Source organism: Capsicum annuum, chromosome 3, assembly GCF_002878395.1.
Source record: "Capsicum annuum cultivar UCD-10X-F1 chromosome 3, UCD10Xv1.1, whole genome shotgun sequence".
Taxonomy (NCBI): Eukaryota; Viridiplantae; Streptophyta; class Magnoliopsida; order Solanales; family Solanaceae; genus Capsicum; species Capsicum annuum.
In genome coordinates, this window is record NC_061113.1 from 233,214,124 (window position 1) to 233,286,212 (window position 72,089).

General features: G+C 33.0%; 2 protein-coding genes and 2 pseudogenes across 2 annotated transcripts; all 4 read right to left on the reverse strand.

The window, feature by feature from the left end:
* Positions 1-21,097: 21,097 nt before the first annotated feature.
* LOC107866077 (cytochrome P450 89A2-like) lies at positions 21,098-22,778 on the reverse strand. The gene has a single exon (XM_016712257.2). The coding sequence runs from the start codon at positions 22,750-22,752 to the stop codon at positions 21,223-21,225; it is 1,530 nt and encodes a 509-aa protein (XP_016567743.1). The 5' UTR covers positions 22,753-22,778; the 3' UTR covers positions 21,098-21,222.
* Positions 22,779-23,701: 923 nt separating this feature from the next.
* LOC107864996 lies at positions 23,702-24,817 on the reverse strand (annotated as a pseudogene).
* Positions 24,818-25,297: 480 nt separating this feature from the next.
* Positions 25,298-33,374, reverse strand: LOC107864997 (annotated as a pseudogene).
* Positions 33,375-34,191: 817 nt separating this feature from the next.
* On the reverse strand, positions 34,192-36,083 carry LOC107862942 (cytochrome P450 89A2). The gene has a single exon (XM_016708659.2). It carries the CDS (start codon positions 35,882-35,884, stop codon positions 34,358-34,360), a length of 1,527 nt encoding a protein of 508 aa, XP_016564145.1. The 5' UTR covers positions 35,885-36,083; the 3' UTR covers positions 34,192-34,357.
* Between the last annotated feature and the right edge of the window lie 36,006 nt (positions 36,084-72,089).

Below are 72,089 nucleotides of genomic sequence, written 5' to 3' on the forward strand. Positions count from 1 at the left end.
TACAGGTCGTAGATGAATGACGGTTGGCTTTGAAGAATTTTTTGTGTAAAGGTTAGATTTAATTGTATTGTTTTGATATCTTTATTATCTTATTGTTTTATTTTAATTTACAGATGGTAGATTAATGTCGATCGACTTTGAGGAATTTTTTTAGGTAAAGGTTAAGTTTAATTATATTGTCTTAGTATCTCTATTAGTTTATTATTTTGTGGTAGTTTACCGTTCGTAGATGAATGTCGATCGACTTTGAAGATTTTTTGTGTGTAAACTTTAAGTTTAATTGTATTGTTTTGATATCTTTTTTATCGTATTATTTTGTTGTAATTTACAGGTGGTAGATTAATGTTGGTCAGTTTTGAGAAATTTTTTTAGGTAAAGGTTAGGTTTAATTATATTATTTTAGTATCTTTGCTTTTAGATTTTTTTTTTTAATGTAAAGGTTAGGTTTAGTTTTATTATTTTGATATCACTATTATTGCATTATTTTGTTATAAGTTACCGGTGGTAGATGAGTGTCAGACGACTTTGAGAAAATTTTTGTGTGTAAAGATTAGATTTAATTGTATTGTTTTGATGTCTTTATAATTATATTGTTTTATTGCAGTTTACAGGTGACAGGTGAATGTCGATTGGCTTTTAGAAATATTTTTGGTAAATGTTAGGTTTAATAAATAAATTCTCCATCTTTACATTCTCAAAAGATATTGAATTTAATTATCGCATTAATGTTTATTATTTAAAGAAATATCCTATTTAGTATAACTTTTGAACTCATTAAAATGAGATACACGCGCGAGGCGCGTACACCTAAACTAGTTATAAAAACAAGTATGTACGAGATAAAATTATTATAAAAAAAAGTATAATAAAAGATAAAATAAGATTACTTAATAATAAGTAAAGGCAACAAGAGAACAAATATCATATTTAAAGTAATAATACATTTTAATATATAACAACAATTCCAACAATAGCTAAGCTGATATTGCTACAAGGCGTTAACCATCATTTCCCTCTAACTTTCCGTGGGGTTTGGGCCACAGGTGACAAAAGAGTTTTAAAATGAGGTGTAGGTGACGCAAGTCTTAATAATTGAGTAGAGATGACAATTACTTAATTATGGTTTAAGAGTTTGGAAAATTTCAAAATAATCCACAAGTTTTTAAATTTACACTTTGATTCAAATGTTAGTTAATATATAACGGGGAACGAAGGAAAAAAAAGTGTTTTTTTCTCTCCCCTATCCGTGGTTATTTCCTCTCTCTTCGCGATATTTGTTGTTCATTGTTGTTGCTGCTTTATTCATCATCTTTTGATTCATTATCATCATCTTATACTTCATTATCAACTTCATATTCTTTTTGTTGACCATTGTTGTTGTTGTTGTTACCCCAACTGCTGCTCTTTGACCAAATTCTTATGTCAAATTTTGTTTCGTAAATCACTTTCAACTTTGGAATTTACTTGAGAGGAGACTTTAGTAAGTCAGATTATGCTTTTTAGTTGATTTGGGTAACTGCTAGTGTTGTTTTTACAACAATAGTTTGCACGCGAACATGAATGCAATACAAGAGCAATCTGTTTAAACAGATCCATTATCTGCGGCACCAGATAAATGTTCTGTTGTAACAGTAGACTCATGTTGGATTCATGTTTAAGGGTTCTAGGTGTCCGTAATATGATTATGAATCGAATAGATGGGTATTCTGTTGCACCAAATTAGTAATCTATTTCAACAAATAAATAATCTGTTTCATCAGATTACTAATATGTTTCGAACAACAAAATATAGCTCCTGTCACACACAAAATCTAATAGATAACTCATATGTTCTTGCTATTGATACTGGAATCAAATTATTTCTTAATTGTAGACATGTTATTCGCTAAGAAATAGAAATAGACACCACGAAAATTAAATAAGAAATAAAAAGTCAAGTGCATCAAACATAATTTTTTATAAAACAAACAAAAAAAATACATAGATAAGAGAAAAAAAAGATTAATTATTATTATCATCATTATTAACATCATTATTATTTGTATGGCCAGCCGGCCAATCTTCAAAGGGCAGCAGCAGCGCCCTCCGCAGCCTGCAGATTTCCCGCAGCATCCTTACTCTGACGGCGGCTAACTCCCAATGCAGGACATGAATCTCCTTCTGCAGTTCCCTCATGGCGTCTCGTAAAATAGCGACATCCCACACAGGATCAGCCATATCTAAAAAACGCATGAGTTGACAAAACACAAAGGTAAAGAAAAGAAAGAATTTGAATGTAATGTAATACAACGTATATTTACACAAAAATCAACAAAAAAACTTACTAGAGACAAGAAAAAGCTATCAAGTCCTTGAAGAGAAAGTAGTTGAAGGTGTAACAAGAGCGAAGAATAAATAGTGTGTAGTAGAACGAACGATTGAGTAAGGACAGACCTATTTATAGAGGATTGAACTTGAATGATTTAGGAAAAAAATCACAACTGTTCACCTCCATTTATTAATGACATTCTTGATTACTGTAAAAAGTTATGACTTAATTAAATTAAACAATATTGTGATAAGTCATTTCTTTTCAGATTTATTAATAAAATAATTAGTTCTTTCTAGGAACCATTTTTTTTACACCGAGTTGGACAACAGGTGATAAATCTGTTGCATCAGATAAATCATATGTTACAACACATATATCATCCGTTGCAACAAATAGATAACCTGTTGCATCAGATAATATATCTGTTGCAACATATAATATATATTATTTTTTGTAAAAATATATTATCTTCATGACATCCAAATTTTCTGACTTTTTAATTATATAAATTAATAAAGCAGATTTAAAGGCACAACTGTTTAACTCCATTTATTAATGACATTCTTGATTACTGTAAGAATTTTGACTTAATTAAATTAAACAATATTGTGATAAGTCATTTCTTTTCAGATTTATTATTAAAATAATTAGTTTTTTTTCAAGAACTATTTTTTTTACACCGAGTTGGACAACAGATTATATATCTGTTGCATTAGACAAATCATCTGTTACAACAGATATATCATCCGTTGCAACAAATAGATAACCTGTTGCATCAGATAATATATCTGTTGCAACATATAATATATATTTTTAAAAAATATATTATCTTCATGACATTCAAATTTTCTGACTTTTTAATTATATAAATTAATAAAGCAGATTTAAAGGCACAACTGTTCACCTCCATTTATTAATGACATTCTTGATTACTGTAAAAAGTTATGACTTAATTAAATTAAACAATATTGTGATAAGTCATTTCTTTTCAGATTTATTAATAAAATAATTAGTTCTTTCTAGGAACCATTTTTTTTACACCGAGTTGGACAACAGGTGATAAATCTGTTGCATCAGATAAATCATATGTTACAACACATATATCATCCGTTGCAACAAATAGATAACCTGTTGCATCAGATAATATATCTGTTGCAACATATAATATATATATATATATATATTTTTTTTTTTAAAAAATATATTATCTTAATGACATCCAAATTTTCTGACTTTTTAATTATATAAATTAATAAAGCAGATTTAAAGGCACAACTGTTCACCTCCATTTATTAATGACATTATTGATTATTGTAAAAAGTTATGACTTAATTAAATTAAATAATATTGTGATAAGTCATTTCTTTTTAGATTTATTATTAAAATAATTAGTTCTTTCCAGGAACTGTTTTTTTTTACATCGAGTTGGACAACAGATTATATATTTGTTGCATCAGATAAATCATCTGTTACAGCAGATATATCATTCGTTCCAACAAATAGATAACCTGTTGCATCAGATAATATATCTGTTGCAACATATAATATATATATATATATATATTTTTAAAAAAATATATTATCTTAATGACATCCAAATTTTCTGACTTTTTAATTATATATATTAATAAAACAGATTTAAAGGCACAACTGGTCACCTCCATTTATTAATGACATTCTTGATTACTGTAAGAAGTTATGACTCAATTAAACTAATCAATATTATGATAGGTAATGACTTTTCAGCTTTATTATTATTAATAATTAGTTCTTTCCAGGAATCATTTTTTTTACACTGAGATGGACAGCAGATAATATATTTATTGCATCAGATAAATCATCTGTTACGTCAGATATATCATCCGTTGCAACAAAATAGATAACCTGTTGCATCAGATAATATATCTGTTGCAACATATAATATATATATATATTTTTTAAAAAAATATATTATCTTCATGACATCCAAATTTTCTGACATTTTAATTATATAAATTAATAAAGCAGATTTAAAGGCACAACTGTTTACCTCCATTTATTAATGACATTCTTGATTACTGTAAAAAGTTATGACTTCATTAAATTAATCAATATTATGATAAGTCATGACTTTTTAGCTTTAGTTTTAAAATAATTAGTTCTTTCCAGGAACCGATTTTTTTTAACATTGAGTTGGACAACAGATAATATATCTGTTGCATCAGATAAATCATGTGTTTGAACAGATATATCATAATTTGCAAATAATAGATAACTTGTTGCATAAGATATATATATATATATATATATATATATATTTAAAAACATATTATCTTCATGACATCCAAATTTTTCTGATTTTTAAATTTTATAAATTAATAAAGCAAATTTAAAGGCACAACTGTTCACCTCCATTTATTAATGGCATTCTTGATTACTGTAAACAGTTATGACTTAATTAAATTAATCAATATTATGATAGGTCATGACTTTTCAGCTTTATTATTATTAATAATTAGTTCTTTCCAGAAATCGTTTTTTTTACACCGAGTTGGACAAAAGATAATATATCTGTTGCATCAGATAAATCATCTGTTACAACAGATATATCATGATTTGCAACAAATAGATAACCTATTGCATCAGATAATATATCTGTTGCAACATATAATATATATATTTTTTTTTAAAAAAATATTATCTTCATGACATCCAAATTTTCTGACTTTTTAATTATATAAATTAATAAAGAAGATTTAAAGGCACAACTGTTCACCTCCATTTATTAATGACATTCTTGATTACTGTAAAAAGTTATGACTTAATTAAATTAAGCAATATTATGATAGGTCATGACTTTTCAGCCTGACGCTTAGCTTTCTAATTATTAAAATAATTAATTCTTTCAAGCAACCGTTTATTTTTTACACGGAGTTGCACAACAGATTATATATCTGTTGCATCAGATAAATCATCTATTGTAATAGATATATCATCGTTGCAACAAATAGTTAATATGTTGCATCATATAATATATTTGTTGCAATATATAAATATATATATCTTTTAAAAAAAAATTATCTTCATGAAATCCAAATTTTTTGACTTTTTAATTATTTAAATTAATAAAGAAGATTTAAAAACAAGAATATTTCTGGTGAGTTTTTTACGGTTTAAATTGTGTTTATCATTTATTTCTTTATTTTTTTCTGTGAGAAGAAATGACTTAATCAAATCAATCTGGTGGTGACTTAATCTTTTCGTTTCTTTAATAACCATTTTTATTAATTGAGTTGTGGCAACAGATTGTGTATATGTTGTATCAGATAATCTATCTGTTTCAACAGATATACCATCTGTTGCTATAAATCGACCATCTGTTTAAGAAGCTTTTTTGATTTCTTCTAACTGATTCATAAGTCGCAACAGATGAGGAATTTGATGCATCAGAAGCGTTTTTTGTTTTTGTTTGTTTGTTGAATCTGTTTAGACAAAAGTCACAGTCACAACTATTCATTAACTTTTTTCTTAAAAATCATATCATATATATATCTTAATTAAATTAATCCAATGTTGTGACTTTTTTTAAATTAAATAATCTTTCTTTTATGATTATATTATCATTTAGTTCCTTATTATTAATTAACGAACCATTTTTAGGAGAATTTCTCATTATGACTGCATCCGTAACTCCAACCACCAACATGTTTTGAATAGGAAATAAATAGAATAATAATTAAATATTGAATAAGAATTAAAAATTCAAAATTGACCAAACCAAACCAAACATATACATGAATTTTTTTGAATCCCTTATAGGTAGATCGGATATACAAAAGGGAAATACATACGCTAAAAGAAAGAAAAAACATAACCTAATTATTATTATTATTATTATTATTATTATTATTATTATTATTATTATTATTACTATTATTATTGTCAACCTAACAATTTTCATCCGGCAGCAGCATGGCCCTCCTCAGCCTTGCTCGGAAGTCGGCCGAATCCCTCTGGAGTTTATCAAGCTGCCTTTGAAGTTTCTGCAAGGACTCAATATTAGCCTTCTTGTACTAATCTGAATCTGACATATTAGTATTGTAAGTATAGTAGAATGAACGATAGTGAGTAAGAGTGAGTGAGTGAGGAGGCCGGAGGGACCTATTTATAAAATGATTGAGAATTGGAAGGGACTGGACTTAGTCAAACAAAAAGCCACGACTGTTCATATCCCTTAAAAGGAAAAATTATACAAATCACACATTTAAGACACCATATTACACAATATCCCTTAATGTTTTAAAAAATTACATAAAATCCCAGATTCATATTTACTAGTGATACATATGCTATATATATCACTACTGTATACATATGTATATACTAGTGATACATATACATATGTATCACTAGTCCATATATGTATCACTGCTTAACATATGTATCACAATTCGAAATTCTGGGATAAAATGTAATTAGCAAACTATTCAGGATTTAATGTAATATTGTTGAAACTATCCAGGATTTATGTGTTGTGTGTGTTACTTAACTAATACTGGTGACTTTATTAATAAGTAAATTAGACAAAAAAAATGGATCTAAATACAACATTTTATCTTTTTGTTGTATTTCCGAAAGATAAAGATTGGTAATCTGTTGCAAAAGATATTCCACTTGTCAGATAACTTACAACATATGGACAATCTGTTGCAACAGATGGATATATTAGTTTACTTTTCCTTTAGCTGTGGCGTCTGTTGCAACTTGCTAGTCATCTGTTTATTCAATTTCATCGAGAGCAATCGATTTTTCTAAACACTTCTTGGCCAAATTTAATTTTTGCTCTTGGATTGCTTCTGTTTGTTTCTTTGTATCCTTCAACCAAACTAAATTTTTGCTATTGGATTGAGGGCAAAAATTGAATTTGGAGGGCAGCTTGAAGGATGCAAAGAAAAAAAGAGAAGCAATCCAAGAGCAAAAATTGAGTTTGGCCAAGAAGTGTTTAGAAAAATCTATTGCTCTCGATGAAATTGAATAAACAGATGACTAGCAAGTTACAACAGACGCCACAGATGATGGAAAAGCAAACTGATATATACATCTGTTGCAACAGATTTTCCATATGTTGTAAGTTATCTGACAGGTGTAATATATTTTGCAACAGATTACCAATCTGTCTCTTTCGAAAATACAACAAAAAGATAAAATATTGTATTTAGATCCATTTTTTTAAATTTACATATTAATAAAGTCACCAGTTTTATTTAAGTAACACACACAACATATAAATCCCGGATAGTTTGCGTCAGATGTGGAGTCTGTTGCGTCAGATATGGAGTCTGATGCAACAGATATGGAGTCTGTTAGAATACATAGCAGCCTTGCTGGTGGTTTGATTTGTTTCATCAGTTTCTCCGTCTGTTACAACATCAACAACAGCATAAACTACAAACAACAAATAAAAAACATCAACAACAAAGAAAACAACAACATTTGTTCCAACAACAACATCAACTACAAAGAAGCATACATCCTATGTTCCAACACCATCAACAACAAGGGACGGACCCACATGGAGTCCTCCGGGTGTGCGAGCACAGACTGAACTCGTATTGAACTTTATATATGTATGTGGAAATAAAGAAAAAAATGTATATAATCTAATCAGTGAGCACCCATAGTAAGAGTTGTTTGGTTAGCCTAGTTATTGTTTATGGGTGCTTAAGTCTATTTATTTCTTTTAGTCTTGAGTTCAATTCCCACTCAGCACATATTTTTAAAATTTTGGTAACCAACTCTTCTCTTCTTATTCACTTTAAACTTTTTATTTTTTTCTCCCTTACTCCTTGTGTTGATTGTTTGGACTCCACTATTTTTAACCTAAGAAGCACCCACCGTCTAAACCACACCACACCACAAGTTCCAACAATGCCAAACCCACCACCAACACCACACCACAAGTTCCAACAATGCCAGCCCCACCAACAACATCAATAGCAACATCAACAACAAAGAAACAAACAAAATACATAAAAAAAAAATTATACTGCCAACAAGGCTTTAAAACTTCTCTCAACAAATGACTTCTTTTCGCATCTTATAATAAAAATTCTCGGTATATTATTCAACAGTTAAAAGTTTCTTCAAATTTTTTAAATAAATATGATATAGGAAAATGGTAATTAAATAAATAAAAAGATGTAAATAAAGTTGCAAGAAGAAGACGAGAATGAAAGAGCAATAGTGAATCATATCATACAATGTCAAAAGGAGGTCAAAACAACAATTTCAGTCGAGGAATCTAAGATATGGATATTGATCAGTTTAGATTCGAACGAAAATTTTTGAGAAAGAAGAGAGAAAAAAAAGTTTGTGATAACCCTAAAGAGAATAGAAAGAAAAAAGATGAGAGATTTAAGACTGAAGGAGAGGAAGGGAGAGATGAGATAATTCTAATTTCTAGATGTACTACCCTTAATATTAAATGACTAAACAAAATGTATTTATTCAAATTTATATTTACAAAGCATAATTAATAAGGCTAATTTGGTAGTAAAATAAACCCCTAATTAATATTTTCTTGATGGAAGTGCCAAGTCAATATGACAAGGAAGAAGTATTAGGGGTTTCAATATTCATTAATTAATATTCACTAATAATTTGAGGGGAACGAGGAAGAAAACGGGTGACATTGAAAAGACAGGACAAGACTACTCAGTGAGATTTTTGAGTTATCCAAGAAATATTTTTTACTGCCTTTAGTAGTACTACTACTTTATCTACTCGGACAGTAGCTTGCTTTAAAATTAAAAAGAAAACAAAAAGATTTTCAAACAGATATGTCGTCTGTTGCAACAGATTTAGATATCTGTTTGAGAAATCCCAACAGCTCAGTCATCTGTGACAACATATGAAAATGTCGTTTGATAACTAAATCAGAAACGTCATCTGTTACAATAGATATCAATATCTATTTGAAAATTTTCAACACCTCAGTTATCCGCCTTAATAGATGCAAATGTCTATTTGATAATTAAATAAGAAATATTATCTGTTGCAACAGATATTATTATTTGTTTGAAATTCTCCAACAGCTCAGTTGTTTGTTGCAACGGATTTCATTGCAATTGATTTAGGATGAACTAGGGATGAAAGAATGAGCTCTTCATTAACTTAATGTTAAGATTAATAATAGTACCTACATCGATCTAGGTGAAACGAGGGATGAATGAATGAGCTCACAAGGTCAATTACAAATCCAATTGATTCGTTGTATTTGCATGGTGTTAGTATTGCGTTCATCCCGACTCGAGTCGTCGATCGATCACTCTCAGTTGAAATGTGTTTTCATTAACTTAATGTTAAGATTAATAATAGTACCTACATTGATCTAGGTGGAATTAGGGATGGATGAATGAGCACAAAGGTTCAACTACAACTTCAATTGAGTTTTTTGGCAATTGTATGATGAGACGGTACTGCATTCCTCCCGACAAGAGTCATCGATCGATCACTCTGAGATGAACAAATTCTTATTACCTCGTATGTTCAACTAATACCTTAATTGAATAATCTGAAACTAGGGGTGAGTTCTCATAGGGTCAACTACAACTTCAATTGAGTCTTTTGGCAAATCGATCGATCACTCTAAGCCGAACCAATTCTTACTACCTCATATGTACAACTAATACCTTAATTGATTAATCTAGGACTAGGGGTGAGTTCTCATAATGTCAACTACAATAGATGACAACATCTATTTGATAATTTATAACAGATGGGTAATCTATTACAACATATGACTGAATCCATTTGATAATTTACAACAGATGGGTAATCTGTTGCAATAGATGACTTAATCTGTTTGATAGTTTACAATAGATTCGTGATTTGTCGCAACAACTGGCTTAATCTGTATGATAGTTTACAACAGATGTGTAATATATTGCAACAAATTACATAATCTGTTTGATTTGATCCAATAGAAAAAACATCTATTGCAACAGGTTAAACATATGTTTATATATAATTCAATTGAGTTCATATGCTAGACTAATACCTTAATTGAATGTGAGTTCTCATAGGATCAACTATAACTTCAATTGAGTCTTTTGTCAATTGCATGATGAAATGGTACTGCGTTCCCCCCGACCAGAGTCGGCGATCGATCACTCTGAGACGAACCGATTCTTACTACCTTATATGTTAGACTAATACCTTAATTGATTAATCTAGGGCTAGGGTACTAATACCTTGATTGAATAATCTGGGACTAGGGGTGAGTTCTTATAGGGTAAACTATCGATTAACCTAGGACTAGGGGTGAGTTCTAATAGGGTCAACCACAACAGATGGCAGCGCCTATCTGATAATTTACAATATATGGGTAATCTGTTGCGATATATGACAATTCATTTGATAATTTACAATTAATGGGTAATCTGTTGCAACAGATGACTTAATCTGTTTGATAATTTACATCAGATTCGTAATCTGTTGTTACCTAATTTGATTGATAATTTACAACAGATAAGAAATCTGACGCAACATGTTGAACATTTGTTTTTTACAATTTCAATTGAGTTCATATGTTAGACTCCTAAATTGATTAATCTAGGATCAGGGGTGAGTTTTCACAGGGTCACCTCCTAGAGTACTCGGTCAACTACAACTTCAATTGTTTTTATATGATTTTAAAAATTACGCATATATTTTATGATTTTAAAAATAATTAAGATCATTTCGGACCAAATTAACATTTCAAAACTACTTGTCATTCTTTTTCAAAATACAAATCAACCCATACAAAACATTTAATCATTTCAAATCTTGAGGTTTGGCTCTTTCTCTTTCATTCTCACTCAACAATACAGTACAGATAACAACTACTCAATAAATTTGCTCAACCTTCCACAACAGATCATTTTTCTTCTCATTTTTGACCACATAGGTGTTATTTTCGACATCATTCTTGCTTGTATCAGTCTTTTTCTTTGTCTTCGTAGGCAACAAAGTTAGAGAAGAGCTCTATATTTGTTTTTTTTTCTAAAAAAATAAGGGATTTTAAGTTAATGATGAAAAATAAAACTTTTAGTTGTATTATCTGCGAGAATGGGTTTACAATTTTGAGTTTTGATGGTAAAATCGTAGGAAGAACTCAAGAAATCCCTAATTTTCATCACAGTGTTTCGTTGATTGTCGTGGTATAGTTGGATGGTGTTGGTGGTGGTGGTATTTATGGTCTTCGTGATGGCACCGGTGGTGGCATTGGTTGGTGGTGTTTGTGGTGGTGTCGGTATTCGTGGTGTTTTTTTGTTTGTTGGCATTAGTTGGTGGTGTTTGTGGTGGTGGCTATTGGTGTATCGGTATTCGTGGTGTTTGTAATATATTTTTAAAATCTATGTATACATCAACTGTAATGTAATTTTTGTTTTTCTTTATCTGTAGGTAAAACATGTCTCCCAAAAGAAAAGAAAGTAAAAGTGGATCAACGTCTGACCACTACAAAAAAAGGCTACAGTACAGAGGGATTCAGAGGAGCTTCCTGAACAATCTCAATCAGGGAAAAGTAAAGCTGAGGAGAGACGCAAAAACAACGTTGAGGGAGGTGGAAAAGGGTCCGTAGATGGTGATGAAGAAAATAAAAGTGAGAAAGAGGAGGAATTAGAGAGTCAGAAAGAGAAAGAGGATGATCATCAACGTGATGATAATGGATGACCGACGGGGCGTGAGTTAATATCGAAATCCCAGCATGATCCTATCAAAACTTTTAGCATTGACAAGTTTGAAGTTGAGATGCCGATAAATGACCCAGAAGGAAAACTACTAACTGGTCAAATTGTACTTAAATGTCAGATGGGGAAAATTTTTGAACATTTTATGAAAATTATGAAGAACGAAAACATAGGCGGACTTTTTAAGAAGAGCTGCTTTGGACGCTTTATTGAGCTGCCTGAGGACCTCTCTACCTATATCCGTTTCCCTATGACGATAGTATATGGTCTTCTCAAGCGTAGGATCAAGTACACAGGGGATGATAAAGATCCGAAGGAGGGGGCAAAAAGAAGATGGATGAAATCTGGATCAACTACTGTGGCATGCTTGTTTGTTTTGGCTTGCAAGAGTTTTCCATAGTGACGGGCCTGAGATGCCATCGTCCAGAAGGACCACCACCCCGCAAAAGATCCAAAAAAAGAAAATGCAAGGGAAAAATAGATGGGTTGTTTGACATTGCTCGACGTGGCTACAAAGCATCAGATTTGTTGACAGATCTCGAGGATAAAACCATATCAGAGAAGTACAGGGAGAAATTGTGCCTAGTTTGGTTTGCCCATTCGGTTATATTGGCAAGAGATGTCAACAAGGTCCTAGAAGATGATTTGTTGGCTCGTACTGAGGATTTTTATAAATTCAACAATTATCCCTGGGGATATGACAGCTTCTACTTGACTGTCCAATATTTATTGACAAAGTTATCCTCAGGGATGACCACATTATATGGCTTTCCTTGGGCTTTCATGGTAAAATTAATCACTAATTTTACTCATCCATTAATCTATATTAAATATAGTTATTATGATTTTTTTTGCTTGCTTCCTATTTACACTTTTTAGGCTTGGGCATTTGAAGCCATTCCTCCCCTCCGAAAGCAGTTAATGGATTACCCAGATAAGGTTTCTTATCCAAGGATGTTTAGGTGGTTGGCTGTAAAGAGCAACACCAATATTAAGGAGGTTGATCTCTTTAACCCTTCGGATGATACAGTACGTCTTCTTCAAGTAAAATAATTCTACTCAAAGATAAGAAAGACATTGAACAGATGTTATATCTGGTGCATGAGATGTTATATCTGGTGTACTAGATGGGGCATCTGTTGCGACGGGGTATGTCTTGTATCAGATTACCCATCTGTGGCTTTAGTTCTCTGAACGCGACTCCTAAAAGATTAACCATCTACTGTAAATTATGCAACGGATATTTAATTTGATAACATATCATTTATCTGTTGCGACGTACAGATCATCTGTTGCATAATAGATTACCCGTCTTATGCAGCTGTTGCAATAGATGATTGATATTTTACATCAGATTATCCATGTGTTTCTCTGTTTCTCTGAACCAGACTCAAATAGATTTTAACTATATACTGCAAACTATGCAAAAGATGGGTCTTTTTTTAAATGTAGCCCAACTGTGAAAATTATTATATTATATGATTTAAATGCATCTATATTTTTTTTTATAGGTTGTGCATCCATGGATCGTGTCTACTGAGGAGGAGTCAGTGATGACTTCTTATATTACTCTAGGTCATGTTGATACTATTACAGACCCAATGGTGGAGTTAATAAATAAGGAATTGGCTAGAGCAACAACCATAAGAAGAGCAGTTAGGCAAGGTCAGCCTAATGTTGAGGCTCTTCACAGCCTAATGTTGAGGCTCTTCATGACCAACCTTTTACTAAGGCAGATCCGGGTGCTTCTTCTGGTAGAGTTGTTGTTGGTGGTGGTAGACATGCTAATGCTGCTACCACTCATAATGATGAGCATGTTGATGCTCAAGAAAAGAAAAATATGTTTGAAAACACCCCCTTTTTGCCCTTACATGGGTCCCTCTCATCCCTCTTCACCCTCGTGTTCTCGTTGCAAATGTGATGAGTACAAAGACAGATAGGATAAACTCTTTGAAAAATTAGAGGCTATCTCTAAATCTATTGAGAAATTCAAATCCAAGAGGTGTGTCATACCCTCTAAGAAGGTGAGGGAGCCACACACTCCTACAATGTTTGTTAGGAGAAAGAAAAGAGCAATTAGAGACTGCTCTCCACATAGAAATAAAAAGAAATTGCAATTCCTCCCTCTCCAAAACTTGTTGAAGTTTAGGGGCCAATCAAGAAGGTGGACATATATGCGAAACTTGGCGCTGAAAAGAAGAGGGATCTGCGACAGGCCAGGAATGCCAAGCCAGGCGCACCAGATTACCCCAAGCCTTCCTTTTCCCCTCAAAACTTCCAGACTATGACTGATATGCGTATGTCGTACGACGACAAGGCAAGTTTACTTTTTCTAACCTAGCCCTTCTAATCTACCCCATGAAGAAGAAGCTACACAATAGATTTCACATCTGTTACAACAGCTGGGTATACTGGTGCAACTGGTTATGGTTCTGTTGTAACTTATTATCCATCTGTTGCATAAGTTGCATTGGATTATTGATTCAGAGAACTCTATGCAACAGATGGACCATCCGTTGTATCTTTAAAATAACTAACCTATTTAAAAATTGTCTTCTTATCTCACAGCACGTTGACATAATTCTCTGCCTCACGAGAAAAAGGCAATTAACGTACCGGGAAGCTTATGATACTACCAATAGGATAATGGACCTCGACTTCTGCAAGAAGCTCAAGGATAGGTACGATCAAATCAATGGAGAGGCATCATCCCTTGGCGTGGGACTTGATTTACTAGTTCCTACGTTGGTCTTGGATGAAAAAGAAACGTTAAGATATGTTAGAGAGGACAGGCCAAATCCACACAGCAAGAGTTGGACCGAGGCAAAAAGGATTCTTGCAGTCATTAGCGTGAACGACATGCATTATCGGGCTGTTGAGATACTACTCGAGGAGGGAAAAATCAATGTTTATGAATCCAATGTACCTCTCATCGATAATTTTGATCTTTTTCTCCTCGTGGAGCCACTGATGGTGCTGCCATCTTGTTGAGGGAGAGTAAACTGATGAATCATTTGCCAAAGGAAGTGTTGATGAAGAAATCATGGGATTTTGAAAGTCGAAACAGGGGAATGATACTTCCAAAAGATGATGCCGCTAAAGCGAGCAGCTCGCACGCTCTTGCACACATCGAATGTTTGCTGACCGGCACAGAAATAGCCAAGCCAACGACTTTTATGTGCGACAACACTGTGGTAAACCTACAAGAGGTCTGGGCTTATGGGGTACTAACTGGACGCTTGAATCCTGTGTATATAGAAGAGTTTGTGAAATAGAAATTTTTAATTTCAAGTCACCCTTCACTTTATTGCATGTACATGTAGTGGCAATAATTTTTTTCTGATAAAAGTTGAGTTTTTTATAATGCAATAGATTAGATTGTCAATCTGTTGTAAAATATCTTTAATCCGTTCTGGCAGATAGTTTATCTGTTGTAATAGGTTGGTCATCTGTTACATTACGCCGATGTTATTTCTATGAATAATTTAATAATCTAAGTCTAATCTATTGCAATAGTGGGAATACCTGTTTGATAATTTCCACAGATGACTTAAATTTTACAACATATGCCTAAATATTTTTGATATTTTTCAACAGTTACGCTTGAATATCCATGTGCTCATCGACAACAAACCAGTAGCAAATACACACACCACCATGAAAATTTCAGCAATTAGGCTTCAATATCCATGTGCCCAACAACACCAAACCAGTAGCAATAACGGCAACAGCGAAGTATCTTCTTGCTCGATTTTGTTTCTCTTCAGAAGCCTTAACTTTGTTCAACAAACCCCAGATTATACGATTTGCTTTTGAAGGGTGTCGTTCTTCATACCAATCAAAGTAATCGCATCCACCCAATTTCTATAAAAAAGAGAACACAATTACAATATAATTACAAGTCAATAATTAATCAATTAATTAAATAAAAATAATATTACCTTTGAAATCTTATAGTAATAAACCTATGACCTGGATTTTGTTGAGTCCAAGAAGTCTTTAACAGAGCTTCATGACCGCACTTACAATATCGAAAATCTTTACCACAAAAAATAGTGGAAGATGCGCTCGACATTGTCAAGGTCAATTGGAAAAAATGAAAGTAATAATTTGAAGAATTTGGACAGATAAAAGAAGATGACAATGAAGAAGAAGAAGATTTGGGAATTTAGGGTTAAATTTTAGGAGGAAGATGAATATATAAGACAATGGGAAAAAAAATGACCGTTGGGGGCCAAGTGATGGCAAGTCAACGAAATGTACCAGGACTGACACTAACACATTTGATGCCTATTTTATTTTATGTGTTTAAAATGAACATGTCTACTTGATGCTTATTTTATTTTAGGTGTTTGAACTGAACAACGTCGATGGGTTGCGTCTTTTTTATTTCAATTCTCTTTAATCTTTTTACACATAGTGATAATTTTTTATGTCCAACAAAAGTTGAATTTTTATAATGCAACAGATTCTCCATCCGTTGTAACAGTTATCCTACCTGTTCTGACATATAGTTTATCTGTTGCAATAGGTTGGTCATCTGTTGCATTATCTCGATGTTTTTATCTAAAGTCCATCTGTTGCAACAGTGGAAAGACCTGTTTGATAAATTCCAACAGATAACCTACCTGTTGCAATATATGTGTAAATCTATTCAATTATTCCAATAGATGTGTCATCTATTGCAACAAATAAAGTCCATCTGTTACAACATATGTCTAAATTTGTTCTTTTTTCTCCCAATAGATGTGTCATCTGTTGCATTATCTTGATGTTTTTATCTAAAGTCCATCTGTTGCAACAGTGGGAAGACTTGTTTGATAAATTTCAACAGATCACCTACTTATTACAACATATGTCTAAATCTGTTTGAATTTTTCAATAGATGTGTCATCTGTTGCAACAGATACATTATCTGTTGCAATATTTGAATCTAGTATTCTTTTTTAATTAATAAGTTCAGATCTAAGGAATAAATAAAATTTGTAGACAAAATAAAATAAATTGAAGCCTTCATAAATTAGCTGAAATAAGTCAACGAATAAATGAAATGTAAAAAAATTGTTATGGGTACAGATCTTAACAATACATCAACAACAATTTAAGTATACAACCAAGGATTGCTTTGACAGGCTCAAGCTATAAAGATCTACTCAGTATGGACAAGTTGTTCTTCATCCGGTGCTATGGAATTCAGCTTTGCTCGTCGTGGATTTCATTGTCGCTTGCGTACGGTTTCTGCGCTTTCTGTTCTCTGTATTTTCATAAAAAGAGTAGCATATTGTCAATGTTGTTCAAAAGTAGCTTTTTCTACATCCACCTGGAAATCCAGAATTGGTCAATGCTAATCACGGAGATACAACAAAATGGAAAATGATAACTCATCTCTTCTAGCAAATCAAACAGGTCTTCCTCTCGTTTTAAATTATCCCAAACATATTATATTTCTGTTGAAATAATGAATCAACTGTTGGGACAAATTTCTACATGAGGAAGACCCTGTGTGATAATTTCCAAAGGATGAACCATCCGCTGCAACATATGAATCATCTGTTGCAGCAGATAGGTCATCTGTTGGTACAAATAAAAGCTGTATGAAGAGCTGTTTGATTTGCTAAAATAGACGAAACATATGTTGCACCAAATAAAGTATCTGGTGCAACAGGTTAGTCAACTGTTGCAACAGATGCATATATTTGCTTGATAATTTTTAGCAAATGTGTCATCTGTTGAAACAGATATGTGTCTGTTTGTTTTGTCAGTTGGAAGACATATAATATATTCACCTTCTTTAGCTTGTGCTGCTCTTCTTTGGACATTGTACATTGCTCAGTGCAACACGCAGATAGAGAAGTTGCAATTTGCTTTTTTGGATGCCTGATAATGCCCTGGAAATCACTCTCTTCTCCTCTTAGCCCTAATTTCTAATGGAGTGGATGAAAATAAAATTCTCTTTGATGGAATGAGACCCCTCTTAGATGTCAATTCCTTTACAGAAGCAGTTAATGCATTAATAACATTAATCACTACATCATGTTTCGCCCGGCAGTCTTGACATTTGCATGCAGAACATTCGCTGGGAGAGGTAAAATCTATATAACCAGTATGATCATACTCATAATGGTTTGCTTTAAATACTGTAAGAGAAGTATCATTAGCACCAACAGCAGCACCACACCACCACTAATAGCTCCATCAACAACAACAAGCCCACTCTCCAAAATTATTTTTCTTGTAATGGTTGTTGCTCCAAATAATTCCATTTTTATTCTATCGATGACCTTAGGGTTCGATAAAGTTTGCACAGACCGTAAAGTAAGAAAAAATGGCATTTTCAACTCTCGATTGGTTGGAACTAGCGATGGATGTACATTTTAACATAAATTATTACATATATTAGAATGATGATTAGATCATTAAAAAAACATTAATTAAAAGAAAAAATTAATTATAATTATACTTACTACATCCTTTGGGGGGTTGAAGAGATCAAGAAATTTTACATTTTTATCAGTTTTGGCTGACAACCATCTCAAGATTCTTGGACAGGAAGCTCCTTCCTGGTAGTTTACTTGTTGTCTCAAATAAGGAATGACTTCAAACGCCCAAGCCTATAAAATAACGTCAATAAATCAAAACCATTATTGAGCAAGAAAAATGAATGATATCATAATAAAAGAAAGAAATATTTACCATGAAAGCCCATGGGAAGCCATATAAGTTGACTGTCTTTGGCGCTAACAGAGTCAACAAATATTTGACAGTCATTTTGAAGCTTTCATACCTCCATGGATAGCTGTTAAACACCTCAAAATCCTCAGAGAGTTTTATTAAACCGAGGCTTATGTTGTTGTTAACGTCTCTCGCCCAAAGAATATTATGTACAAACCAAACCAAGCACAATGACTGTTTGTGCTTCTTTGAAAGTCCTTTACCTTTCAACGCTTCTATCAAATTTTTGTTTTTGAAGCTTGGACCAACAATTGACACCAGGTCATCACGATCACACGACTTGCCTTTGCCTTTTTTGGGTATACGGGGTATTTTTTTTTGGGTTAGAATAGGTATAACTTGAGAAGGAGGATAACATTTTAGTCCAGTAACTATGGCAAACTCCTTCCAACCAAAACAAACAGGCATGCCACAGTAATTTATCCACACCTCATCCATCTTATCTTTGTTTTCATACATAAACCTACGCTTGAGAAGTTCATATACCATTTTCATTTGGAAACGAGTATTGTTGTCCTTCGGCAAATCAAGATATTTCTCAAAGCAGCTATCCCTGAAATAAGCATCCAATTTTTGTCCTCGAAGTATTTTTCTGAAGGCGTCGAAAGATTTTCCCATGGCTGACTTAACCACGAAATCATCCATTAAATCTGCGGCACCATCGCACTGCATTCTCACAGGATAACAATCAATGTTGAAGGCTTTGACCAGATCTTCGGTGGAAGGGCTATTAGCATCTACATCATCTCTTTTGAAACATTCCTCCTCCCCGTATTCATCATATTCTGCTCCCAATTGAGATAACGCTTGTAATGTAAGCTCATATAGTGGTGGATGTAGCCTAGCTGCTTCACTTGTTCCTTTACTTAAACTTGATTCAGTTTCTATTCTTTTGGGAACCATATTATCTAAAATTAACAGGAACATAAAATAATATATTATTGTTGATTAATGCATTGTTAAAAAGGGATAACAGTAAATCAAACAAGCAAAATAGTAAAATGACAGTTGCAACAGATCATACAACTGTTGTGACATCATCTGTTGCAACATATGAGTGATCTGTTGGAATAGTTAAATAATCTGTAGTAACGGCTGAGTAATCTATTGTGATAATGCAAAATATATCACTCATCTGTTGAGAAAGATGAATGGTCTGTGCAACAGGTCAGACATCTGTTGCAACACATGAGTGATTTGTTGGAACAGTTATCAACAGTCAATATTGTTTAGATTTCTTCCAACATAGGGTCGTCTATCATGACAAATGAATTATCAGTTGGAAAAATCAAGTCTTGGACTTTTCCTGTAGGAAGAGTTGATAGGATTTATCCAACAGGAGGTTTATCTGTTCCATCATATCATTAATCTGATGGTTCTTCCATTACACCAGATGGTTAATTAGTTGCATCAGATTTTTTATCCGAAGCTTATTCTGTTGCAACATATGGTAAAGCTGTTGTATCAGAATTGTAATCTGATGGTTCCTCTGGTGCATCAGATGGTTGATCTGTTGCATTATATGATAAATCTGTTGCATCAGATGGTTAATATGTTGCACCAGATGGGTAATCTGTCGGAGGAAACAGTAGCACGATTTTGTTAAACAAAAAATAGTAATTTCACTATTTTTACCAAGAACAAGAACAGAACAAATCAAACCAAATTGTCCTTTTGTTTTTATAAACACAAACAATAAAAATCAAACTTCAAAAAAATGCAACAAACAACAAAATATCATAATTCACTTCGAAAAGAGAAGAGAAGAAATACCAGAAATTAGGGTTTTATTCAGATCGCATTTCAAATTAGTGAAACAAATATTGAAATTATTAACCAATACTATAAGAGAAGTTGGCTCAAGTTCCTCGTTTTCTTCAAAACTAAAAAGGCCATAAATTTTTACCTGTGAAAGAAGAAAAGGACCGATGAAGAATTCGAAGCTGTTGTGGCTGGAGAGCAAAACTGTCACGTCGATTGAAGTCGAAAAGGAACTCGAAGCCCAACTATTTGTAGTCGGAAGTCGCCGAGGATTGAAATGAGAAATTTGCAGAACAGTTGGTTGGGAGAGAGTTGAGAGAAACTGTCGAGAGAGCGATGAGAGACAGGTTGATTGAATTGAAGAGGGGAACTCGAAGCCCAACTATTTGTCGTCGGGGGTTGAAGGGAGAAATTTTGCAGAACTTTTGGTTGGGAGAGAGTTGAGAGAAGCTATCGAGAGAGAGGAGAGAGTGGCTGATTTGGATTGAAGAGGGTGTGGGTTGGGTTGATTTGTATTTTTGAAAAGATTAGAAAGTTTTGAAAATATTAATCAAGTCTACAATTAACTTGATCAAGTTTCCTAATAATGTTTGACCCTATCTGTTGGTCAATGTCACCAATCCTTCCTTCAAGACTTAAAAACACCTATTCTTCAATTTTCTCAACTTTCCGTGGTACACAAATAAAATATGCCAACTATTAAATTCAAACAGACTTAATTCTAGGACAGATACGAGCTTGTAGTGAATTCTTCATCATAACGGTGAACTCCAGTTTCTCAGAGAGATCAACATCGTCTCCTTCCACGGGATTCCATTGAAAATGCCAAATCAGATTAGCCACAAAATATTCCAAGTGAAGCATTGCCAACGCATAGCCAGGACATATTCTCCTCCCTGCGCCGAATGGCATCATCTTGATCTCTCTACTTCCTGTTATATCAAATCCTTCCTTATCTGATCCTTCCACTAAGAACCTCTCAGGCTTAAACTCCATGGGATCCTCCCACACATTTGGGTCTAAGGCCATATCCGCAACCATGAAATTGATGGTGGCATCCTTTGGGACGATGTGGCCGTTCGATTCTACGTCCTCCGTCACCGTGTGTGGCAGCACAAAGTGACCAGGTGGATGCTGCCTAAGACCTTCCAATATCACTGCTTTCAAGTAGGACATTTTTCGCAAATCTTCCTCCTTCACTGCCTCTTCTGTCAACTTGATCTGTTTTTCTCCCACTATACCGGCAATTTCTTGATATAGTTTTTCCTGAATGGAAGGGTTTTTGACCAAGTTGGCCATAACCCACTCTAAGGCAGTAGACGTCGTATCAGTTCCGCCGTTTACGAATTCACCGCAGAGGCTTATGATTTCTCCATGATTGAGGTTCCTTTTTTCATCTGGTAACTCCAAACTCAACAGCGTATCCACATACGCCATGATTAATTCTTCACCGTGCTCGGTCTTTTGTTCTTTGGCCCTGCGTCGAGCTTCAATCAAAGGAATGAAGATATTCTCTTGCTCTCTACGTAGATCATGGAGTTCCTTCCAGAGACTCCTAAATATTATTTTTCCAACTCTCGGAAAGATTTTGAGTATATTGAACCGTTGGAGACCGACAAGCAACGCGCGTTGTACATTTTCAATTTGTTTGATTTGAGATTCGTCAAGCTTGTCCCCAAAACACATCAAGACAAGAAGACAGAACATAGCATACTGAAAATGATCAACTAACTTCACCGAATCATCCTGTGCGCCGCGAAGCTGTTGAATGAGGATACCTAGCACCCATGATCTTGCATTGGAATAGGACTTGATGCGAGAAGCATGGAGTATTTCTGAAGTCAAGTTTCGAAGTAGATGACGCCATTTAGTTCCGTAATTTTCGGTGTGGATTTGGCAATAGTTACTATTGATGATTTCATTGGCTGGTCGGTTGGAGGTAACAGCGCCTTGTTGCACTAAAGCCTGGTAGGCTAAGGAGTGACTAGCTACGAATATGGAGGGACCAGACCTAATATTGAGGGTGATCATCATACGACCATACTTAACCTTGAGGTCACGGAGGATGGGTTCCAAGTTCGCGGGGGACTTTCTAGCCCATAATAAGCTGCCGATCACAGGAAAAGTGTGCGGTCCGGGAGGGAGTTTCTTTGTGGAATTGGTAAGATAGTTGAACAGGAATTTGATGAAGAAAGAGATGCAGAGAGTTATGACAGTGACTACCCAGCTCTCCATTACTCTCTTCCAATTGCACTACGTGAGATGAGTTTTCATTTTCATTTGTGTAACTATAAAACAAATTAGATATATGTTCTTTTCCAAATTTAATATACAACTTCAAGTTAGAGTATATGTTCTTTTCCAAATTTAATATACAACTTCAAGACAAGTTCAAGTTAAATGTGATATTTTCGGGGCCAAATATAGTTTTCCCAGTGAATTAGTGTCCAACGAAAATAAAAAGCAATTTAGAATACCTAATCTATTGGAACAGAATTTAATTTGGATGAGGATAGATTTAATTGTTACATGCTGCTACAATTGATTTAGGAAATTTATCAGTTCTAATTTGGCAACACCTAATCTATTGAAACAGAATTTAATTTGGATGAGGATAGATTTAATTGTTACATGCTGCTACAATTGATTTTGGTGTTAGTGATAATTATATAAGAAATTCAAAATAAAACTTGCTTGACTTAGAGACACGATAATACGCTTCTTGAAGATAGTTGGAGTCTCTCCCACGAGCAAACGGAAGAACTAGTAACAACTCTATCTTCGGGATTCAACTAAGCCATCATTCAAGAATGTTGCTCTTCTATTCTTGAATTAGTGATTTCACCATTTGATCAATATCTCTCAAATGTTTTTCAAGGGAAAAATAATTTTTGAGTGCTTGTCTTTTCAAACACATGAAACACTATTTACAGAATTAAAGTTTGATGTAAAAGATGAGTATTAATTAAGTAATAGTTAATAGGTTCATGAATAGTTTAAAACAAAAAATTATTTTTCTTTCAAGAACCTATAATGTAAATGAATGAATTGTAAAATTCTCATTCATTTTCTTTGTAACTCAAAATCTTTCAAGTGATGCATTTGTTTCAAAATTTATTGAAACATAAACTTAAACAATAACATATATCAACAAAAGTAAAGCTCATGAATACATGACTTCAAGAAAATTTACATGTTATAAAGAAGGTTATAGAGGAAAAAACAAGCTAGATGGGTTGGTTAAGAAAGCTAGAAAAGAAACTAGGACTTGACGAAAGTGTTTTCACGTCATGACTCCACATCAACACATTAGGGTCTAAAATGTCCGCAACCATAAATATAGATGGTGGCATTCTTTGGGACAACATAGCCGTTCAGTTCTACTTCCTCCGTCACCGTGTGTGAAAGCACAAAATGACCAGGTGGATGCCGCCTAAGACCTTCCAATATCACTGCCTTCAAGTAGGGCAATTTCATGCAAATCCTCCTCCTTCACTACCTCCTAAGACCTGCAATTTCTTGATATAGTTTTTCCTGAATGGAAGGGCTTTTGACCAAGTTGGCCATAACCACTGTAAGGCAGTGGATGTCATATCCGTTCCGGCGTTTAGGAATTCACTGCAGAGAGCAACGATTTCTCCATGACTGAGGTTCCTTTTTTCATCTGGTAACTCCAAATTCAACAGTTTATCCACATAATTAGCCATGATTAATTCCTCAAGCCCTGCTTCGAGCTTCAATCAAAGGAATGAAGATATTCTCTTGCTCTCGTCGTGGATCATTTAGTTTCTTCCAGTGATTCCTAAAAATTATATTTCCGACTCTAGGAAAGATATTGAGTATAATGAATCGTCAGAACCTACACGCACCGTGAGCTGCACATCACTACATTTTCAATTTTTTTGATCTGAGGTTCGTCAAGCTTGTCCCCTAAACACATCAAAACAAGAAGACAGAACATAGCATACTGAAAATGATCAACTAACCTCACGGAATCAACTTGAGCGCGACGGAGTTGCTGAAGGAGGATACCTAGCACCCAAGATCTTGCATTGGAATAGGACTTGATACGAGAAGGATGGAGTATTTATGAAGTCAAGTTTCGACGAAGGAGACGGCATATAGGGCCGTCAGGGGCGGAGCTGATGTTTTGCTGGTTATTATTGACTATTTCACTAGGGGGCCTGTCGGAGAAAACAGACCCTTGATGGACTAAAGCTTGGTAGGCTAAAGAGCGACTAGCTGCGAATATGGCAGAACGAGACCCAATTCTTAATAATACTTCAGAAATGATTTTAAGGAATTAACTTTCCGGGGCATGTTAAATTGAAGACCCAGCAACGTCACATACTTCTTTCTGTACCATCATTTCAAATAGCGCAGATCGTGTTTCCACAGACAAAACAAACAAAAAAAAAAGCATATATTATATGCGCTCAGTTTAAAAAAGAATTACCGACTTTTTTTTTTAATTCGTTTAAAAAAGAATAACCTCTTTCCGTTTTTGGCAATACTTTAATTTCAATTTTTCACATGGCATATTTAGGACCACAAGATTAAAGAACATTTTGGTACATTTGACACAACTTTAATTTAAGATCACAAGATTTAAAAATATTTTTTATTTTCTTAAACTTTATGTCAAGTCAAAATAGGTCATTCTTTTTTAAACGGAGGGAGTAACAATATATGACAATACAATACAATAAAATACATTACATTACAATACAGTACAATAACAACTAACAACCATACAAACAATCCGAGCATGTGATTTTGCCACTAACTTCTACTAGAGGGAAGTCCACAAGAAAGAATATGCAAATAGAAAGAACCAATTACCAAGAGTTAACTCGGCGACAGATACGAGCACATGGTGGATTCTTCATCATAATGGCGAATTCTTGCTTCTCCGAAAGATCAACATCGTCTCCTTCCACAGGATTCAATTGAAAATGCCAAATCAGATTAGCCACAAAATATTCTAAATGAAGCATAGCCAACGCATAGCCAGGACATATTCTCCTCCCTGCATCGAATGGCATCATCTTGATCTCTCTACTTACTGTTATATCGAAGGCTTCCTTATCTGATCCTTCCATTAAGAACCTCTCAGGCTTAAACTCCAAGGGATCCTCCCACACCTTTGGGTCTAAGGCCATGTCTGCAACCATGAAATTGATGGTCACATTCTTTGGGATGACGTAGCCATTCATCAGTTCACCTTCCTCCATCACCTTGTGTGGAAGCACAAAGTTATCAGGTGGGTGTCGCCTAAGACCTTCCAATATCACTGCCTTCAAGTAGGGCATCTTTTGCAAATCGTCCTCCTTCACCGCCTCTTCTGTCAACCTGCTCTTTTTTTCTCCCACTACACAGGCAATTTCTTTATATAGCTTCTCCTGAAAATTTTTCGGACTAAACCTGCGGAAAAATGCAAGTTTATATAGCGATGAAGTGCTTCTTCAGAAAGGAGGCAATGGTTCATCGTAAAGTCATACTTTTTCCCAAAACAGTGTGTCTTTTACTCAAAAAATTGTGTCCCTTCCAAGCAACTTTCAGCGTTTCTGCATGCTTCTCGTTAATGGAGAAACAAAAACTGCATGCACGCGTTAATGGAGAAACAAAAACTGCATGCACGCGTTAATTCCTTGGATTTTCGGACTATGTAAATAAACAAGCCGAAGCCGAGTGAGCGACGACGACGCGAGGCACCTCTTTGTTCTTGCCTCACTATCCAAGTGGAGATGTGACTACTTCCTCTGTCACGGTGTGAGGCAGCACCAAGTGACCAGGTGGGTGCTGTCTAAGACTTTCCAATATCACCGCTTTCAAGTAGGGCATTTTCTGCATATCCTCCTCCTTCACTACTTCGCATCACCTGCATTTCAGTTCTTGTCGTATCTGTTCCGGCGATTAGGAATTCACTGCAGAGAGTAACGATTTCTCCATGACTGAGGTTTCTTTTTTCATCTGGTAACTCTGAATTCAACAGTGAAGATATTCTCTTGCCCTCATCGTAGATCATTGAGTTCCTTCCAGTGACTCCTAAAAATTATATTTCCAACTCTAGAAAGACATTGAGTATAATATATCGTCGGAAACCGACACACACCGTGTGCTGTACGTTACTACATTTTCAATTTGTTTGATTTGAGGGTCTTCAAATTTTTCCCCAAAACACATCAAGACAAGAAGACAGAACATAGCATACTGAAAATGATCAACTAACTTCACGGAATCATCCTGTGCGCCATGGAGCTGTTGAAGGAGGATACCCAGCACCCATGATCTTGTTGTTTTCGATGTTTTCGGGTACAAGAATCTGTATTTAGGCACAACAACTTTAACACTAGTTCAAGTTTAAAACAAGAACACTATGAAGTACAAAAACATCCTCCACACAAGATCAAAGTGATCGTTCTAAGAAGTGTGTTTTATTTTTTCAGAAATTAAGATGAAACAGAAATATAAAGCCAAGTCCCCCGACTTCACGGAGTGTCCTTAAGGAATAATTTCTCTCACTGTACCCGAGGTTTTGGAATCTTCCTCCCAGGATAAAATGGCTTTCAATCCAACTATAGTGGTACCTCAAATAATTGGATTTGTCGAACTCACTCAACGATTTGATGGATCACAAAGAATGTTTTGAAGACAAGAAGAGTTTTTATTTCAGAAATTTTTTCATTCATCTCTAAACCTGTGGATGAAAGAAGATTTATATAGCCATCAGATGGCTCTTCTGAAAGGTGGCAATGGTTCACTTAAAAGGTTTATCGTTTGGAAGAGTCACGTCTGTTCATTCGAAACATTGTGTCTTTTTCTGAACAGACACAACTATCTAAACAGTCACACCTTTTCCAAAACAATGTCTTTTGCTCAAAGGTTGTGTCCCTCCATTTTCTATTCACACCAATTAAATCCAACAATCCCCCACATGAATGGGGAATGACTATTCTTCGTAAAACTTTACGAACAAGTATGTGATCATCAAGCAAAGACTGATTGCATCTGGATAAGTGGGTTTCCCTTTGAACTTTCCGCAGTGAACATGCATCGAATACACTTGGTCAATCGGTAGATTTGATATCTTTGAACCGTCGAGCTTTAGTGTACACCTAGACAACACATGTCACACAACCAGCCTTTTACCGTTTATGGTTCTCACGGTTTTGTTCTTTTTAGCCATAAACACGTCCCGATTTCATGAGAGCTTAAAGAATAGGCCTTTACTAACATTCTCCTTGAAGCGGCTTCCACTTCGCCCTCACATAGGTGATTTCTGTACTTTAAATCCTATAGATTAAACTATTTGGTCAAATCTACCAAAGTTAGATAATCATTAAAAGACTTTTCACCTTAAGTCTTATCCTTGTTTACTACACATTGTCTACATCATGAGAATGGGTTGGGTAATTGACAATGTTGAACCTGTCAAACACAACTTTATTTGATCTCCTTGAACCTAACTCTTGGGATCTCCAGTCTACTTGGTAGAGTTACTGCCATGCTGACTTGTCCTAGGCCTTAAACCCATTCCCTTGGATGTCCTTTCCACCCCTTCTCTAGATAGGCCTTTTGTAAGTGGATCCAATACATTATCCTTTGACTTTACATAGTCAACAGTGATAATTCCACTAGAGAGAAGTTCTCTAACGGTATTATATTTCTATCGTATGTGACAAAATTTACTGTTGTACATCATGCTCCTTGACCTACCTATTTTCGCTTAGCTATCACAGTGTATACATACTGGTGCTACTGGTTTGGGCCAATAAGAAATATCTTCCAAGAAATTCCAGAGCCATTGTGCTTCTTCACCAGCTTTATCCAATGCGATAAATTTAGATTTCATTGTAGAGCGAGCAATACAAGTCTGTTTGGATGATTTCCAAGAGACTACTCCTCCACCGATAGCAAATACATATCCACTTTTGGATTTTACTTCGTTCGATTCGGTGATCCAATTTGCATCACTATATCCTTTAAGTACCGCAGGATGTTTATTATAATGCAAGGCATAGTCTTGAGTGTATTTAAGATACCCCAAAACTCTTTTCATTGCCATCCAATGAGTTTTGCTAGGATTACTTGTGTACCGACTCAATTTACTAATAGTGCATGCTATATCTGATCGTGTACAGTTCATTATATACATTAAACATCCCAATACTCTTGCGTACTCCAATTTTAAGTTACTTTCACCTTCATTCTTTCGAAGTGCAAAGCTCACATCCAAAGGAGCCTTGGCAATACCGAATTCCATATACTTGAATTTGTCAAGTACCTTTTTCGATATAATGAGACTGTGACAATGCCAACCTTTGTGGAGTTCTATGGATTCTTATACCTAAGATCACATCCGTAACTCCAAGGTCTTTCATATCAAGCTTGCTCTCGAGCATTCATTTTGTTGCATTTATGTCAGAAATGTTTTTGCTAATGACCAACATATCACCCATATATAAACAAACAATGACTTGGTGATTTGGAGTGTCTTTAATATAAACATATTTATCACATTCATTTATTTTGAACCCGTTTGCCAACATGGTTTGGTAAAACTTCGCATACTATTGTTTAGGTGTTTGCTTTAGTCCGTACAATGACTTAATAATTTTACACACCTTATTCTCCTTTCCTGGAACTACAAACCCTCAGGCTGTTCCATGTAAATTTCTTTCTCCAATTCTCCATTTAAGAATGTGGTTTTTACATCCATTTGATGGATTTCAAGACCATATACCGCCGCCAAGGCAATTAACATTCGAATCGATGTTATTCTTATTACTGGTGAGTATGTATCAAAGTAATCAAGGTCTTCTTTTTGTTTGAAGCCTTTTACTACAAGTCTTGCCTTGTATTTGTCAATAGTACCATCCGCTTTCATTTTTCTTTTGAAGATCCATTTAGAACCTAAAGGTTTATTTTCTGAAGGAAGGTCAACCAATTCTTACGTATGGTTGCTTAAGATTGAATCAATCTCACTATTGACTGCCTCTTTCCAAAAGGATGAGTCTGACGACGACATCGCTTCTTTAAACATTTGAGGCTCATTTTCTAAGAGAAATATTACAAAATCTGATTCAAACGTAGTAGTTCTTTGACGTGCACTACGTCTTGGATTCTCTCTTCATTATGTATATTCTCACTTGATTCATCTCGAGGTCATTTAGATCCTCCACTAGATTGTTCATGTCTAGTTTTATACGGGTAGATGTTTTTAAAGAATTTAGCATTATCTGATTCAATTACCGTATTTTTATTTATATCTGGATTTTCGGATTTATAAACTAAAAGCCGACATGCTTTACTGCTTTTAGCATATCCTATGAACACGCAGTCCACAGTCTTATGTCCTATCTTAACCCTCTTAGGCATAGGAACTTAGACCTTTGCTAGACATCCCGACACTTTGAAATATTTCAAGTTGGGTTTCCTTTCTTTCCATTTCTCATAAGGAATTGATGGTGTCTTACGATGGGAAACTCTATTGAGTATACGATTGGCTGTAAGGATAGCCCCCCTCAACAAGTTTTACGGTAAATCGAAACTTATAAGCAAGAAATTCATTATTTCCTTCAAAGTTCGATTTTTCCTTTCCACAATTCCATTAGATTGAGGTGAATACGAGGCCGTAGTTTGATGGATAATTCCATTCTCTACATAAATTTCGGCGAAAGGAGATTCATATTCTCTGCCCCTATCACTTTTTATCATTTTTATCTTTTTCTCTAACTGATTTTCTACTTTATTTTTGTATTGCCTAAACACATCTATTACTTCATCCTTACTATTTAGCAAGTAGATATAACAATATCTAGTGCAATCGTCAATAAAAGTTATGAAATACTTTTTCCCACCACGTGATGGTGTTGACTTTATATCACAAATGTCAGTGTGTACTAAGTCTAAAGGATTGAGATTCCTTTCAACGGACTTATAAGGATGCTTTGCATACTTTGATTCCACACACGTTTGACACTTTGATTTATTGCACTCAAAGCTTGGCAAAACATCTGAGTTAATCAGTTTTTGTAATGTTTTGTAATTAACATGGCCTAAACGTTCATGCCATAAATTATAAGACTCAAGCAAGTAAGAAGAGAACATTTATTTATTTAAACATTCATTACATTCATCTTATAAAGGCCCTCGGTGAGATAGCCTTTTCCTACATACATTTCTCCTTTACTAATTACAATTTTTTCAAAAACGGTAACACATTTGAATCCGTTCTTATCTAGAAGTGAAATAGAAATCAAGTTTCTACGTAATTTCGGAACATACAAGACATTGTTCAGCGTCAAAACCTTGCCTGAGGTCATTTTCAAGCACACTTTTCCTGTTCCTTCTACCTTAGCAGTAGCGGAGTTAGCCATGTAGATCATTTCTTCTAGTTGAGCCAGAGCGAATGACGAAAACAACTCTTTGTTGGCACATAAATGGCGGGTGGCACCAAAATCCATCCACCATTCGCGAGGATTCCCCACCAAGTTGCATTCTGAGAACATAGCACACAGATCATCACATTCTTTGTTGGACTCAACCATATTAGCTTGGTCCTTTTTCTTGCCTTTATAAGGACACGACAATCCGTGGACTTATGGCCAATTTTGCCACATTTGAAGAACTTTTTCTTGAATTTCTTCTTAGGTTGATTGCTTCCTTGTTCAACTTTCTTCTTTTTCTTAGAATTGTTTTGGTCATCTTCTACAATATGTGCTCCATTAATTGTAGAATTCTCTTTTGACCTTCTCTCAGCAGCCTTATTATCCTCTTCAATACGCAATCGGACAATAAGATCTTCGACAGTCATTTCCTTACGTTTGTGGTTCAAGTAGTTTTTGAAGTCTTTCCACATAGGTGGTAGCTTCTCAATGATCGTTGCTACTTAAAATGCATCATTCACAATCAAACCTACAAAACAGTTTATGTGAGTACTAAGAACATTTTCAATTTGTTCAACTAAGGTGTTTTTCAAAGATATACCTTCTACTAAGAGATCATGGATGATTACTTGCAATTCCTGAACTTGAGAGACAACTGATTTGCTATCTATCATTTTAAAGTCCAGAGACCTTGCAACAAAGAATTTCTTAATTCCCACATCCTCTGTCTTATATTTTCGTTCTAGTTCCCCCCATAATTCCTTCGATGTCTTAGTTCCACTGTAAACATTGTAGAGGTCGTCTTGGAGACCACTCAAGATATAATTCCTACAAAGGAAGTCTAAGTGCTTCCAAGCCTCTACAATCATGAAATACCCTTTGTCTGAGGTTCCCTCGTGCACCTCAGAAGCATCCTCACTAGTGAACCTTTGAAGGCATAGAGTGGTGAGGTAAAAGAACATTTTTTGCCGCCATCGCTTAAAGTAAATGCTCGCAAATTTTTCGGGCTTCTCCGCAGGTGCCATTGGTTGCGAAGCATTTGCTCGACTTGTTGAGGCAATACTAGTTGCCCCCACAGACGTTGCCGCATCTTGCATTTGACTTTCATTAGTCATTTTTCCTATTACCACAAGACAATAAATTTAGTATTTTCAGAATACTACTTATAAAGTTAAACAACTTTAAACTCTTCTTGTTTCTTAACAATGAAGTTTTTATGACTTCAAATTGTCAACCGAGTGATCTTTAACTTGTGATGGAGATTTTATGTCTTCTAATCACTAGTTAAATTCAAACAGAGTAGAAAACTTAAAGCTGTAATCTCTAAAAACAAGCAATACAGATTCTGAAAAAAAAAACTTTAGTGAAAAGAAAATTTCACCAAAAAAGCAAAATTTTTTTTTCAACATTATTCCTTAAGATTGTTGTTTTATGATGTTTTCGGGTACAAGAATCTGTATTTAGGTATAACAACTTCAACACTAGTTCAAGTTTAAAACAAGAACACTATGAAGTACAAAAACACTCTCAACACAAGATCAAAGTGATCTTTCTAAGAAGTGTGATTTATTTTTTCAGAGATTAAGATGAAAAAGAAATATAAAGCCAAGTCTCCCGACTTCATGGAGTGTCCTTAAGGAATAACTCCCCTCACTGTACCCGAGGTTTTGGAATATTCCTTCCACGATAAAATGACTTTCAATCCAACTATAATGGTACCTCAAATAATTGAATTCATCGAACTCACTCAACGATTCGATTGATCAAATGTTTTGAAAACAAGAGTTTTTTTTCAGAAATTTATTCATTCATCTCTAAACCTGTGGATGAAAGCAGGTTTATATAGCCATCAGATGCCTCTTCTGAAAGGTGGCAATGGTTCACTTAAAAAGTGTATCGTTTGGAAGAGTCATGTCTGTTTATTCGAAACATTGTATCTTTTTTTGAACAAACACAACTATAACAGTCACACCTTTTCCAAAATAATGTCTTTTGCTCAAAGATTGTGTTCCTTTATTTTCTATTCACACCAATTAAACCCAATACATCTTCCATTGGAACAGGACTTGATGCGAAAAGGGTGGAGTATTTCTGAAGTCAAGTTTTGACGAAGAAAACGGCCGTAAAGGGCAGAGCTAATGTTTTCGCTGGTTGCTGTTGACAATTTCACTAGTGGACTGGTCGGCGAAAACAGAGCCTTGCTGGACTAAAGCTTGGTAGGCGAAAGAATGACTAGCTACAAATATGGTGGAACGAGACCCAATACTGAGGGTAATGATAGGACCATGCTTCACCTTGGAGGTCACGGAGCATGGATTCCAAGTTCAGGAAGGTCCTTCCGGCCCATAATAAGGTCCTTCCATTACTATCTTCCAACACTACTTCTATCAACACAAAAGATATGAGTAACAAAGGAGAACTATCTATACATTTTGCAGCTGAAAAAATGCAGGGCCTCGTGTAATTTCACCACCTTCTTTTTTTTCACATTTTTCTAAGTCTATTAGTTTATGAGTAGATTTGAAGGTCGTTGAAATTCAAGTGCAAAATTCATTCTACATCCTTACTAGCTGCTGAAATTTGAAAATGGAGAAAGAATTTGTAATTTATTATGGTTGAACCGTGAAAAAGCTTGAAGAAGAAGAAATAAATTTATCATATTCTTGGTTATTGTCCAAATTGATTATAGGGTTTCGTGATGATATTGTTATGAAGTTGTAATTGACATTTGAGCTTGATTGGTGTGGATTTGGTTGAGTTTTTGCTGAATTAATGATGAGACCCAAAAATGTAGAAGCTGGAGAGCATTGCAAAAATTCTTGTAAGTCTTCAAAATCAGCTTTGGGCTGCCACTTGGCCATTTCATATTGATTAGAGCATTTCTTTTTAGTTTTTTGGCGCGCTTGAGGTAAGTGTTTTCACACGATGGCTCCGCGTCAACACATAAAATGCAAGAAAAAAAGTTTGGAAATACTTATGTTTTCTCCTTATTAATTTCTATACAAAGCTTCATGGCAAAATTCTAATCTGAATTGCCAGAGCTCAGTCAACTATGATATAGATCCTGGCGTCTTTTACATTATCACCAACGTACTTGCCCCATTTCCAATATACCAAACACAAGAAATGAAGTTGCTTTATGTTGAACAAACCTTTTAGGCCAAGAAAGTTCAATAATATTATCTGATGTTGTACTTCACAAAAGATTTTAAGGAATTAACTTCCTGGGGCATATTAAATTGAAGACCCAGCAACGTCACATACATACAATGCAATACAGCAATACAATACAATACATTACATTACAATAACAAGTAACAACGATACAAACAATCCGAGCTGATATTGCATCAAGACATTTACCGTGATTTACCCACTAAATTCTACTAGGAGGGAAGTCCACAAGAAAGAAAATGCAAATAGAAAGAACCAACCAATTTCAAACAGTGTTAAACTCGGGGACAGATACGAGCTCGTAGCGGATTCTTCATCACAATGGTGAATTCTTGCTTCTCCGAGAGATCAACATCATCTCCTTCCACAGGATTCCATTGAAAATGCCAAATCAGATTAGCCACAAAATATTCTAAATGAAGCATAGCCAATGCATAGCCAGGACATATTCTCCTCCCTGCGCCGAATGGCATCATCTTGATCTCTCTACTTCCTGTTATATCGAAGGCTTCCTCATCTGATCCTTCCACTAAGAACCTCTGAGGTTTAAACTCCAAGGGATCCTCCCACACATTTGGGTCTAAGGCCATGTCCGCAAGCATGAAATTGATGGTCAAATTCCTTGGGATGACGTAGCCGTTCAGTTCAACTTCCTCCGTCACCGTGTGTGGAATCACAAAGTGACCAGGTGGGTGTCGCCTAAGACCTTCTAATATCACTGCTTTCAAGTAGGGCATTTTTTGCAAATCTTCCTCCTTCACCTCCTCTTCTGTCGACTCGCTCTTTTTTTCTCCCACTACACTGGCAATTTCTTGATATAGATTCTCCTGAATGGTAGGATTTTTAACCAAGTTGGCCATAATCCACTGCAAGGTAGTGTAGGTCGTATCAGTTCCAGCGGCTAGGAATTCAACGCAGAGGGTAACGATCTCTTCATGATTGAGTTTTCTTTTTTCATCTGGCCACTCCAAATTCAATAGTGTATCCACGTAACACGTCACAAATTCATCCTCGTGCTCGGATTTTTGTTCTTTGGCCTTGATTCGTGCTTCAATCAAAGGTTGGTAGGTTTTCTGTTGCTCTTGTTGTTGCTCATTGAATTCCTTCCAGAGCTTTCTAAAAATTAGCTTTCCAAGTCTAGGAAAGATACCTAATACAGCGAAACGTCGGCTTCCCAAGAGAAACTTCACTTGCATATTTTCAATTTTTTTGATTTGAGGTTCGTCAAGCTTGTTCCCGAAACACATCAAGACAAGAAGACAGAACATAGCATACTGAAAATGATCAACTAACTTCACGGATTCGTCTTGTTTGCCGCGGAGCTGGTTAAGGAGGATATCCAACACCCAGGCTCGGGCTTTGGAATAGGACTTGATGCGAGAAGGATGGAGCATTTCTGAAAACAAGTTTCGACGGAGCAGACGCCATGTAGGGCCATAAGGTGCACCGTTGATGCTGCGGTTGTTATTGTTGGACGGCACACTTTGCCGGTCAGAGAAAACGGAGCCTTGCTTGATTAAAGCTTGGTAGGCTAAAGAATGACTAGCTACAAATATGGAGCTATGGGTCCCCATATTGAGGGTGATCATAGGACCATACTTAGCCTTGAGATCAACGAGTATGCGTTCCAAGTCGATGGCGTTTCTTCTGGCCCATAATAAAGTGCCGATCACCGGCCAAGTGTAGGGTCCCGGTGGGAGTTTCTTCTTGGACTTGGAATTAGAAGAGATGATAGTATCAAAAAGGGATTTGAGGAAGAAAGAGATACATAAAGTGACAACAATAATAAACCAAGTTTCCATTATTACTGTATTATTTTTCTAATTGTATCATCAAGAAGAAGAGGTGTGTTTTTGTTGATCTATTTTTCATTTCCATGACCCGTATATATAGAGCATCCACCAAAAGGAGAACAGGAATAAGCTAAGATGTCGTGATGCAAAGAAATTCACCCGTGCTAAGTTACCTCTGCTAACTGCTAAGCGTGTATCCACCTTGCACTTGCTTACTCAGTTCACACTTGTCGATTAGATATTTAGATTTGATTATTTTTTTTTCATTTTTCCATATCATAATCAAATCAAATATTATCCATTTCTTAAAATTTAAAATCAAATCAAATTAAATATAAATTTTTTAAGTCGGTTTGGTTGGTAATTGGTATGAACACTACTTAAAAAAATATAAAATATAATTTAAAGATGGATTATAATTTAAATAGGGTTATTTCATAAAAAGTTAAAGGGTAAAATTTAAAAGTAAAAAATGCTAATAAAAGCAAGAACAAGAAAATAAATAGAAAGAGAACAGATTTTTTATTTCTCTTGATCGATGAGAGATCGTCTTAAGAATACAATGAACAAAACCCTCTATTTATAGAAAAAAATACTTCTAGTTTCTAACTCTATTTATAGAAAAAAATTCTCCTAGTTTCTGATCAAAAACAGAAACTTTCTAACAAAAAGACAGATACTTCAAATCCTAACAGATATCAACTAGATCGTGATAGATATGAACAAAACCTGGGAAAAATACTTCTGACTAAAAAACAGATACTTCAAATCCTGATACATGCCAACTAGATCTTGATAGATCTTATTTATATTAGACATTCATTATAATGTAAATACATTTATAACACTCCCTTGAATGTCTAATTGATAGTTAAAACTTGACTAGAAAAAACTCAGTGAAAAAAAAATCTAGTGAAGAAAAAAGAGTATACATCTCTAACAATATCTGCCTCATTAAAAACCTTACAAGAAAAACCCAGTGGAACAAAACCTTGAAAGGGAAAAAGAGTACAACTTGTTTTTGCTCCCCTGACGAGAACATCCATGAACTTTTGCATCCCAATCTTGTGCACCATCTTCTTGAAAGTTGTAGTTGAAAGAGACTTGGTGAATAAATCAGTCACATTGTCACTTGAACGAATTTGTTGCACGTTACTATCACCATTCTTTTTGTAGCTCATGTGTATAGAAAAACTTTGATGAAGTGTGCTTCGTTCTATCTCCTTTTATGAATCCCCTTTAAAATGTGTTATGCATGTTGCATTATCTATGTATAAAACTGTGGGTATATTGTCACATTTCAAACCACATATTTCTCGAATAAGATGTATCATGGACCTCAACCATACACATTCTGTTAGGATTTTTGCCCTGATTTTCTTACCAAATTTAAGTTTTATTTTTCTTAGAAGGAAAATAAAAGTAATACCATAATTACTTTTCTTTTTTCAGAAAGAAAAATATAAAACTTTTTCATATTTGGCAAACCTCTTTTTTGGAGTAAAGATTTTGAATATCTATAAATAGAAGACCCTCTTCTCATACAATAACACAACAACATCCACAATGTAGTCGTTCAACAGTCTTATTTAGGTGGAGATTTCTCCCAACAGGTTTTATATTTTATTTTAATATAAGTTTTTTATATGTAGGTTGTTTGACCAAATTACATTAATAATATATGTTTAGTATTGTTTTCTTTGTCGTCTGATTTATCGTCTTCATGATTTGCAAATTATAAGCTTCCACATGGCGCCCTCTCGATTTCGAACCTAACAAGTGGTATCAGAACTTATGATTCAATGGTACAATAGTGTGGTGAGACGAGATTAAACCGGTTCAAAGCAGTTTTAAAATCATGCTGCAACAATTTGGTGATAATGAAGATTTTTGTCTAGCTACATGTGGAGAAGGAGCTTAAGTATATTTATAACATTCATGTTGCTGCATCTTTAAAAATAAATATAAGATATTTTTTAAACCATTTATAATCCATAATATTTTAAATTTTATTTTAATCATGGCAAGCAACAGTTATGAACATTATATCAAGAACGAAGTTCATGCACGTGAAGTGAAAAAGGCGAATCAAGTGAAGAAAATCAAGCCAAAAAGGGAAGATTTGTCAGGATTTTTGCCCTGATTTTTTACCAAATTTAACTTTTATTTTTCTTAGAAGAAAAATAAAAGTAATACTATAATTATTTTTACTTTTTCTAAATGGAAAATATAAAACTTTTATATATTTGGCAAACCTTTTTCTTGGAGGAAAGACTTTGAATATCTATAAATAAAAGACCCCCTTCTCATATAATAACACAATAACATCTACAATGTAGTCGTTCAAGAGTCTTGTTTAGGGGGAGATTTCTCTTAATAGGTTTTATATTTTATTTTTAATATAAGTTTTTATATGTAGGTCATTTGACCAAATTACATTAATAATATATGTTTTTAATAGTATTTTCTTTGTCGTCTAATTTATCGTCTTCATGGTTTGCAAATTATAAGCTTCCGAATGACGCCCTCTCAATTTCGAACCCAACACATTCTCGGCTAGCTTTATGAATAGCTATTATCTCATCATGGTTCAATAAAATGGCTAGATAGACTATTTTGTTGTAATACCCCATATTTCCTTAGCTTAATTTAACTCTCAGTACATGAGCTAGCCTATATAAAAATTTTGAAATACTAAGTATTTTTCAGTTTAGACCCTGCCACTGCGTAGAAAATTCAACTAGCTTTCCAACGATATAAAATTCGCCCAAATCCGATACCTGAGCGAAGAGTTATAGCCAATTTAGTATAACAGTTTGCCAAATTGCATATTAGCGCATCGCGGAGGCCAGTAAAATGGCAATTGTCCATTTCCAATGTTGCTCCGCGATATTGGAGCGTCGTGTCATGGACCCAATTCATAATTGTCTTTTTTCAGTGTTCTAACGCAATGTCACCACGTCGCGGTGAACTTCCAGGCCGCATCCAAGGTAGCAACGTGATACCATAGCATCGCACCACCAGCCACATTTCCAGTTGGCAATTTCCAATGGCCCGACGCGATCATGGCATGTCGCGCCAGAGCCCAAAATTGAGTTTTTCGGTACGAATTTTTAAATCGTTCCTGGGGTAAATGAGTATTTTTCCATTGCCCTAAGCAATCTAAACACAAAATTAAACCCCTAAATAACCTATTGCCTCATTATTTCCTCACTTTCTCTCAAGAATAAAATGTTCTCTCTCAAAGAGGCAAAAAAACCCTAGTTTAAGAAATCAAGAACAAGCCTAAAAATTCCTCTAAGAACCTTCAAGAAAGAATGTTATAAGGTATATTAGGTGTTCATTCATGGGTTCCTTTCACCCATGAAGTCCAAGAACCCTTTTTAAAATACAAAGATAGTGTATTTATGAATTTCTATGATTGAGTTGAATTGAATTCATGTTCATGTTATTGTTGGGTTTTTGTCCATGATTAAATTACAAGCTTTCATGAAATTAATCATTATATGTGTTAAATTACATGATCCTCTTGATGAACCCTTCAATTTACAAGTTGATTGATATAGCCATGATAACTATACGTGTTGATTGTTGTATAACCTAAACGTGCCTCTCATGTGTTTGATAAATTGTTTATGAGAATGAAAAAATGCCATCATAGCATGCTAAAATGTATTCCCCATTCATGTACAAGTTAATGCATTACAAGTGTTTGATGAAATGTCTCTATGAATGAATTATGACCAAGTGAACATTATTATGTTATTCAAGATTATGCTTCACTTTACTTTTCATGCTATCGAGTCCTGGGGTATTTAATAATCGACAATTGAGCTATTTACCTAGAGCCAGTGTCAGTTACAGAATAGTATCAGTCATGTCACAATCAGTAATATTCTCAGTTAATTACAGAACTCAATAAAACTCTGTCAGTTACAGAACTTAAGAAAACTCAGTAAACTCAGTATCAGTCCAGTCTAATTCAGTATAATCAGTTCAGTGTCTTTCAGTTGGGAGTAGGATTTAGCACCGAGCGAGCCTAAGGATGGGGGCTTACCCATTATTAGGACTGGGTCCCTAGAAGCAATCCCTAAGTTCCAGAACTACGTAGCCACCGTAGGTTATGAGATATCATCCGTTAGATAGGACTGACATACTCAGGGATCACCCGCTAGTTTAGGACTGATCTCAGGGGTCACCCGTTAGTTAGGACTAACTCCACATCAGCTGTTAATACTCGCGGCACGGTGCTAACACCCTTTCAATTGGGGTTACAGATTGGACCGCAACTCAGTCATCTTATCTTATTTGGGGCATGTCAGTTACATGATTACCTCCCACAATTTTGGTTTCAGTCTTCAATTTAGAACTCAGTTCAGTTCTACAGAATCAGGACTGTCAGACATAGATAATCAGTATCAGTATTTAGTTATCAGTAACTTTAGGTATCAGTTACTCAGTTATCATAACTCATTACTCAACTTTAGAAAAGTCCAGTTACAGTATTTTCATATATGCACAGTTTTGCACACTTAGTATATACAGCATTATCAATTATCCATGTACTCTCATATTCAGTTATTCTCTATCATTCAGTCAGTTACTGTTCATGCATATGAACCCTTGTATTCAGCCTTACCTCATGTAGCATATCTATATATTCCACGTACTAACGCATACTCTTTCTTTGCGCTATGATGTCTTATATCATAGGTTCGGACGCTCAGGTTCCCGACCGCACATAGACAGATTCAGATTCAGCCAGCATATTAGATTTATTAGTGAGTCCTCATCTGTCGAGGATATTCTTTTGTTTCATTATTTCAGTAGACTCAGTGTTTTAGTAGATGGGGTTAGTTGAGGGATTGTCCCATCAACTCCACTTTCAGATAGTTTCAGTTAGAGAATTATCAAACTAGTTTTCAGATAATATTCAATTTTATATATTGTTATTTCGGTTGATACACTTTATTAGTATTTTACAAATTTTTGAACCTTATGGCATTTCAGCCTATTTTTCTCATTTTACAGTATTATTATTCAGTTCTCACAGTAGATATCAGTCATGGGTTAGCTTGTGGTCCTTCAGGGTTGTAAGCACCATATAGTATCTGAGGTACAGACTCGGGGCGTTACAAACTTGGTATCAAATCCTAAGGTTTAACAGAGTCCTAGAGAGTCTGAAAGTCGCGTCAAGTAGAGTCTTGTACATGGATGTAAAGTGCGCCACATTTATGGACAAGAGGCTACAAGATGTTTTAGGAAAAGTTTCCCTTCTTTCATGTCTCAGATCATGCTATAGAAAGGTCCTCTAAGAAAGTTATAAAGATTCTCATTTTTGCTCTATTTATGCCAGCCCTGCCTTATTTTCAAGATAACAGAAACAATCAAGCTTAAATCCCTACAGATAGAGTTTTTTTTCAGACATTCCCCACAGATAATTATGGGATTGTCGTAGGCTCAAAAGTATCCCATCAGTTTTGTTATGTTCTAAAGTTTTAAAATTTCATTTATGATCATGAAAACTCGTGCACTAACCCAAAGTAAGTTGTGCCTTTAAGTCCCTTCTCAGTATTCTAGGATAACATATGACCTAGAGTTAGAAGCATGAAACCAGGATTTTAGCAACAGTAGTGGAGTTGGGGTAATGTTATCTGAATTTTGAGCAGATTATATTTCATGGGGATAGTTGTATAAAAGGTGAATCAGTAGGCTTGAAACAGTGTATGTAACAAAACAATTTAAGTTTGTTGATTTGAAAGTGTATGTTGTTAGTGTAATGGTAATTCCCATGGTGTAGGAAAAATATAAGTTTAGAGATAGGATAATTGTAGGCTATGATGAAAGTAGTATGGTTCATTGAAGGTTTGGGGGTATCCATGTTAAGTGTTAGAATCTGAGTTTGAATCTTCGAGGATTGAGCTAATAGAAAGAAGATTTAAGAATTTTAAGTTAGTCAATTGCAAGTTGTTACATGATGATTGTTGGGGTTATAGAGGGCTAAGAATTGTATCTCAGAAGAAATTACTAGCAACAAGTTTTACATTATCAGGTGTAGACTTTCAGGGTGAGTTTATTATTTATGCATATTATTATACCCTAGAATCTAGAGTAAAATGGTAACAGTGCAATTTAGAGTTGTTGAGTAAGTGGTTTACAGACTTAGAATGATGACTTTAAGCTAAGGGGGGAGATAATAGAACAAGTAACCAATCAGGCTCTCAGATCCTAGTAGTGATGCCAGTATGTGTAGAAAAGTAGTAGGAGAGAATGAGGCCCAACCCATTCATATCTCAGTGCAAGGTTTCTCAATCATCATGATATCTACTCATGCCTTACATATCAGCCCTATGATCATAGTTCATATTGTGCACTTTATAGAAAATTATGTAGGCTTACAGTTCCTAGTAAAAGGAGTTCTAGTTCACCCACCAGTCCGAATCATATTCCATGAAGTTATGAACTCCAAACTCAGGTCATGCAGCTCATGACTCATGTATTCATGCTTTACAGTATGTTCAGTTCCAGTACTCATGCTACACTCCTAATGATCTGTTAAATTCAGACTATGTCATGTATATCTTCAGTTTAGACCTCTTGGTAAATCTGTGATGTAAATATTCTATTCCTCAGACTTCATTAGGTAGGGTTATCGGTGCCCATATTACAAAATTTTATCCATATTATGGGTTCTTCTTCAGATGTCTTATTCAGACCATACTAAGGTTCCTTACTCCCTAAAGTCATTAGAACCTTATAGAAAGAGTGTCACAAAAATGCTCCAATCGAGTATAAGTTTTCAGTATGAGTTAGTTCGTAAAGTTAGCAATTTATTTTAGCAGTTAGGTGGACAAATTTGGATGGTTTTCTATCTTTCCATTTAGTTGCCCTTTCCCAAAATAGAACATCCTGGTAGTTGCGAGTTCAGCTCAGTTCATGTATCATGACTTAGTTTCAGATCTCAGATATCCAGTCATGATTCAGTTCGTAGGTGCCCTGTGCATCGTCTCAGCTTTTCCTTAGTATCTTAGCCAAGTCAGCATTCTTCAAGGGACATAATGACCTAAGGGGGAGATGTACTATAGTCCCCGAGCTTTCATCTCCTAAACCTTCCAGTTTCTCTTCACGTAACGAATCCAGTGTATAGTAGTGGGTACTCATAAGTTGATCCTCAAGTTCTAATCTCAGTCATATGATATGTATCCAAGAAATCAGTTCAGTTCATGATATTCAGTTCATATATCATGTTTCAGACTTAGTAATGTTCTCATGTTCCCGTTCATACATATCTAGTAAATGATCTTAGGTTCATCAATATTCTGAGCCTAAGGTAACAACGTTCCTTAGATTTACTCGATTTCATGATTTAGTTACAGTCATAAACTTGGTTTTCTTTGCCGTTGAATAATCAATCATACATTCATGAATCAGTTCAGTCATGTATTCCATGTATCAGATATACACGTTTAGTATGAAAACTTAACTTATCAATAGCTTCAGTCATGTATTCCATGCATCAGCTATGCATGTTCAGTATAGAAACTCAGTTTGTCAGTAGTTCAGTCATGTAGTCAGATTTCAATTTTGCATGTTCAGCTTGTAAACTCAGTATCAGTGTTTCTCGGCTTAATTAGTCTAATTTAAGGACAAATGTTTCCAAGGAGGAGATATTGTAATGCCCCGTATTTTTCTAACTTAATTTAACTTTTAGTACATGAGTTAGCCTATATAAAATTTTTGAAATACACAATATTTTTCAATTTAGAGCCTTCCACTACATATAAAATTCAACCAGCTTTCCAACGATATAAAATTTGCCCAAATCTGATACCCGAGCGAAGAGTTATAGCCAATTTAGTATAACAGTTTGCCAAATTGCATGTCAGCGCATCTCGGAGGCTAGCAAAATGGCAATTATCTGTTACCAGTGTTGTACCGTGATACTGGCACGTCACGTCATGGACCTAAATCACAATTGTCCTTTTTCAATGTTCCAACGTGATGTCACCGCATCACGGTGTACTTCCAGGTCGCATCCAAGGTGGCAACACGATACCACTGCGTCGCGCCACTAGCCACATTCCCAATTGACAATTTTCAGTGGCCCGACACGATCATGGCGCTTCGCACCAGGGCTAAAAATTAGATTTTTTAGTACGAATTTTTAAATCATTCCCAGGGGTAAATGAGTATTTTTCCACGACCCTAATCAGTCTAAACACGAAATTAAACCCTTAAATAACCTATTGCCTCATTATTTTCTCACTTTCTCTCAAGAATAAAATGTTCTCTCTCACAGAGGCAAAAAAACCCTAGTTCAAGAAATCAAGAACAAGCCTAAGAATTCCTCCAAGAACCTTCAAGAAAGAATCTTCTAAGGTATATTAGGTGTTCATTCATGGGTTCCTTTCACCCATGAAGTCCAAGAACCCTTTTTAAAATACAAAGATAGTGTATTTATAAATTTCCATGATTGAGTTGAATTGAATTCGTGTTCATGTTATTGTTGAGTTTTTATCCATGATTAAATTACAAGCTTTCATGAAATTAATCATTATATGTGTTGAATTATATGATTCTCTTGATGAACCCTTCAATTTACAAGTTGATTGATATAGCCATGATAACTATGTGTGTTGATTGTTGTATAACCTAAGCATGCCTCCCCTGTGTTTTATAAATTGTCTATGAGAATGAAATACTGTCATTATAGCATGCTAACATGTATTCCCCATTCATGTACAAGTTAATGCATTACAAGTGTTTGATGAAATGTCTCTATGAATGAATTATGACCAAGTGAACATTGTTATGTTATTCAAGATTATGCTTTGCTTTACTTTTCATGCTATCGAGTCCTGGGGGTATTTAATACCCGATAATTTAGCTGTTTACCTAGAGCCAGTGTTAGTTACAGAATAGTATCAGTCATTTCACAATCAGTAATACTCTCAGTCAGTTACAGAACTCAGTAAAACTCAGTCAGTTACAGAACTCAATAAAACTCAGTCAGTTACAGAACTCAAGAAAACTCAGTAAACTCAGTATTAGTCCAGTCCAATTTAGTATAATCAGTTCAGTGTCTTTCAGTTGGGAGTAGGATTCAGCACTGAGCAAGCCTAGGGATAAGGGCTTACCCGTTAATTAGGACCGAGTCCCTAAAAGTAATTCCTAAGTTTTAGAAATATGTAACCAGCGTAGGTTATGAGATGTCACCCGTTAGATAGGATTGACATACTCAGGGATCACTCGCTAGTTTAAGACTGATCTCAGGGTCACCCGTTAGTTAGAACTGACTCCACAACAGTTATTAGTACCCGTGGCACGGTGCTAACACCCTTCCAATTGGGATTATAGATTGGACCCTAACTCAGTTATCTTATCTTATTTGGGGCATGTCGATTAGATGACTACCTCTCATAGTTTCAATTTTAGTCTTCAGTTTAGAACTTAGTTCAGCTCTACAGAATCAGGACTGTCAAACACAGTCAATCAGTATCAGTAATTCAGTTATCAGTAACTTTAAGTATCAATTACTTAGTTATCAGAACTCAGTACTCAGCTTTAAAAAAACTCAGTTACAGTATTCCCGTATATGCACAGTATTGCATACTTAGTATGTACAACAATATCAGTTATCCGTGTGCTCCCATGCTCAGTTATTCTCTATCATTCAGTTAGTTACTGTTCATGCATATGAACCCTTGCATTATGCCTTACCTCATCTAGCATACCAGTACATTCCACATACTAACACATATTTTTTTTTGCGATATGATGTCTTATATCATATGTTCGGACGCTTAGATTCCCGACTGTGCATAGATAGATTCAAATTTAGCCAGCATATCAAATTTAGTAATGAGTCCTCATCTGTCGAGGATATTCTTCTATTTCATTACTTCAGTAGACTCAGTGTTTCAGTAGATGGAGTTACTTGGAGGATTGTCCCATCAACTCCAGTTTCAGATAGTTTCAGTTAGAGGCTTATCAGACTAGTTTTCAAACAATATTCAGTTTTATAGATTGTTATTTCAGTTGATACACTTTATCAGTATTTTATAGATTTTTGAACCTTATGGCATTTCAGCCTATTTTGCGCATTTTACAGTATTATTATTTAGTGCTCATAGCAGATATCAGTCATAGGTTAGCTTGTGGTCCTTCTAGGTTATAAGCACCGTGTAGCGTTTGGAGTACAGACTTAGGGCGTTACATTTGTACATCTCCAAGATATGGCAGTATCCCCACATGTGAACACATAGCCTATTTGAGACCAAGTTTTATGCGGATTAGATAAGTACCCAATATCAGCATGACCAATAAGATTGGGACTGCAATCTTTAGAATAAAATAAGCTCATGTATTTTATCCCATTTTGATGTCTCCCAATAGGAGGAGAAATATATCTTGCTAACAAATTGACTGAAAAGGCTAAATCAGGCCTTGTATCTGCAAGATACACTAGTGCATCACCTGCACTAGGATATGATGCTTTATAACCAATCCAATTCGGTATATTTCTTATTTCAATAAATAATCTATTACTTTTGAAAACTCTCCAAGAGTTTCAATAATTTTCAAGCTATAAGCTTATACAATAAAAGGATTCTAGATAAGTTTCCTAGAAACTTTTATATGCTTCAAACATTTTGAATCCTTAGAAAGTTTTCATTTAAATTTTGTCAAGTGATAATATTCAACATTTCATGTGTGACATCTTCAAGTGTCTAGACAACAAATCAAATAATTTTTACTCTTACCAAGATGCCTCCTTTCATGTCACTTAATAAATATTCTACATCGGCATGCTTAAATAAACATAGAATTTGGATCCCCACAATCTTTCACAATATTGCACCAATATTGTATCAAAGATATTGATGATATATCATTTCGTATTGGTTCGCTGTGTGACATAACATTTTGATATCTCATCACTTCATTATTTTTAGGTACCTAAACCTCTCATAAGGTTTCATGAAGTGTTATGTCGTAGGCTCTTCAAGAGCACATTGCCTTCTTATTATGATTATTTGCTCCTTATCCTTTTTAAGAATTATGTTATTTGGAATCGATTGGTCTACCACGCTTCACGTATGCATAGACTTTGTCCTTCTAGAACACAAAATAGGTGCACTTGCAGCTTAAATATGAGATGCTTTTGTCATTTGACTTGAATTATCTTTTGAATGAGGATTTAATGATAATTCCTAACATATTTCATGTTTCTTATAATCTCCCCATTATGTTAGGAAAACTAACATACATCCTTCATTTTCTTTGAGGAATCCATCTTTGTGCATCATGGTATATTTATTAACCGTATACCATACATTAACAATCAGATGGAATAGTCGATTCCTGACCTTGAACCAATTGAGAGGGAAGAAATAATCATAATATATTGGTCTAATGCATACAAGTGCTATTGTATGCAACATATCATATTTCAGACCAACACATGAAGCTTTGTTCTCATTAGCAATGGTTTAGCTATTTATCGATGGCATTCAATTCCAAACATCATCATCAAGATGAATTGTCTTGATTACACAATCTGAAAATTATGCTCTTAACTCAATTTTATTGAGCAAGTAACTTTATGAATGTCAAACTGCAGGTTGACAATAAATGTACATGTGATCATCTTATTGATACATCTTTTCAAAGCATATCACATGGTAGGTGACCGGACCCATATTCACCTTTTATATTTTTTAGATTTTGAGAGATAAAATTCCAACATTAGTTGGTCCAACCAACTTATTATGAGAACAAACAACATTAAAAATAATGAAGAATTTTTTAATTCTTCAATATATGTTGAATACTTAGTATGCACATCTTTGGAATGTCACAATCATTCATGTCAGTTTATGAACTTTTATTCTAGCAAACTCCAAGTTTATCATGACATGTACCTTTTATTTTAGTAAATTTCAGATTTACTATTACATGAATAAAATTCAGATTTACTACTTTAGAAGTAGATTTCAAAATAACTCTTTTAAGTTATTCTGACTCTTTCGGAGGTGAGTTGTGATACCATCACAATCAAGTGCACGTTTGTATTAATAAGTTTCTCATTCTCCAGAAATGGAAATAATCATGCCTTAAGCCTATCAAATTCTGATAGTTTTTAACCTCTTTTAAGATATTGCTAATTTAGGAGCAAATCGAGGCATATATGGTTGTAGAGAAAATTTTCTCTAACATATCTTATAGTCATAATAAGCGTGTGAAAATATATCACTTTTGATGATTATCATATTATCCGTTCATGCTTATATTCGTATATTCAATCTCTTGTCCTCTTTCATACATATTACGCACTACTACCACATTCACTTAAGAGAATGGAGCATATTCAATGGAACATGTCTCATGCCTTTTCACAAATGCTCATTGTTTTGCCTTAGCCATCATCAATATGGTGCATTGAGATTCAAACTCAACATCTTATCCATATAAAGGCATCTTAGGCTATAAATCGATGGGGTTTAAACCCAACATCTTTCAGATTCAAAGCAATTGTTACTTTTAAGAGTTATAAAATACCATAAAATTTAACCACTAATAGTGATTATAGACGTAAATAAATTTAATAACAAATAATCTTATAAAATACACCACAAAAATTCAAACATGAATAATAACCTAGATGTTCATGATCCACTCACAGAACTTTAATAGCTTCATCAAATCTTAATTACTTTGGCAATTCTGTAAAACTGTCATAAAGCATAAGCTTCCTAAGACAAAAATTGTGTAACACTTAATCAAACCCTTTATATAATCAAAGTGTTGCCCCATTATACGTAGAATCAAAATCTCAAGATCCTATCAAAAGTTGAAATCTTTAAAGTTGATGTTCACAAGGTCAATATGAGTTGCTTGGTTCTTCCTATCCGTATTATCTATATTCTTATCTTCAAAGAGTATTTTGATTCACGGTAGAGTTTCGTATTGATAATGTGCTATGAAATATAAAATTAAGAACAAGAAAATAAATAAAGAGAGAAGAGGATCTCTTGAGGCATGAGAGATCATCTTGAGAATACAATGAATAAAATCCCTCTATTTATAAGAAAAAATACTCCTAGTTTCTGACTAAAAAACAAATACTTCAAATCCCCCTCTATTATAGGGAAAAATACTCCTAGTTTTTAATTAAAAGACAGATACTTCAAATCCTGATAGATATCAACTAGATCTTATTAGATTTTATCTATATTTTTTTATAGACATTCATTATAATGTAAATACATTTATAACAAAAAATAAGTTTTTGACTGTTTTACGAGTAATTTTCACGGATAGTCATTTATGTTTTCATAATTGCCTACAAATATCACTTTTGTTTGTTTTAATACAAGAATATCACCTAACTATCCCTATTTTCCTCAAAAAAATACTTAACACTTTAAAAATCTTCTTATCTCCTACTTGGCATGTCATGTTGTTAAAATCTTTTATTTTCTTAATTATAAAAGTATTTAATTCTTCAAGTTCATTTATTCAAACCCATGTCTTATAAACTATAAGAAAATCTAAATTACGGAATATTTTATTTTTGGGGGGAGAATTTGGAAAGGAATTTACCGATAACCTAATTCTCTACAAGGTTTTCAACAAAACTAATATGATGAAAAACCTACAAATTTTTTCTATCAAATAAAATTTGAAGGAGAAAATCTTAGAATTTTTTTTTTGTCAAGTAAAATTCAATAGAAAAATCTTAAAGGTAATTATCACCTAAAAATTTTAATTCATATGTAGATCACCGGCAAAATTTTAAGCAAGATCCTTTTGATAAAAAGATAGTAAGAAAATAGATTCTTCGTGCGTATTTTCCCTAAGTGAATTTCATAAACAAATCAAGTAAATTCGCAAAGTTAACATAGGCAAAAACTTTAGAGAATAGAAATTCATTATTTTTAATTTCATTTTTTCATTTTATTTTTTGTTTCTATTATACTATACTTTATCTTATTATTTAATTAAACACCAATTTATATCCTTTTCACATCCTAAATCCACAAAAACAAGCGATAATTGGTTGGGTATTGTTTCAAAGATTCATTTGTAATATTAGATCATTTTGTTAATATTTTTTTTTAACAATTAATTTATTTCATGACAAAATAATTTATCTTTCCTTCAATAATAGTACATTTAGTATATATATATATATATATATATATATATGAAAATTCAAAAGCGGTCATTTTTATTTCTTTTACATTTTAAGAATCTTTTGTTTATGAAATAAATAACAAAAAAATATTAAATTAGTACCAATTCATATAAATACCTTAAGTTTTAAAAATATTAGTAAGTGGTGAAATAAATAAATTTAAAAAACTTTGAAAAGTACAAAATAAAATAATTCAATCCTTTAGTTTTATGTGTACATTTGGACACATCAACTACTTAATTGACGAGTAATGTGCATAGCTTTACCAGAGGAATTATTTTCCTTCAAGTTGTGTGATTATCTAATATTTTTATCATGTGATGTAATTTTTCTCATATCAAATAAAGAATAAATATAATTTATCTCTATTTTTAAGAAAGACAAAATAAATATAAAATTTAAAGTATATAATTAAATTGTTCTTCAATAATAAATATATTATGTGTATTTATTTTTTAAAAGAAATAAACTAAATTTTAGTTAAATAAGTTTGATAAATTAAATAGATCTATTTCTTATATATATAAAAACAAAAATTAATGACATGAAATGCAAATTAGGAGAGAAGAAATGTTTTTAAAGTGTCAAGTGTTTTTTTGAGGAAAATAGGAATAGTTCAGTAATATTCTTGCATTAGAAGAAACAAAAATGATATTTATAGACAATTGTGAAAATATGGGTGACTGTCTATGAAAATTACTCCTGTTTTACAAATATAAATTCAAATTGTATTTAAAATTTTCATGATCAGAGGTATTAGATGGGTCCTTAATTAATCTTTAAATCTAAATTGAATTAACTTAATTAAATATTTTAAATTTATAATTTAGATATGTAAAAAATTATACGATAACTCTAAATTATATTTTTTTTTATATTAATAAGATAAAAAATACTTATTAAAATATTAATCATAATTCATATAATTTGTCTTTCCATAATTAAAATGTCACAAGTAAAAATAAATTAAAAATGAGTTATTAAATTCAACTAAACTAAAGTCTAAATTATATTTTAGAGATTATGAATTGTCAATAGTGTGAAGCTTATAGTACGGACCTCTCACCTCATGGGGTCCACACAAACCTTAAATTGAGAACATGATCGGATTGGATTTCAATTTCTTCTAAACTCAAAACTCAAAGTTGATAACATGCACAAGCTTAAGTTTTACACTTTAAAGATATAAAAAATAAAAATATTTTTATTTTTAACATTTTCTGAAAAATATAACATTTTCTGGATGTAACATTTTCTTTTCTTAAAGATATAAAAAATAAAAATATTTTTTAATAAGTTCATTTGAATATAATGTTTGAAAAAATTACATTACGGATAGATATATGGATCTAAATTTGTCGTGATACTATGATTTTCTATTTTTTTTTCTTGTCTTTCATGGTTCTATATATCAACAATTTGAATTATTAACTTATAATATCATTTAAAAAAAAAAAGAATAAATGATAAAATAGAATAGCAAAATCAAAATAAAAGGCAAAATAAAGTATGTCAATCACATCAAGTTAATTGTTACGTAATATGAAATTCTTCAGCATTTCATGTTCATCATGACATGGCATCGATGAATTCAATTATACAATATACTCTTCTTATATTACTCCATCCGCTTAAAAAAGAATGATATATTTTTTTAGGCCGTTTTAAAAAGTATGATTCCCTTCTTTTTTTAGTAATTTTTAAATTTTAATGTTTCACGCGGCATGTTTAAGACCATATAATTGGAGGACATTTTGGTACATTTGATATATCTTTAATTTAAGATCATAAGATTCAAAAATCTATTTTATTTTCTTACACTTTGTGTCAATTTAAATTAGATGATTCTTTTTGGAAAAGAGAGGAGTATATATTATAATGATGACTTATAGCCAATGATGACATGACATATTTTTTTTTTAAGAATTCCTCTTTTTACTTTTTTATCTTCCTATCTTTTTTCAATCAATTCAATCTTCATTTTCCTGCCCCCTATTTTCCTATGTAAGTAAATGCCAAATTAAATGACTCCATTGTTAGTGCCTAGTGGACTCTAATCTTTCACACTCTTATTAATGTGCTCCAATCTTTCACTCTAGTGTTACCAAATCTTCCACTCTATCATTAGTGTACAATCTTTCATGCAAGATAAGATTGTAAGAATAGTCTACTGTGCTAAACGTGGACGCAATCCACACTAATTAATTGTGATAACCACTATTCAATCTTTTGCTTGGATGGTTTATATTTGGTAACGTAATTATTTCGCGTTGTATAATATTAACTTATTTTTTGACATATATATAATAGATAATGTAATTTCTATGGTTAGGTAATGTCAGAGAGTGACGGAGTCAACATCTTAACTAAGGGGTTCAAAATTGAAAAATCTGAACAAAAGAATTAGTCGACGAAGGTTCAACGTCTGCTACATATACATGAAAAATAATTTTAACCTTGTATAAATAGTATAATTTTTCGATCCAAACTGCAGCAATATTAGCAAGCTCCACCTTTGATGTCGGACATCAATAATCTGAACAGTAACTTTATCATATTATAAAAAATAAAAGAAACCATACGAGCTCGATTTTTTTTTTTTAAAAGATAGAGGATTAAAATAAATGGTTCTATTATCTAATTTTAAAAAGGCAAAACGAAAAAAAAATAGTGTGCAATCACCCTAAATTGACGGTTAATAAATTGAGATTTTTCATTGTTACTATTTGAATAGTCAAAAGATACTTCCATTGACCGTGCTTTTTAAATATTTTAAATTATTAACTTTTGCGATTTATATTACTTTTAAGTTAATTTTTAAATATGTTAATTTATTTTTAAAAATTAAAATTTTCATATTTCAAATCACACCGAATATTAATTGGTTTGATAGTTGATTATACTCCAAAATAAGATCAATAAATTGAAACGACATAGTTATATTGCATTAGCGATCTTTAATATGGACTTGGATTGCGTTGTTTCGTGAAATGTTGCGGCAATTGCGTAGAGCATTTTGTGCATTTGAGTCTTTTAGAGCAATGCTTCACCTAAGAGTGGACGAAACGACTATTTACTGTTCGTTTGGATGTTTGTTATAGTGTGTTTCGTAACGTCATTGTTTTACGTTATCCTGATACATCTATAGATACACCCAAAATATGTCTAAACTATTTCAAGATTTATGCATTTTATTTTTAATGTGTGTTGTCTGCACTTTTTGAAGATTGTAGTCATTTCTATTGTTATCTAATTTGGTATGAGTGCTAATTCAGTGGTGGAACAAGAATTTTTACTAAAAACAGTCAAAATATAAAGAGGTAAATTCAGAAAGAAGATAAAGAGTGTTAAAATATATAATATGCATAAAAAGGAATATTTGACGTAGATATGAAGGGTAACTTTTGGAATTTGGATGAATCGACACCTCTTGAGTACATGTTGCTCCGTCAATGTGCCGGATATGTTTGGGACTTTAGCAGCGCAACATTGATCACTACCATATAATATAGTCTACCTTATAGTCATTTTATATAACTAAAATGATAAATCTCACATTGGTAAGTAACCTTCTATCATGTATCCTTATATCACAACACCTCGGTAACACTTTTGAATTTTAACCATTCGATTTTAGTTCTAAGTAACATCTTTGTCTGTCGTTTCATTCTCTTAAAATAACGAGCCTGAATATCAATATTTACATTTTGGCACTGGAATCTCATTTAATCTCACATCAACTAGAGTGTAGGAACTAAGTGCTCTCTAAAGCTTCATTCTTTGAACAACATATAATAGAGTGGCAACTAAGTGCTTTCTAAAGCTTCATTGTTTTAAACTTAGATCTGACACAACATCCAAATAAAAGTACCAAAAGATTCTCAAAACACAAAAGCATAAGAAAGCAAGTACGTACCGTCACAAAACATTGAAAAACCTAACTTATACAAATTAAACCTAACTTAGATAACCAATTCAAACTTGTTCTTCGTGAGTTATCGGGCTCCTGTTTCAGAACATCTTTAATTTAATCCCAGAAGATCCATTCTATCCACAAAATTGCATGATAATGTAACCACTAACAAAAGGAAACTATAAGAACTCACCCTCCTTTTTTCCTAGTAGCAAGACAATAGTAGATTACAAGATCATTGTTAACTTTTAGGGAAGTTGGGACAGAAGAAGAAAAAGATTCCCATCAAGCAGTCAGCCAAATGATTCTAATGTCCTTCCTGTTATGCTTACTCCTCCATTGCATCTGTGGAAGATTCTGTAGCTTGCTTATCGGATTAATTTCCTGTCGTTCTTTCCTGTAACACGTGCATTTGTAATCAACACAACAACACGCAGTATATTCCCACAAATTACATTTGTAATCAATAAACAAAATCAACAAAGAATTCATAATCCATCCAGGATGAGAACGAAAAATAGCAACTCTATAATCTATAGTAATGAGAATTTCGTTCATGGTCATTCAGCTTTGTGTCCAGTACATAAAAGTCACTCTTTCTTTCGTTACACAAAAGTTATTCTACTTTCCTCCGATCATTGTTGGAGTTACTTTAACTAGACTTTTAGTAATCTCACCTGAAAATGCCGTGGCATCTTAATTAATGCATTTGCTTAATTAAATAAGGAAAAATCACATAAGTCAACACCTTAACTTTTCTATATTACTTTAAATACCCTCCTACTAAATATATTACAAAAATCCCTTCTAAGACACAACACACGCGCTTTTGCTTATACATTCCAACCGACAGCTCAACATAATACCCAAATACTATTCTGTAGCCTAAAATCATGGGATTGCTGGCGAAGATTATGCCAAAATTCAATCTTGAAGCAACAACAGTTATCTTCCATTACAATTACTCCATTAACTTAATTATTCAAAATTAATCGGAGGTTAGTTTGTTTCTAGTTTATAATTTTGTTTATTAGTTTTGAAATTGAACAAATCCCTTTTCAATTTTATGTTCTTTAAACATTATAACATTATTAATGGAGTCAGGACCCTCTTTTAGTTTGGGGCTTACTCAATTTCAGTCAACTTCTAATGAAACTGATATATCTGGGTTTGTTCCTGGTAACTTCAATTTTAAAGACGTTGGTTTTCATGAAAATAGATCTAAGTATCGGAACGATCTGACAATCATGAAGAAGTTACGAGATGCTGCTAGTGCTAAAGGGAAGAAAACTGTTGTTGCTATTTCAAAGAAAAAAAGAAAGGAAGTTGTGAAAAGACCCATTACCAAAGGTATGGTATTTATGTGTTTGACTGGCGAATCTCCCCATAACAAAGTTATTGTTATTAACAAATGTTAGTGTTAATAATTAGTATGATACATAACAAGGAAGATAATGTTTGTGCATGCGTTATGATACATCACAAATTTTCTTATTATGATACACAAGTAAGAATTTTATCAATATGCCTGATACATATGTTATAGTTATGTATCATAATCTAAGATGTGACAACTATTAAAGCTAATTGTCAATATGATACATTACTTATGTATATAACTATAAGTGAATGCGTTATGTTACATCACTATTTAACACTAAGTAAGAAATTTACGAGGATGTCTAATACAACCTGATACATAAGTAAGAATTTTATCAGGATGTTTGCTACATATGTTATAGTTCTGTATTATAATACAATATGTAACAAATGTTAAAGGTAATTGTTAATCTGATACATTACTTATGTACATAAGGTCATAAAATGTGTTATGATACATCAGTGTTTTTTAATGCAGGGGATGAAATACGTGATCAAAACTGTTCCACATCATCCTTTGAGGTTTGACATTTCATGCAACCGTAATTTTGCGACTGATGTTGAATACTTTGTGGGTAAAAAGTACTAAATATGTTTAAGGAGACATGCTTTGGTATGTTTGTTGATATGCCTAAATCAAATTTTCAAGGTCAAATAACCAAAAATTTGTTGATGTTTGAGTGTAAACAAGATAACCCAAATGAATTTCATGTTTATGTCAAGAAAACAGTTTTGAAATTTACGATATTTGAATTTGCTCTCATTAGTGGTTTGAATTGCACCTTAAACATTGAGGACTTTCAGTATCCGATTTCAGATGGCTCTGTTTTAATGACAAAGTATTTCTCAGTAGCAAAAAATGGAATATTCAAAAAAAAATTGTTGAACGGTATAAGATGAGAAATTTTGACAATGACAAGGATGCATTGCAGATGACCATATTATTTTTCATTCATACGTTTTTGTTATCTGAAACTGATGATGCAACTGTTAGTTTTATAGAATTCAATGTGGCAGAGGATGGTCGATATGAACAATATCCATAGGGAAAGATTGCTTTCAACAAGTTGATGAACTCGTTGAGACAGGACTTTTTCGTTGAAAAGTAGCTTTATTAGTTAGGAGGAATGCCACATGTTCTCAACGTCTGGATGTACGAATGTTGTTCTGAAGTAGATAAAGACATTGCTTGTCGCATTGGTAATCGTATCCCGAGGATATGTAACTGATTTTTTGTTGGAACAAAACCTAAATTCGAGAAGTTCATGAATGGAATGTTTAGCAAGGTAATTTATATTTATTTTCAATCTTTTTTTGTATTTTATATTGCACACATGAATATTTTTTTAATGTTTTCAATATATATTTTCTTGTCAATATATGATAAAGCATGTAACTTGTTCATACTGTAGTATATTTGACGATCAGACATCTTCCATATCAATTCCTACAACAAAATAATTTTTTTTTACTATTACATTATATATTACAGTACTCATATGATACATTCTGATACATAACTGTACAGTTTGTGGTATATCACTACATGTTATGTAGAATATTGATACATTATTTTCCTTACATTCATTTAATTAAATTTGTTATTTTTTTCAATCCCAATTATAGTATGTGTATACCAACATAAGTCCTACAGTTGATGATCTGAAATGTCTTCAACTGCCAAATCATGATGGAATGGATTTGAAAGATTCTGTCAATTCAACTTTGCCATCCACATCTTGTAGACAGCCGATAAAAGTTGATCAGAAAGCTAAAATGAAAATTGATTCATTACCTTTGGATGATTTTGATAATTTTACTACCCCACCACCGCTCGAATTATTAACTAAGTCAAAGGCCAAGTCAGATAGATCATTGACACCGCCTTCAAAAACAAGAAAGACAGACGCTAAGTGAAAAGAATCGGTGACAGGTCAAGAAAAGATTAAAGCTCACCCCTCTATTAAAGAAGTCAATAAATCACCTTCTGGCATATCAAACTCAATTGCTGACCCAATCAATGAAGAAGCTCCACATGAACCATCTCTAATGGACTTCGGTGAACAGACACCACCAGCAGAACAAACCCCACTAGTTGTCGAAAGTGTGCGTGAGTCCACACAGAAAATTAATGTGTCTAGAGGAACATATCGTGAGCAAGTTTTGATGAAAGTTGATATGAATGCAATTGAATCATTAGTCAAGACATATGTAAGTGCAACATGAATTTTTATTTTTAAAATTGAATATCTTAAAATATCTAATTTACTTTGTTAAACTTATGCAGGTTGACAAAAGATTTGATGACATTGAAGCATTAATGAAAAACATCATGAAGAAATGAAAAAACAACATGAAGAAATAATGTTATCTGTGAAGAAGAAGCATGATGCTCCACAAAACTAACTTTTAATATGATCACATCAAATTTTATAAAATTTTATATATTTTTATCTTTTTAAAAATTATATGTTTTTTTGGTTGTTATTGAAATCGATAGTTCAAATAAATATTTGGAAAAGAATGAGATACATGGTGATGATTTGAAAACTCCAAAAGAACATCAAAAGGATGCACCAGAAAAGGAAAAGTAGTAAGAATATTAAAAAAAAGTATCGTATATTATTTCTATAATGTAATGAATTTTTGTGGTTCAGAATGATGATGGAAATGCTGTATCTACAGGAGATCACAAGAGGGATGAAAAATCATCAACTAAGTCTTCTAAGAAATTCAATTTTGATGATCCAGCTATCCGAGAAAGACTATTGAAGTTCAAAATGTATAGAAGGTACTGATAAAAAACTATTATATCGAGTGTATGTTATTAATGTGAAAAATTATATGTTACTTAGATATTGCATTATATGTTGTACAACTGACACATTCAATGTAAAAAGATTGATATATTTGTCAATTCTTTCTCAACAATATTGTTATTTCAACCTATATAAGTCTTACATATTCTTTAATATCTAATTAATTTCATGTTTCAGGAAGGTGAAACTGAGGTTAAGAATGATGCGTTTCAGCATTCCATCGATAACTCCATAAATGACATTTCCTCACCAGTTAGTGCAATACAATCTGAGGAGCTTTTACAGAAAAAAAATCTCCCTGATCACATTTTTCCAACAGACAATATTGAAGTTCGAAATGAACTGCAGGTAAATATAAAATACAATTGTGGATTATTTCATATGGGATCTCTTTCATCCAATCAATATTAGTATAATGCTATAACATTTGGTAGCTGTATCTAACAATTTACATTTTCCAGGTGTCCAGCACTGAGATATCTTCTAATGCATTTCAAAAATCGATAGATAATGTAATAGCTGGCATGTACACACCAGTCGTTACAATGACAGTAAATTCAGATGATCTTTCACAAAAAGTCAATCTTCCTAATCCGTCCTTAAAAACTGACAATGTTGAAGTTCCAAATGAACCGCAAGTATGGATAACACATGAGGTTTGGAATATATATGTTATTAATTAGGAATATCTTTGTTTAAAAGAAGGTTAAGCATGTTATATAATTTACCTCATACATTAAATACACTAAATTAATGTTTTATGAAATGTATCAGACCATTATTACATATTATGATACATAACAGTTTCACTAAATTATATGGGTTATTTCTTATAAATACGGCCACATAGATATAATGTTAACGATGTATTACACTATAGATGTCATATGGATTCTTATACACACTTAATTTATATCTAATAATTTATCTTTTTCAGGAGTCTACCAATGATACTTCAACTGATGCGTTTCAGGAATCAATAGATAATATTATAGCTGAAATTTCCACACCAGTCGTTGCCATGAAAATGAAGTTTATTAGTCCCACTGAAATCAACGACAATGAATGTCAAATCCATGATAGTTGATTTCCATCAGTTATTCCTGAAGCAGACTTGGATAAACAGGATGCCATTAAAATACGTGCACCAAGAAATAGGAAGCGAAGTAAAATATTCAGCTCACCATTTACAACTGAATTTGGTTCAAGTTGTGAAGGCAAAGAATATGCAACAGTTGATTTTCCTCGAAAGCATCCGTTTGATGATTACTTTATTTCTCATGATATACCGAACGGACTAATCGAAGAGTACTATGATTGAATTGTCGAAGGATTATTAAAGTGTCATGAAAAGAAGTAAGATATTTTTACTTTTTTCATTATTATTTTATAATTTTAAAATCACAAAGAGTATTATCATTTCATTATACTCATGTAGGAAATTGAAGGACAACCACTACAGAGCTAATAAATCAGGAATTGATTTTAGTTTATTGAATTTTGTTGTTGCACAACCAGACTCAAAGAACTAGTTTTACACAATGTCTTAGCCTAACACCTGCTGGAATGATGAGGTATTACAAAAAATATTACTTACATGTACAATAAACAACTTCTGATACATATATATATATATATATGGGGATATCAATAAATTATTTATTTTATTATTTTAAGCAGCATGTAAATGTTATATCTACTATCTTCGAAAGAAATCAAAGCAACAAAAGGATCAAGAATATTGATACACTACGGTTAATTGCCTGTTCAAAACATACATCGATGCGACATACAAATGTTACTTTGAGGATGCAGTGGGTGATTCTCTCTCAACTCAAGATGATTATAAAAGATCGTGTTTTGTTGCAAACAATGAAGAATCACTGATAAACATCATCAAAGGGTTCAACATACCTACTGCTTTGCCTTGGCACTTGGTCAATGATGTATACTTTTCTGTAAATTGTGATGAAAAATTTCACTGGATGCGGGCTGTGATATCTGTAAAGAAAAGATGTATCTGCATGTATGACTCAATGTTGTCATCACATTATAGAGAGCCATCACATGAGATCAAAAAGTTGTCTGTGATGCTGCCAACATACCTTAATGATAGTGGATTACTAGAAAATACTGAACAAACTGTATGGTCAAGTCTCGAAACTTACACAGATAAGATAGTCAAGTGGCTGATGCTTTGAATAAAAATTTATTTGATGTTGAATACATTGAAAATATTCCACAATAAGACAGTGAAAGTTTGTAAGTATATCCTCACAGTTTTATATATCTATAAATAATTCATCTCATTTTTTATTGTTGAAAATTTTCTAAATTTACATAATTTAAGCTGAAACATTATTATACATTTATTGTCCATGTACATATGTTTTGATACAACAAAAATTTTCACATTATTAAGCATCTAACTAAATGATTTGTCATGCTTAGGGACTGTGGAGTTTTTGTGGCAGCTTATGCAGAATTTCTTAGCTATTAAATGCAGATTCCTTCACCAAATCTTGATGCAGAATATCTTTAAAAGAGATATGCAATACTCTTATGAAACTATGGAGTTAAAAAGACTAAGAAGATTTATTCTAGTGACCATGACGATTCACCAAGATCACGACCATTTGATGTCCCTCCGACTGATGAGTCTAATATTGTAGCCATAGAGTAGATGCTAGGTTGTTCCATAGCTCTGTTCTTAACATTGTTTTTGTTGCTATCTTATTGGCCTCTATTAATGTAATTTTAGACATTAATTTTAATAGTGATGTTTTTGTGGAGAAATTTTCATCAATTTTTTGAACAATTAAAATTTGTTTATGATATGTTAAATTTTCATCAACACATGAAAATCGATGAATTATACATGTGAAAATTGTTGACAAGGTTTGCAATAAGTTAGTTACTGAAAAGATATGTATCAGACATAATTTTTTCAAAAATGCATGCAATTTATCATATTACTTCAAAGTGTCTCAGATCAAATTTGAAACATATTTAAAGTAAAGTAATAGGTAAAACAAATATAACTAAAAAAATTTCACATTCAGCTATGATACATCACATATTCATGCATCATATATTTTGAAGTTACAGTACAAATATCAATAAGTCAGTTATTATAAAATTTTCTATTATAAATAGTCTTTACAATTACTTCTTGAAATGTATCATATTACAAGCTACATTGTATCATGAATCCTAAACTTACATTAATTATTTGTGTAAATTTTTCAGTTTTTAGTGCAGTTACATACAAGTGTTGTTTCCTAAAACTAATTATACTGGAAATAACCCCAATAAAATGAATAGCCTTTCATGATAGAGTTGCTTTCTAATTTGAAGAACAATCTAAAAAGTTGTTGTAATGTAATAGATTACTTAAGAAACAATATTAAATAATAAATGAAATTAAAATGATAAGACAAAAATAATCCACTAAAACAAACAATAATTCAAATTAAACATTGTTCCAACATTATTCAAACATAGCCAAATGAAAACCAAACTAACAGTGAACAACTTAACATAGATCGTTCAATGTATCAGGTAACCAAAACATCAATTATCCTTTGGAAAGAAGTTGCAAGTACGTCTATTTTGACCTTCTTGACCACATTTTTCACAACAGTTTGTACTGGAGGATAGTTTTTCACTTGCTTTCTTACACCTACCCTTTTTCGGCCTCTCAGATGATCTTTTGTATTTGGATGATATGACTTCTTCTTCTTCGACACATCTAGGCACATGTCAATCCTTTTTATCGGGCATAGGTACTACTGGAACATCATATGTCTTCACTAATGTCACAAGCTTATAGTAATCAGAGCACAACGAACGAAACTTCACAATGCGTTTACTTCTCAACACTGCAATCACGTGCAGACATGAAATTTCATCAATCTGAAATCTACAGCAGTTGCATTTGTTAGCATCCAAGTCCACAACGTATATTTTTCGAGATTCATAAACTAAATAATGATACTCTGATGCAGGCTTGACCTAACAAACAAAAAATCACACACAAAAAATATAACGTACAATAAATTTTTATTCAATAAATAAGACTTAAAATGAGTAATTATTTACAAATACCATCATTCTAGATGCTTTAACTCCATTAAGTGTTAGGATTTTGTCAAACTTTCTACCTAAAGTTGTTTTTGTATATGAAGTAATTTCTCTATTTTTACAGTTTCATGCTCCAAATAATTTTCTGACTTCTTTCAAAAAATCTAAAATCGACAATTTATGCGGCTCCACTAAACAATCATTTATACATTCTGCAATGTTAGATGTCATCATCCGGCCTTTATTTATAGGAGCATGAACCCTTGACCACTTCTCATCTCCTATATCATATAGATAATCATTTATCCGGTGATCAATTTTATCAACCTTTGCCATAAGGTATTCAAAATCTTCTTTTCTGTATGCTTTGGACATCGAATAAAACAGGTCGTTAAGTCTATCCTTTCTCCTTCTAAAATTTAAACAAACGTTCTTCCAAAGATGCCAAATGCATGCTAAGTGAGGAACATTTGGATAGACAATGTTGACACTTTTAATTATTGTTTCATTACGATCTGATTCAACACACATGTTCTCATGCTCCCCCAAAAGCATTCTTAAATTTCTCGAAAAATCATGTTCATGCGGAATTATTTTTTGAGTCAACAACACCATAAGCAATTGATAATATGCAACCTAAAAAAATTCATGAAGCATGATTTTTAACAAAATGGTGTTATAAAAATGTGTATACAATCTATAAAGAATACGTTCAATTTTCAGATGTACAGTTATGTATCATAAACTATACAATGATGTATCATAAACTATACATTTATGTATCATACTATATTATATATGTTCTACACAGTATCATAACAGCAATTAAAGATTATGATTAGTCATACCTGTACCATCAAGAATGCTAGCAGAAAGAAAAGTCCCTTGAGATGGTCCACTCAAATGAATACCGTCTACCACAACAACTGATCTGCAATGCTTGAAACCATGGATCATTGACTGTAAAGCTATAAATAAATATTTGAATTCATTATCTACAGCCTTATGCATCCTGATGTGTGATCCCGGATACACAGAGTTTAGCATGTAGATGTATCTCGGCATTTGTCTATATCCGTCAGCAGTTTCACCCCTAAGCATTTCTATAGTACGCTTCTTGGCACGGCAAGATTTCATGTAATTGATGTCAACACACCATTCACAACTTTCATTTCTTCAATAATGTCTACTAGAGTGTGTTTTCTCTTATAGTTTACTAACTTTGGCTTTTTAAAATTACTAACAAAGTTAGCTGTAGCCTGCAACTGTTTTAACACCCTATCACTCATAGAGCACGTATGTTCATCATTGAATTTCAGAATTTAAAAAGATCTGAATCCAACAAGCAAGATGCTTTCATGTACCAACCGCAATTTTTATTACGACATTTCAAATAATAACTGCATATATAAATAAATAATCACAATTTTTTTTTAAAATAACTATTTCAAAAAAAAATTTCTGTATTACATACTCTAAATAGTTGTGCTACTTTAAACAATTCTTATAACACCATTTTGACATATCTACGACAAAAACTACTTCACGTTCATATATGATATTGTTTATGAATAACACGATCAAAACATATTTTAAAATGTATCATACAAAGAATATAAACACCAAACACACACACACAAAACCAACAACAACATAATTTATAATATATTTTTTTATCAGATCCTGATGCTCAAAAATTAAAACTGTGATCTAACACATACTTTTCCATTACAGCTTTAAGAGTTTTCTTATCCTTATACAACTGTTTCACCTTAGCTTCAGTGTTATGGTAATTGGTGATGAATTTTCTTATTTTAATTTCTGATTACAAAGAGTACTGATTATTCGATTCAACAACGGCAAGTGCAGCTGCATCTGATTCTGTTCCTTCGACGCACATTATCGCACCAGTTTCAGCATCAAATTTTCTATCTTCTATCGATTTATCGCTTACTGTAATGCATAACGGATACATTACAAAATCTATAAAAAAAATAAATTAAATCAACGTAAACCTTAACACCATTGTCATTTCTAATAACCATTGGAGCTGTATTTTCGTCCACAATATAATGAATATCTATATTTTTCTTTGCTTTATCTATCTCAAGTTCCGTTGCAATAACAGAAAACAAACTTTTGTAATTTTCATAACTAATTTCGTTTTGTCGGATACCAGAACGTCTCAGCAAAATTGAAATATTCATGACGAAAAATTGTATGAAAGATTTGACAAAAACTTATTTTTTGGAAGAAATGGGCTGAAACACAAATGAAAACGGCATTCAAAATTCAAAAATAAAATATTCTGTTACGTGATTTAAGTATTACAAAACGACAACTCCTATTTTTTAGGGATTTGATTAATCAACCCTATTCTTAATTACCGTTTATTAAATAATTAACCGCATTTAATATGCTACTTATGTATCATAACACAATGTATCATACAATCAAGTAATGTATCATATATGGGATTTTCAGTAATTTTTAAAAATGTTTGGAGTGAAGGTAATTATATATGAAATACTTGAATTTTACGTTGTTTATACATTAAATAAAGCTAATATACTAAGGATTATATGTCCGGCCCACATTCACCGGTAAAACCTGACTCAATATTGAATTTTAAAAAGAGATAATCTCATTTATATACAAAAAATAAAAGGTTTACAATAAAAATCTAACCCACTCATTCGCTTGAATAAAATCATTACGAAATATTATGGGTGTTCATGGTTTTGATAAAAATCGTTCCAAATAGAAAAATCAAATCAAACCGATTAAATAAACTAATTTTATTTGATTTGGTTTGCTTTGGCTTATATTTTAAAAAAACAGATAATATTTGATTTGATATGATTTTGATTTTCATTGAAAATTATTTATAATTTAAATATCTTGTATTAGATATATGTCATGATATGCCACTGTTTTATGTAATAATGTCAAGATTTTTTTTCTTTTTAATGAATTGTTGTCTTTCTTTTTTCCTTCTGAATAAATTGTTGTCTTTTTTCCTTTTGAGTGAATAGTTTCTTTTTTAATAACAGAACAATCGAACTAAATTGAACCAAAATCGATAAATCTATATTATATTTGGTTTGGTTTGATTTTAATAATTTAAAAATCAATTATATTGGTTTGATTTTGATTTTAACCAATTAACGATTTAAACCGACCTGCAACAACAACATACCCAGTGTATCACCACAAAGTGGGATCTTGGGAGGGAAAGTGTACGCAATTCATACCACTACCTCAAACAAAGTAGACAAGTTATTTTCGATAGACCTCCGACAGTTTAAACTGACCAGTGAACATCCATAATTAGTAAAAAAAAAATTTATTTCAGTTACTGTTGCTATCTAGTTGTATTTTCTCCTTATTTTTATAGATTTTAGTTTCATAAAATATCAATAAAATTTTTGTATAAAACAATCTCATGACCTAATATTATTAAAAAAAGAGTGTTGGTATTCTCTCATTATATAATCCATTGAGGGAAACGGATTGGACACATACAAAATGGTCAAGATATGACTAATATTTTGTTCATATTTTTATAATCCCAAATCAAGAACTAATTAAGGTTGTCACATTATTTTTGAGATGAGATTATCATAAAATTCGATCAAAGTAATTTATGATGATAGGAGTAAAGTAAAGCAACTTTAGCGTAATGAAAAAAACAAAAAATAACATTTGTGTAATAAACTCAAAGCTAATAGACCGTGGATATCTATAGTAACTTGCCTTTTTTCTTTCGTTGCTTTAGTTTAAGTTTTGAGCTCTTCTTCATAAAATTTTTTACAGGAGTTTTATTGGTGTCTTGAATTTTCCCTGAAACCTCTATAACAATGTCAATAAGTTTGACATAGAACACACCTCCTTTTCCGCTACTACACACAAGAAAATAGAGAGGAGGAACAAACAGAGAGTAAAGCAGATACAACACTACCAAGAACATCAAAACTTTTTAGCATATCATTCAACATATTCATAATAAAAGAGGGGACCTAGCCTTATATTTATAGGCTTAAAAGTCTTAACCTAGTGAACTCCCCATTACGGGCTCACAGGTCTGCTACAGGCCTATACTATTGTCTGACACTGTTGAACTATAGTGGTACTTGCATCAACCAATGACACAATACTAGTCCAAAATTACTAACATTGAAATTTTGTAGACTTAAACCAAATGGTGTGGTAGTGTAGCAAGAAATAGTCAACATGAACTCCAAATCGAGGTTATTTCATTGTTAGTCCTTCAAATATTTTTTATATCAATATGTACGCTTAAAATCAACATGCATATCATAGAAAAATTGTCACCGCGATTTTTTGTTACAACATGTGTGAGCACTAAAACAACATATGCTCCACTAAAAAATCTTGATTTTCAAGGTTCAACATGCGCAGTATATTACACAGTGCAACAACTAGAAAAATCCGCAAGGTAGAATGATATACCATATATGTCTCCAAAAAGATCCAACAAAACAACAATATGATCTTATCAATATGAGACATAACGAACACATAAGGCAAAAAGCCTTAATATAATAAAATAATATTAAAGTGTGCACAACAACAATCAACAATATAAGTGATAGCAAAATCTACCATAGCATAAATATCTTAATAAAATAGATAATATCACCCTAAGCCCCAAACAATAGGTTAAATTGTCTAATGACAAATAAAAAATAATATTAAATACTCCCACTAACCTAGTAAATCAAATGACTTAACAACACCATATTTTGAACAAATTACATAAAAACTATGGGTCTCAGCCCCTTCGTTAGTGGATCAGGAAACATCAAATCAGTAGGTATATGTTCTATCACAATATCCTCCTCCTTAACCATGTCTCTCATATACAGATATTTTGTTTCCATATGCTTAGAATATGAAGAAGATTTATTATTTTTTGAGTAGAACACAGTGTCCTTGTTGTCACAATAAATCTTCAAGGTCCTAGAGATGAAATCAACTACCACAAGCCCAGAAATAAAATTCTTAAGCCGAATAGCTTGCGTGGATATACCACAACAAGCTACAAATTCTACTTGCATAGTGAAAGATGTTGTAAGAGTCTGTTTCACACTCTTTCAAGATATCGCACCCCCTGAAAATATGAAGATGAAGCCAGAAGTAGAACTCAAATCATCAGGACACCCAGCAAAGTCTGAGTTTGTGCAACTAATTACCTCAAGGTCGTCAACCCTTTTGTACACTAACATAAAATCTCTTATCTTCTTCAAGTACCTCATTACTTTCTTAGATTAGTTTGATAACGTTCAAGAGCATTGACAATGAAAGAAATGTCAAGACGAGTGCAAACTTGTGCATACATAAGGCTTCTAACAACACTTGAATAAGGCAAATCTTTCATAAAATCTTTCTGCAGATCATTTTTGTGATGTAAGTCTACGATTAACTTTCACTTTTTACCACAAAAACATCTCTGGGCTTATAAGTTTTTATCTGAAATAGTTTCAAAATACAATCAATATAGGCCTTTTGTGAAAGCCTCAATAACGTACGAGATCTATTTCTTCAAATCTCAATGTCCAAAATAAATGATGTCTCTCCTAGATCTTTCATATCAAACACTCTGTTCAATGAATGCTTAGTTTCATGAAATAGTTCCAAATTATTAGTAGCAAGTAAAATATCATCAACATAAAAGTTATCGAGAAGTGATAATTATTGTACTCCCACTGATCTTAAGATAGATGTAATGATCAATTTTTTTCTCTACAAAACCCATAAAAGTGATAATTTCCTCAAACATCAAGTACCGCTATCGAGAAGCTTGCTTCAAGCGATAGATAAATTTCTTCAACTTACACACAAGATATTCATTGCCTTTGCCAACAAAATCTTGATTTTTTTTTGCATGTAAACCTCTTCATTAAGACCACCATTCAAAAAAGATTGTCTTTAGATCCATCAGATATAGCTCAAGATCAAAATGGGCTACCAATGCAATAATGATTCTAAAAGAATCCTTAGATGACATTGGTGAAAAGGTTTCATTGTTATCAACTCCTTCTCACTGTGTGAATCCTTTGGCAACCAACCTCCCCTTAAATCGTTCAACATTTCTATTTGAATCTTTATTGGTATTAAAAACCCATTTGCAACCAACAACCTTCTGGCCTTTATGAAGCTCTGAAAGCTCCCACACATTATTATTACTCATGGATTTTATCTCTTCAGATAAGACATCAAGCCACATCTTTGATTCAGTATATGATGAAACTTCAGAAAAGGTCACAGGATCCATAATGTCACCTTCGGCTAGGTATATTAAATAGTCATCTGATAGCGGTGATTGTTTTAGTCTACTTGATTTCCTCAAATTCTAAACCTCTTCATCAACAACAGCAGGTTCCTGAACCGCTTCTTCAATAATAGGCACCTAAATTTCTACAGATACAGGGTCATAAACTTGCACATGTATATGATCATGAGGTTCATCACGTATAGGCACAAACACAAATGATTCTGAGGTAATAGTAAGAGGAATTCTGACAACTTCAACACTTTTAGTTGGCTCACGAGCAACATTTTGAGAAAAATCCTTATCTACAACATTAAATTCAAGAAATTTTGCTTTTTGAGATTCAACTATAATTGTTCCCTTGTAGGACAGTAAAAACTATATCCTTTAGAATGAGATGGATAACCAATGAGAAAACAACGTAAGGTTTTAGGTTTAGCTTTCTTTTTTGAAGGGTTATGTATCTTTACCTCAGCAGGACATCTCCAAACTCAAAAGTGATTTAAACTGGGTTTCCTATTGGTTCACAACTCAAAGGTGGTTTTAGGAATTGACTTGAAAGGGGCACGATTAAAAATGTACATGAATGTTTTAACAGCTTCACTACAGAAGAACTCAGGTAAGTTGGATCTACTCATAATACTTCTCATCATGTCTTTTAAAGTATGATTTTTCCTTTTGGCTTCGCCATTTTGGTTAGGACTATCGGACACAGTGTACTGGGAAACTATGCCACAATCCTATAGATATTTGGCAAATGGTCCCATCTGTTACCCAGTCTCAATGTATCTACCATAATACTCACTCCTCCGATCAGACCTCACTATCTTAATGACCTTTTCCAGCCGTTTCTCTACTTCAGTTTTAAACACTTTGAACATTTCAAGAGATCTGATTTTTCTTTAGTAAGAAAAATATAATCATACCGAGAAAAGTCATCAATGAAAATGATAAAATAACTTGAACTACATATTGTAGTAGAATATGGATCACTTATGTCTGTGTAAATGATTTCCAATAAATTAGAACTATGAGTAGCACCCTTTTTTGTTTTAATCAACTTTGCTCTAATGAAATCAATACATGTTCCTATGTCTCCAAAATCAAGAGAAGTAAGATACTAGACTTAATCAGTCTTTCGACTCTATCTTTAGAGGTATGACCCAAAGTCTTATGTCATAACATGCCCGTATTTTCATTTAAAATTGATCGTTTAGACCCAATAATTTCAGAATTAAAAGAGTTGTATTCAAAATCAGAAGTTAAGAAAATTTTAGACAAACCATCAGAAGGATTCCATGACCAACAACTCGAGAGTTCAAAAGCAAATTAATTTTTTCATTAAGAGAATTAAAATCATAATCAAACTTGTATAAAATTGGAATAGAAATCAAATTTTATCTAAAAGACGGTACGTAAAGAGTGTTTTCACGAACAAGCTTATAACTAGTTTCTAAGTCTAGAACTACAGTTCCTATGAATTATACTTCAACTTGGACATCTATGGCGACTCTAATTCTTGACTCTATTTTTTTTTTACTTCCTTTTGTTTTTGAACCCCTGCAAAGAAGTGAGGACACGAGTAGTAGCTCCACTATCTAACCACCAAGAATTAATGGGAAAATCTACAAAGTGTGACTCAAAACAAATAAGAGTTGGATGATTATCTTATTGACTCCTTTTTATCTAAGAATAAACTTTGGTGCAATATCTCTACTTGTGATCAGGTTTCTTATAAAAAAAGCAATTATTATTTTTCTTAAAAACCATGTTATTGGTTACAGGATAATCAGTCTGATCTTTATCTTGCTTGTTGTTGTCCCCATCCTTTTTAAAAGTATGATTACTAGATCTTTCAAACTTCTTAGGTCCCTTGCTAGAGCTTGCTTTGAAATCATGAGAAGCTAGCATGGCAACCTCACCCTTATCCTTTCTAAATTTTTTCCTCTTAAACAATACATTTGAAAAAGAGATCATTGATTGATCAACATTCATCCTGAGTATTATAGGCATTTTTTATTCGGCTAAATGCAACAGGTGGGGATTTAAAAACAAAGTGAACAATGTAAGTATCAAAAAAAGTTATTTCAAGAGTTTCTAGTTTAGACTATATGTGAACCATCTTAAGTATGTAATCTCTAACCTCCCTAGTAAAGTCATATCGCATCCCTGCGAGTTTATTCATTAGATCTTCAGTCTCGACCTTATTGGATACAGATATCTTTCTTCCACTAGAGCAAGAAATTTTTTGGCATTGATAGTTTCAGGCAGATCACTTTTGAGGTGCTCAGCAATCAGCCTCCTAAAGGCAAGGATGCATAACCTATTAAATCTCTCCCATTTAGCATTAAATTTTTTTCAATAGCTGTACTGAAATTAGTGAGAGCCGGAGACTCATTCTCATGCATGGCTTGATCTACTTCAGTCATGCCCAAAGGAAATTTAAGATTTTCTTTCCACCGCTTAAAGTTAGAACCCGATTGTTTTATCCCTTTTCGGATTTCTTTTTGCGAGAAAAATAGTTTTGATCTTAAAACTATTTCAAGAGATTTAAAGAAATGTCAAAATAATTTTAAGAAAATTTACAGAGTCACCACTTGATTTTTATAGGAGAAATCAAGAAAACTTTAAAGAGTTCTAAAGGTTCAAAAACAAAAATAAACCTTTGAAACTAGAGATAATGGGTAAGGGTTCAATTAAAGCCCTAAGAAGGTTTTTAAGGCACTTAGCAGCATCCGTTTAAAATGGTGTACCAAAAAGAACTAACTTGACTAATTAAAGTGGCTAATTTTGAAAAAAAGGTTAATTTTTTGTAAACACCTGATTTAATAGAAAATAATAAGATTAGTTATTTAACATTTAAACATGACATCTATTTATTGAAAGGAGAAAATTAATATTTGATTAAACTAAGTTGTAGTTTTTCGAACTTAGAACGGGAAATGAATTTTAATTTCGTAAAAGAAGAAAATTATGGAAATCATTTTCTTATTATTAATCATTATAAAAAAGGGTTGATTATATTAGAGATAATACCTATGATAAATGTTAAAGAGTGTTGAATTTAAAACCTTTATTGATTACGATAAGTTGAAATTTATAAGAAAATTTAGTTTCTTGAGTTTTAAAGGAGTTATTTTTTTAATTCAAATAGACTATTTAGTTATATCAAGTGAAAAATCACGAATCGACTAAAATACGTGACAAAATAAAATGGTAACGACTTAGGGGATTTAGCTAGATTAATTAATTTAATATGTTAGTTAGCACAAGTAAACAATACAAGTTACAAAAAATGATGGAAGAATTAAAATTGGGCCCTCAATTGACCCATTAATGAAGCTTCCCAGTTTTGGGCTTGAATTATGGACTTCAGTCCATTTTCGGAAGTGTATATCAACCAATGGCATCCAAGAACTCTCTCTTCATCACATATTATCATCCCAAAATACTCTCCTCATAAAATAAAAAGTTTCAACAACTCTTCAATGACTATCATGGCCAAAATCTCTCCACCACCATTT

Coding starts and splice junctions, on each gene's coding strand:
- LOC107866077 (XM_016712257.2), bottom strand. CDS start 22,752: ATGGAGAGCTGGGTAGTCACTGTCATAACTCTCTGCATCTCTTTCTTC.
- LOC107862942 (XM_016708659.2), bottom strand. CDS start 35,884: ATGGAAACTTGGTTTATTATTGTTGTCACTTTATGTATCTCTTTCTTC.